The 72,089-nt window shown below is 45.8% G+C and overlaps 2 protein-coding genes across 2 annotated transcripts; both read left to right on the plus strand.

Annotated features, from left to right (window-relative positions):
* The first annotated feature begins 27,841 nt into the window (after nt 1-27,841).
* Nucleotides 27,842-37,100, plus strand: LOC140208377 (uncharacterized). Its single transcript, XM_072277021.1, has 2 exons — nt 27,842-27,898; nt 32,844-37,100. The coding sequence occupies exon 2, from the start codon at nt 33,243-33,245 to the stop codon at nt 34,377-34,379; it is 1,137 nt and encodes a 378-aa protein (XP_072133122.1). The 5' UTR covers nt 27,842-27,898; nt 32,844-33,242; the 3' UTR covers nt 34,380-37,100.
* Nucleotides 37,101-49,776: 12,676 nt separating this feature from the next.
* Nucleotides 49,777-55,119, plus strand: LOC140208374 (uncharacterized). The gene has a single exon (XM_072277016.1). It carries the CDS (start codon nt 50,032-50,034, stop codon nt 52,831-52,833), a length of 2,802 nt encoding a protein of 933 aa, XP_072133117.1. The 5' UTR covers nt 49,777-50,031; the 3' UTR covers nt 52,834-55,119.
* Nucleotides 55,120-72,089: the final 16,970 nt, after the last annotated feature.

Consider the following 72,089-nt stretch of genomic DNA (forward strand, 5'->3'; position numbering starts at 1 on the left):
CGACGAAGTGGTCCTCCGATTAACGATGGGTCTTGCCAATGTAGAGAAGACTGCTTCGGGAACATTGCACACGCCGACTACCCCAGTGGATTCGTTGGCAAATTGTTGTCTCATCTGAAAGGGCTGTTTGGGGACAAAGACTGGTGGTGATGTGAGAGTTGGGTAGACAGGTGTAGCGCTGTGGCCGCTTGCAGGGGTAAGCGCCGGCAGGGAGGTGAATGGTGAGGGTCAGAAACAAAACGGAATAACGAAGGAAGCCGTCCTGTGGAAAGCGGAGCGTGGTTGGGGGGCGGGGGCGGTGATGGAGAGGTAACGATAAGTTTGTCTGGAGAGGGTGGAAATCGGAAATTATGAATTTTAGGGTTGTAACGCCGTGGAGCGGTAGGTAACAGCAAGAGGAACTCCATCGCCGTTAAACTGGCGGGAGACTTGGTGAGTGTGGACGGGTCGATCCCACTTTTATAGCGATGCTACCAACAAAGATATCACTACCTCTCAACCCCATCTCTCCGCTTTCCGCAGGGATCGCTCCCTCCATGAACCCCTGTCTCATTCAGCCCTCCGCACCGATCTCCCTCCCGGCGCTTATCCCTGCAGGCACCCAAAGCGCCACAACGGCACATTCATCTCCTCCCTCACCATTAGTCCGGGTCGCAAACAGTCCTTCCAGGTAAGGCAACACTTCACCTGCGAATCTGCTGCGGTCGTCTGTTGTGTCTGGGGCTTCTGGCGCGGCCTTCGCTACGTTGCTGACACCTGTGATAAACTGGGTCTCATTTCGTTCAGCGCCATCGCTCCATCCGTGAAAAGCAGAGCTTCCCGGCGTTCAAACATTTTAATTCTGATTCCCATTCCCATTCCGACATTTTCGGCTCATGGCTTCCTCTTGTGCCACAGTGTGGCTGCCCTCAAGGTGGAGGAGCGACAATTTATTTTCCGTCTAGGTAGCCAACCTGGTGGCATGAACGTCGAGAAAAAAAAGATTCCCCTCTCTGCGCTCTTCTTCTATTCACCACCCCGGGTTCATGCCTATTCTCACCCGCCTATCATCTCACACGGCGTCCCAAAATGCTTCCGGTTTCCTGTACTCCACCGTCCTCATTATCAGATTCCTTCACCGCCAGACCTTCGCCTTTCACCTCGCTTCATCCATCACTTTCCTCTCCTCCCGCCATTTTATTCTGACGACTTCCCCCTGACTCTCCAGACCTGAACAATGATCTCGACCCGATACGTCAACAGTTTATTCATTTCCATAAATGCTGCCCGCCTGCTGAATTCATCCCACATTTCGTGTGTGTGTCGCATCGGATTCCCAGCATCTGCTGAATTAATTGGGTTTTAAATATTTGAAAATTTGAAATGTATGGAGACGCACGGACCAGTGAATCATTCAGAAATAATTCACGCCGTACGTGTTTTTGGAGATTCCGTTGTCGGAGAGAATGTGAAAAAGAAGAAAATCATCTGGAATCACAGTTTCTGCAGGAACAAAATTCAGCACAAAAATAAACAAAAAAGCATCACTTCTGATTTTCTGCTCCTAATAGTGATGGGTTTTATACGAATGAGGAACACCCTGTAATAACGCAACGTCTCACAACGGCGGTGCACCTCAAAATAACACAGAAGCTGTCACACGTTATCAATTCAGACCAGTTCAGCTTCAGGAATGATAATAAAATATCAGCAGATTTGCAGGAATTTAGAATCGCTGTTCCACAGAGCAGGGTCATCAGACCCGAATGCAAACAGCTGGAGACAATATCAGAGGCGAATCAGCAAAGCACCCGGCAAAGAAATGGCGACCAGACGGAGCAATGCGGAAAACGCTGTTAGCACCTTGGGCTCCAGCACCGCGGGCCGATAAAGCGTCTGTGATTATGGAGCATTTCAGTCTGGTTTTGGCCCCGACAATAATAAAACATCACTGAACCGGAAACAAAAATATGTTTCGTTGAAGTTCCAACACATTTGAATCTTTCTCATTCAACCCCGTGCTACTGTGAACTTGGATCAGACTTCCCACATGGTGGATGGCTCTCCTCCTGCCACTGTCGAGAGTAGCGCTGCACTCAATTCCGATGACCCATTTGGATAATAAATCATTTCGGGAGTGATACCGGAAATATGAGGGAGTTTTTCCCAAAACTAGAAATTTCAGACAATTTTCCAACTAGAGTGTAGGGAAATATTTTGCAACAGTGACAGTAAATTATTTGCAAATCAGCATGTACAGGTTAACATGCGTTGCATTTGAGGAAAAAAATGCAAATCACTGGACAAGTCAGTTGGGCGGAGAATAAGACCATAAGACCATAAGACAAAGGTTCAGAAGTTGGCCATTTGGCCCATCGAGTCTGCTCCGCCATTTTATCATGAGCTGATCCATTCTCCCATTTAGTCCCACTCCCCCGCCTTCTCACCATAACCTTTGATGCCCTGGCTACTCAGATACCTATCAATCTCTGCCTTAAATACACCCAATGACTTGGCCTCCACTGCTGCCCGTGGCAACAAATTCCATAGATTCACCACCCTCTGACTAAAAAAATTTCTTCGCATTTCTGTTCTGAATGAGCGCCCTTCAATCCTTAATTCATGCCCTCTGGTACTAGACTCCCCCACCATGGGAAACATTTTGTAACTACATTTTGAAACATGCTGTAACTACGTGGAACGCATGAAACAGGGGGCAACTGAAGGGTTTGCACTGGAGCCAGTTAGATACGAACAAAATGCCTGAATGTTCGGACCAAGGGGGTAGTATTTTCATTATATTTAACAGTGAATCAGACATTATGTTTGAGGGTGAATCTCTTCACAGTGACGCAGTAACGGGAGCACCATATTTCCCACAGTAAGCTTCACAAGGGGTCCAGATTTCTCTTTTATAGCCTGAATAACTGAGATGATGGAATTGCCCACAGTCCAGGCACCCGCCATGCCAGTTTCGTCATGTGATGCCCGATCTCAGAGTGCCCAATTGAATCATTGAGCCACTCACGATGCGGAAAAACGCGGAGACTGTTGGTCGGACGCATCATAACAAATCCTTCCAAGGAGACACATGACATTCGGTCGATTATTCCTCTGTGGTTTTTCATTACTTTCACATTCTGCAATCCCGTCTCCGAAAGTCACGGGATTTCCTGAACTACTGGTCCTGTAGTTTGATTCCTTGTTTTCCCGGTCACACCCTGGTAAAGCACTCTTTCAAATTCTAATTTGCCACAGGAGTACCAGACAATTGGAAGGTGACAAATGTTATTCCTTTCTTCAGGAAATGGGGAGAAGTTAAAACTGAGAACCACAGACCAGAGTCTTACTTCAGCGGTGGCTGAATTATTGGACAGACAGGATTTTCTAGTACATGAAGCAATATAGTCCGGTTAAGGACAGTCAACATGGCTTTGTAAGGAACAGGTCATGAATCACGAGTCTGGCTGAATTCTGTGATGATATGACGAAGGATGTTGATGAAGGTACAGCAGTGGATGTGATTCCTATGGACGTTAGTAAGGCACTTGATAAGGTTCCCCATTGTAGGATCCTTAATAAAAACTGAAGGCATGCGAGTCGGAAAATGTGGCTGTGTGGATAACGAATTAGCTTTCGCAGAGAAACCAGAGGATGTTAGTAGTGGCAGACTATTCCGCTTGGAGGACTGTGACCATTGCTGTCTTCAGGGGAACCTGTTCTGAAACCACTGCTCTTTGAGATATTTAAAAACGACTTGTTTGGTGTAGTGGGGATTTGAAGCTTTACAGATGAGACGAAAGTTGACTGAGTCGTCGACAGCGTGGAGGATTATTATCTAAAAACTCTTAGTTAGGCAGATTGGCTATGTAAATAGTAGGCTGTGTTGTCGCGGATGGTTAGATTGAATTTAGAGTACATTGAAGCGTCTGGACATCGTCGCCGGCCGATGGGCCTGTAATGTGCTGTAATGTTATACGTATTATATCACAATGTATTGTATAGAAAACTATAACTGGAGTTCTACCAAAGGTTTATATGAACTCCTGACTATTCCACCCACTGGCCGTCCCACTGAAGGCAAACATGTCATTTGTGCTTTTAACATCCTGCCAGCTTGTGTACACACTGTCTGTGATCTCTATGCTTAGGCGGACAGATACTCTTTAAAGCTATAGTGTACAATTCTATTAACGATCTGTCATTAATGGCATATTTTCACTTATATTAGAACTCCATGTACAGCGCCCCGCGCTTGCTTGATTAAAATCCCATCAGACATGTCCATGACTGATCCTTATGGTCCAAATACTAATCAGCTGGATTAGCATTTTGTTACCCTTGTTCTCCCCTACATAACATTTATTAACTAGGGATGCTATTCATTTCAGAGATGACCGATGAGCTTTATTTTTCAATGCATTTGACGTCATTCACATATGCGGTGTGCTCTCTTTCATATCAGCTTCCAGCTTTCATCAATACGAATGGAGAGGAGAGGCAGGCAGAACAGAGGAAGACTGCGCGGGCAGTGGGCCAAAGGGCCTCACACGCCTCCGTTAGTATTGGTCTCAGTAATGGCTGATCTGTGCCGGCGTGTACAGTCCTTTGATGCCAGTGCCGAAACGCTCGCTGGAGCTCTGACTTCAGTTGGTGTTTTTGTTTTGTTTGTTTAACGCGCATGGAACATTTTTAATGATCTGGCTTACAGAGTACGTTGTGTTAATACAATCCAATTAAGATCAGATTTTATACAAAAAATGTCTCTTGTTCATGCGTGACAGACAAATGAAAATTATTCAACATATTTCCTGTCTCAATTCAAACCTGCATTTTGAACAAGATCGCCCTTGATTCTTCAAAACTCGGGTAAAATGCAGATATAAACGGATTATCCTTTGTAGGAAGAATTTACATTCTGGGGTATTAATTGCATCCTAGGAATTAGCAAGGTGGTTGTGTTTTACAAAGACTTCTGTGCTGCCGGGTCAGTTCCCTGGTAAGAGGATAACACTGCTACTTAAGCATAGACTGGTCGGCATTTAGTTCATCCCGGAGCCGGAGAATAACACCCGTACAGAGAAATCCGCAAAGCCATGCGCTTGAAGTGGCCACTCTCAGTGATAAATGATTGCATACAGAATGCTCTCAAAATCAAACAATTATAATGCCGATTATATCTGAAATATAATAGAATAGGCACATAACGGATATCTGGCGAAATTCACTCAAAATGTTGGAGGTGAATGAACAGACGATGTTTCTGATTGCGGCTCTTCTTTAGGATTCGTCTAGGGTATTTATCGCCGGGGTACTTTGTTCGGATATGGATGGACACTTTGACCTCAGGTGCTGCAAAACAATACTTGGACCAGTTTCAATTACAAAATAAATCTGGAAAATACATACAATGTTTTCCCCTGGTCCACAGTTATACGCCCATATGCGACAAAGCTGCAACGGTCACAGGGCAATGAAAGGTTGCTTCCGTCCCTTGCTCACGGAAATGTAAAAGGGAGCATGCTCTGCTTTGAAATCCAGTGAACATAATGCAAGACTCAACAGGAATATTTTCTGCTGCAATAGAGGTCTCCATTCTGGGGTCCACGTATCCCTCTGTTAATGATAGGAGTACATGACATAAAAAGTTTCGGAAACTCCTGGACTACAACATAGCTAGATCAGATTTAATGGAAGGAAACTAAGTGACACAGTACTATATTCCCAATGAGTTTGCATAAACGCGGGAAAAAAGACGGAACAACGAAAGGCACTGGGTAGAGATCCTACAGGTGCCTGAAACCCGTACATGGTCATAAATTCCTGAAATCCTTATGACGTGCTTGTGAAGGGAACGGGATGTCCCCAGTCACACCCCGCTCCCCCAACATGAATAGGTGTTGACGTCATACTACTGAAGATTAGCACGTGACATAGACATCATTGACATCAGCACATGCATCAGAGACCCTGACGTACAGCTCGCGTTTTGGATTCAGCCGAGGTGTTTTTTTTACAGGCAACAGAGCGCTAAGCAAGCCAGGCAGCATCTAAGGAGGGAAATTTGCAGTTGTGACACCCGACCTCATTCGGAATGGAAAAGAAGTCAGCAGAGGTCAGAGTAACGTAATGTGGTTGGATTCGAGACCACCTATTGCGAGGTTGTGTTACAAGTATATTCATATAAGCCTCTCCAGATTCGGCATTTAAACTTTTACAAACTTCTACAGACGCACAGTGGTTTGTACATTTTGTCTGCTTTTGTATGTTCATTGTCACATCTCGTGTCATCGGCGTACTTATTTTATAAAACTACTCTGATATTTGAACTTCGTCATTCTTAGTTCTGAGTTTCAGTTCTTCATCCACCACAGAGGACTTTGATCTAATGTTATAGTCTGAATATTCATGTTTTGCGCAAAGATAATAATCACTTTGTTGCTGCTTAATCTGCTGGTCACGTTTCCATGGAAAACACAATGAGTTATAGAGTGAGAGCTGAAACAGCCACTGAACAGCGATACAGAAGTAAAATATTCTACATAATTATGGTAAAACACAATTAGGGATAATTATATTTACATTTTATTTAGAGAGCTTCCCATTTAGTGTAAACAGATACTTCGCCCCATTCTTCAGCTCCTCCCTGAATTTCCTCTGTGTCAGTCCATAGATACACGTGTTGGTGCAGGAACTGAGCATCATTAACATATACCCAGACTCTTGTAGGATAAATATAGGCGTGTTGTAATATTTGTCAGTGAAAAACACGTTTACCGCTGCCCAGGTCATGGAGTGCACAATATTGGTTATCCACAATAAAATGAAATTGGCAGATAGAGCGAACAGCAAAACCATTGACTTTCTCCGGTTCTGAACCTCTGGATCACTTTTGTTGTCAGTATTGCTCCGAAGTCCACGGCGAACCATATTCGCTGCTATAATAGATCTGGCGGTTAAAACATTGAACAGCAGAATTAAACCAACTGGTAATAACGGGGTTATGATTGTGTCAAATAACTCGTAACCTCTCCACAGGGATGATGTATAGTACTCGGGTTTGGGAAAGCACTCCCCTGGTTCACTTGCAAAGTAAAATGGAAATGACTGAACACAGCTACCTATGGCCACTACCACGATCACCACGGTCGCGGTTCTCTCCGTACAATATCGGGTCCGCAGCTTCGGAAGGCAGATCGCGACGTAGCGATCGAAAGTGAAAGCGACAGTCAGCCAAACGGAAGAATCCATGGATGCAATCCCCAGAATAATTTCCACACCACACAGCGGGGGTTTCACCAGAAAATCAGCATACGGATAGAGAGCATTGATTTTGTTCAATACAACACCAAGGACAACGACCGTCAGATCTGCAGCCGCCATGGCCACGAGGTAGCGAGTGATACATTTGGAGAGCCCATAATTTCTGCGAGACAGGATCACAATCGCCGCTAAATTAACTCAGAAAAGAGAGAGAAAGAGTGAGACAGTTATTCATAATGTATCTCGATTGCTCAGTGTGACGTTGCGTGCGTGGTAAGGCTGGTAGTCCATATCGCGCCGTTTAGATTACAGTCCACACTATTGCTCGTTTTACCAAAATGCATTATCGTACATTTCCCAATACTGCATTCCATCTGCCGCTTTTGTGCCCTTTCTTCCAGTGTATCTAAACACTGCTGCAATCGCATTGCTTCCTCAGCAATACCTACCCATCCACCTGTCTTCGTATCATCCGCAAACTTTGCCACAAAGCCGTCAGTTCCATGATGATAATCCTTGATGGTAGAAGAGGAAAACCATGCTGGACATTTGTTTCTGGGATCGCGAGTTAGCTGATAGTGATTTGTTCAGGATTCTTGCTGGGCCAATTGTCATGTGTCATCAATATCGGAGACTTGGTTCAAAACCCGGGGAATAAATTTACAGACGACAACAAAATAGATTGTCTAGTGGAGAGCGAGGTCAGCTATCAAGCATTAGGTTATTATCTTCATCAGTTCAGTAAGTTGTTGAAAGAATGGAATGGTGGAGTTTAATTGGGACACATGGAGGGTTTTTTTGGAAAGATAAGCAAGGTAGGAGTTTCTCAGTGAACATTAGGGCTCCGTGGAGTCTCGAGAATAGAGGTGTGTGCATTTCAGGAACATGATTCACTGAAAGTGGAACATAAGGTGGACAGGGTGGTTATGAAGCCAGGATCGATAGGATTCATCAGTGAAGTAATTGAGTAGAAAAGTTTGGATGGAAATTCAAATGCGCACGACTCTGCTACACCTGTACACACAGAACTGGGAGCATTGTGGACAGATTATAGTTGGAAAGACTCACACTGAATTAGACCAGAAACAATTTACCAGAATGTTTCCAGGATTTTAGAAACTGCTTTGCAGAGAGAGATTAATAAAAGCCGGACATTATTCGCTGCAGCGCAGGTAGGTGGGCGTTAAACACTCAGAAGCACAGAAAGCCACCAGGGACAGAGACAGTGTAAATTCACCCAGTCTATTTTTACAGGGTTGAGGAATTCTGATCCTGCCGGCGCGGGAATAAATACAGTGGGAAAGGTTCAATAGGTATTTGAGGGGCAACAGTTAAACAAATGAGACAATTAGGTGAAATATGCTGCGCGATGATGTGGCTGCGGCAGATTCAATAATAAAAGGCAGTTGGACGGGTAAATGGTTATGAAGCGTTTGAAAGGTTGTGAGGCGAACGGTGAACCATCGCCCGGCATTTTACTTGGCATGGAACCTTTGGATCAAATATCTCTTTTTCGTGCTGCATAACTCTATCCCTCCAAAATAAATTAGGATTCTCGTTATTCCTAGATTTAAGTTATTTCCATAGAACACTTTTCCCTCTGGGTTGTTTTTGCTTTTCCCCTGTATCCCCTTTGACCCTTCAGATAACAATTTCCGATAGCCTGACAACCAGCACAGCGCATACCCTTTGGCTGAATACACAGGACAGCCGCCGTAACTACTCCAGGCAGAGCAGATCATAAAGCAAACACATTCAATTGGTATTAGAGTCTGAACCAGACTCAGGTTTAATATCAGGGCAGATGTCGTGAAACTCATTACATCCGAAACATAAATGTGTAAGGTTATGATAAAGTACATTAAAGCAAATAAGAATAAAACAATAAAGGCATCAACGTCACGTAAATCACATTTTTAAACAAATCGATGAAACGTGCTTCTATTTTCATTATTTCCTGAGTGAGTTTATATTAAAAGACTCGAACAGCAAACACGTCCGCTCTAAATTGCAGCGCATAATTTAAAGACTACAGTATGTCACTCATCTCGGCATTTCCACGAGCTTACCTGGAATACCAACGGCTGCCAGTACGGGATAGTAAATAGAGACGATGTAATAAATTGCTGAATATCCCATTTTCTGCTAGAAGCAGCGATCAGTTGTACGAAAAGTGCCAACTATCCAGAAGCGCTTGTTCAAGGAGCCCTTATACACCAGGAGGAATGTCCCTTAAACCAATTAATGTCCCTTTAGTTACATTAGCTACGACAGTGAACAAACAGCTAGTGTTTGTTTCAGTCTATTTTTACTCATTGTGACATTGGGTAACACACTTAACTCTTCGCGGGGCATGACAAACAATGGATTCGATGTTCATTCAATGTATCTTAGAGGAGTCAGAGAAATAGTGTACCACAGCACAAAGACCTGGACCCATCCAGTTCGTGACAAATTCTGCCGGGATTTCCATACCGTTACATTCACGTACTTACCCAAATTTGTCTGAAATGTTACATCAAACCCACGTCACCACTTTCGCTAGAAGCTAGTTGCACACTCTCCCCACTCTTGGAATAGAGCTCCCCATCAGTTTTCCCTTAAATATTTTACTTTTCATCCCTAATCTATGAACGATAGTTTTAGTCTCACCCAAATAGTGACAAAGGTCTGTTTCCATTTACTCCGCATATTTGTATGCCGCTATGTAATCTCCTCACATTCTCCTGCGCTCAAAATAAGGGGAAAAACAATGACCTAACCTATTCAAACATCCCCTGTAAATCAGATCCTCAAGTTTCGGCAAGACCTTGTAAACTTTCTCTGTGTTTGTTCAATCTCAGTGATTTATTTGTGCAGGTAGATTGCAACTCCACACAATAATCTAAACTGTGCCTCACTAATGTACAATGCAACTCCATAATTAATTCCTTAACTAAATAGTCTGATTTATCAATGCCTAACTGCCCGAAATCCGCTTTACGACCCAATCTACCTACGGCACACCATCAATAAATAATGGATCTGTACTCACAGACCGCTTTGTTCCACTGCACTCCTCAGTGCCATACTATTCCATGTGTACGTCCTACACTGGTCAGCCCTGCCAGTGTGCAACATCCCACACGTCTGCATTAACAACAGAGACAGCGGTGATCACTGCAGCATTCCACTATTTTCAGGCCTGCAGTCAGAGTGGCGACCATCTAACTTCACTCTCAGGCTTCTACCGTACTCATGTTGAATCCGGATTACTACATCCCACTGAAATCAAGGGACTGAACCGTCTGGACTAACCTCCCATGTGGGCTTTGCCAAAGGCCTTGTTAATGTCCAAGTCTACGAGATCCACTGACACGTTCTCATCAGACTCCCAGAAAAAAAGTTTGTAAGATTGCTTAGATATGACGTACCTCTCAGAAATCCATGTTGCATTTCAGCAATAATGCCATGCCTATGGAAATACCCACCATATATATACCGTCCCTTCGAGTCCCTTGAAATAATTTACCCACTCCTGGCGTCAGACTCACTGGCTTGTAATTTCGTGACATAATCCGAGCAGAAGAATAGTGATAATACCTGTTCTTCAGTCACCTGCCTCTTAACCGCAATTAATGATCTTTTAAATATCTCAGCCGAGACCCCAAAAATTAGTGGACTTGCCTCCCACAAGGTTCGCGTGGACAACCTTTCAAGTATCTGGACATTAGCCACCCTAATTTGACTCAAGACAAATTTATCTGTCTATCTATCTATCTGACTCTATAGCTGTCTATTTCTCTTTCTATTTATCTGTGTATCTATCAATCAGTTTATCTACTTATCTTTCTTCCTATCTATCTATCTATCTATTTGACTGTTTATCTATCTGTCTGTCTATCTATCTATCTACTTATTCCCCTTCAGCTTTTCCGCTACAGCAACATCATGACAGATTTTAACCCTGCTGGTTTCCCTCTTGTGTTCTCTTAAAAGTTGTATACTCCTCACGTTTGTTATACAGCCCCGACTGCCTAACAACCAAGGTGCTGTAAGAACGGTGGCCTTTGGATTTTGTTGTGACGGGAACACAGGAACTCTGTACTCTCAATACCACTTCTGAAGGCCTCCCACTTATTCTGCATTCTTTTGAACAGTTTTGCCAAATTCTATCCCATCCAATCCTTTACGGAATCGAAGTCCCAGTCAATATGTTGAGAGTTAAACTCAACTACGAACACAGCCTTAATTTTCTTGCAACAATCTGACTTTTCTGCAAATTTGCTCCTCTCAATTCCGCCGCTCTTCAATGTAGTCAGTGACGTGATCATCGCTTTGCTTTTATTCTGTTGTACTCATGCAAACTCACTAGAGGAGCCCTCCAGTCGGACCCGTCCGTGCTCTGTTGTGACATCTTCCATGACGAGTAATGCCAACCTTTCCTCTTTAATAACCACCTCACCTTTTTATCGTTTATGAAACATCGGAAACGCGGAACATTGAGCTGCCAGCCCTGCCACCCCGCAGGCAATTGTTACCAATGGCTATAATAGCATAGATCCACGTGCTGATCCATTATCTAAGATCATCTGCCTTATCTAGATTACTCATTGTATTGAATATAGACGCAATTCAGATTATTAGTCCCACCATACCCGATCTTTCAATCATGTCTTTTAATGTAGGCATCATATCTACTTTCCCCACAACTACTTCACTAGATGACTTGTCACACCAATTTCCATATCACCACAACTTCATTCTGAACATCTCTGCGCAGTACTAGGAAACCTTGACACAACGAAATTGGTTCCCATATAGTTGATGCGCAATCGGTCCCCATTGTGAACGTCATACCGTCCGTGGAAGAGAGTCCTATGATCCAAATTCTGAACCCTCTCTCCTCCCCCACGTGCTGAACTGTGTCATGTTCATATTTAAAGCGTCAGTGACATATAGTACGGGTAGCAATCTCGATAACACCAACCTTGTGGTCCGGTCCTGTAATTTATCACCTAAATACCGGAACTCACTTTGCAGGACATCTCTACTTGCCTTGTCCATATATTTGATAAGCCTGCCGTTCACAACTTTGGCTGTGTTCCTCCCACCCCCCAACACCCACGTGAACAATGCTATGGCCATCATCCGAAATTTCACCAACCCTGCTACCTAGGGACCATACTATCTTCGAATCTCGTTCTCTTCCACAGAAACTTCTCTCTGTTCCTATGACCAATGAATGCCCTGTTATTACTATCTGTTTCCTTTCTAATCCCAGTCCAGTAGTGAGGTCCAAGACAATATGGACAAGGGGGGCACAGGAGCGTTTACAGGACTGGACTGTATTCAAGGATTCACCTTCGACTCTGGAGTCTACCATCGGTGCGGATTGGACATAACATCTCCACCTCGCTGACAATCAGCACTGACGCGCCACAAGGACGCCGCAGTGGTCCCCGACTTCATTAAACCCTGTGTGGATGACTGTTTGCCTACTAAATCTTCCCGTTGTGACAAGAATACACATAGATTAAGGTGATAGCTGTCCTGTGGGATCAGCAGTTGGTCTGCCACCTGTCTTCAGGAGAGAGAGAGATAAGGGAAACAATGGAGCAGCATTTGGAGATGTGTAATGAAGGGACGGGAGAGAGAATAGCAGAAGGAGAGAGCTGTCTAGAGCGGCCCCCCCTTTGAACCCTGAACTGTTTGAAGTGATGGACAGGCGATACCCCAGCAGGGGGATAAAAAGGGACAGGTTCGCTAAGGCAGGACACACACGACAGCCGAGGTAACGAGACCCTGGAAGCGGTGCGCCTCTCACAAGTTGGTGGGAAGCTTTTGGATGGCTGATCGCGGGATCAAGCCTTAGACGCTCAGGGTGGAAAGGCACGATCGGCGGGAACCTGGTGTGTGTCCACCCTTGCCTGGGTGCTGGGTTCACCGCAGAGAAACGGTCGTATCTGGAAACGGAGGGGTCACGGTCGGTGACCTCAGATGACATCAGAAAGGGCTCGCACGAAAGCTGACTGCGAAGGTCTGTGTGTGGAAGCTGTTTGAATATTCATTCGTTTTGTTCTCTCTCCCCTTCCCCCCACTGTCCATCTCCCACGGCAGCGATTGCTGCGAAATGAACTGAAATTTGCGTCACTTTGAAACTGGTCATTTGCCCCTAGACAACGATAGAGTTTGATTGATCCTGTTATCTTAATTCTGTGTACATGTATGTTTATCATTGCTGAACTGTTGCATTTATTATCCTTTCGATAAGAGTACTGTGTTGCTTGTTTCTTTAATAAAACTTTCTTAGTTATAGTAATCCAGACTCCAACTGAGTGATCCATTTCTGCTGGTTTGGCAACCCAGTTACGGGGTACGTAACATAAGTGGGGTTCTCGTCCGCGACTTTGAACGCTAAATTTGGGACGGCGTAAATTGATTGGGTCAAAATTCCCGAAAGAAAGAAAAGACAAACAGCAGAAATGGAGGCTGAGGAATTTATAAAGGCGCCGACCTTGGAGGCATTAGAGGATGCCAGGAAATCGGAATTGGTAGCTGTGGCCAAACTGTTGAATCTTGCTAAGGGGAAGTCGACAATGAGGAGAGAGGAGATACACAGAGCTATCATAGAGCACTATGTATCTAAAGGTGTGTTTCCCCAAGGCGAGCTGGGGGGGGGGGGGTATGTCTATTGAAAAACCTGCTGCAGACGCGGTACAGGTACAGCTCGAAAAACTGAGACTCGAGCACGAGTTCCGGGTACGGCAGTTAGAGCACGAAGAGAAGCAGTTAGAAAGGCAGGAGAGAGAGTTAGAAAGGCGGGAGAAAAAGAGAGAGTTAGAAAGGCAGGAGAGAGAGTTAGAAAGGCGGGAGAAAGAGAAAGATTTAGAAAGGCGGGAGAAAGAGAGAGAGTTAGAAAGGCAGGAGAGAGAGAGAGAGAGACAGCTGGAGCGAGAGGAGAAACAGAGGGAAAGGGAATTCGAGCTGGAGAAGTTAAAGATAAGGGCCGAGCAGGGGCTCGTGCCGAACCAAGGTGGAGGGTTCCGGGCGACCCAGGAGGTTAGGCTGGTTCCCCCATTTGACGATACCGATGTGGATCGGTACTTTCTCCATTTCGAAAAAGTTGCTACAAGTCAGGACTGGCCGAGGGATAAGTGGGCTATGTTACTTCAGAGTGTACTGAAAGGGAAAGCCCAAGAAGCTTACTCCGCTTTGTCCGCAGAAGATGCCCAGAGGTATGAGGTGGTGAAAGAGGCCATCCTCAGGATTTATGAGTTGGTCCCGGAGGCATACCGGCAGAGGTTTTGGAATGCGAGGAAGCACGTATTTGGAGTTTGCCCGTGAGATGCAGACATATTGTGAGCGTTGGTGCACCTCAAAGGGGGTAGAGGGGGATTATGACAGACTGCTACAGCTGATCCTGATTGAGCAGTTTAAAGGTTGTGTCCCTGAGGGTATGAGACCCTACCTAGATGAGAAGGAGGCAGCCACGTTAGCCGCAACTGCTAAGTTAGCGGATAAGTATGCGTTGACGCATAAAATGAAGTTTGCCCCGAGTAAAGGCTACCAAATGGGTCGTCAGGACGGCGGGGAGAGTCCGTCGGAAAAGTCAGAAAGTAAGCCGGGGACTAGTGAGAAGGATAAGGTAGACCGGGAGCAGTCTGGCCGGAAGTCTCCTGGGGTCGTCTGTTATAACTGCGGGAAAGTCGGACACTTTGCGTCCAGGTGCTTTGCCCCAAGGAAGGACACGGGGAAAGGAAAAACGGGGGTTCCGAATGGCTGTATCAAGCTGTTAAGCGAACCGCTAGGGAAGGACAGGTGCCAAAGTTCAGGTAGGGCGCGAGAGGTTTACTTGGCCGGATTGGTGTCAGTGAAGGAGGGGTTAAAACCAGTTCCAGTGCGGATCTGGAGAGACACGGGAGCGTGTCAGTCACTAATACTGAAGAGTGTATTAGAGTTTAGCTCAGAGACCCAGACTGGGGAGGTAGAGGTAAAAGGTGTTGGGGAAGGGACAGAGTCAGTCCCTTTGCACCAGATACACTTACAAAGCAACCTGGTCTCTGGACTAGTCACGATCGGGGTGAGGTCCGAATTACCGATGAAAGGCGTGGAAGTCTTGCTCTGTAATGACGTCGCCGGGGGAATCGTGCTCCCAATCGTGAGATTGACAGGTCAGCCTGCCAGCAGTGCGGCCCCGCCCACAGACTCACAGGTTCATCATGGCGCTGCGGTAGTGAATTTCGCTGCGGTGGTAAATTTAGCTGAAACGTTTCTGCCAACCTTGTACGAGACGGGGGTAGAAAATGAAAAGAAGGAGTGTAGTGAGACAAGAGGTAGTGAGGGAGCTGGGACAGACGTAGCAGTAGCCAGGAAAGAATTTGTGCAGACGCAGGAGCGAGACGAGGGGCTGATGGTTTTGGCAGAGACAGCTCTCTCTGACACAGCTTTAACAAGGGAACTAGTAGGCTATTGTGCGGAGGAGCAAGTGCTAAGGAGAAAAGGGAAATCAAGTACAGTACCCACAGATGAGAAATGGGGGGTGGTGCAAAAGAGTTATGAGGATGAGATTTTTAACCTGGCCCACAAGGTACCCCCCGGTGGACATTTTGCGGTGCTGGAGGAAACAGTTGGTGGAATCATGAAAGAGGTTTACCGGTTGCCCAGGGGGAAGGATGTTATTGATCATGACCGACGCGAACTGAGACGGTCACAGGCTTTCGATATGCTAACAAACCTAGTCGGTGTTAGCGTGGAAATCAATGAAGCTAGGGGCCCCCTGATAAGAGAGAAAAAAAAACATTTTGAAAAGATTAGTATGGGATCGATCAGATGGGAGAAGGCTATTGTTTTGGCCAGGTCTACTGATAAGTAGTAATCCCCGAACAAAGTGACTCTTTAGCAGGAGTAATTAAACGACTCGCACCCGTGGGTTTGATTGTCCCGAGGCGATGCAAAGAACTGGGACGTTGGGTGATGTCTGTTTAAATAGGCCAGCCTAGTAAACAACATCCATATATAATGAGTAATTCAGTGACTAAAGGGCTGATGAACACAGAGGTGTGTATTGGCAATTTAATACGGCTGTCTGAAGCCAGCTTGATAGTGAACCTTGAAAAAAATGAATTCGGTCACACGAGGGTCACTTACCTGGGAATTGTGGTGACACAGGGGCAGCTGGCAGCGATGCAAGCTACAGTGCAGGCTATCGCTGACCTCCCAACCCCGACGGACAAGAGGGCCCTCAGAAGGCTCTTGGAGATGGTGGGGTACTGTAGGAAGTTTTGCAATAACTCTGCGGTCACTACCCCTCCCCCTCCTACTAAGCCCTTGCGAGGGAAAACTAAGTCGGAATGGGACGACCCTTGTTATTGTGGTCCGGGACAAAACCAAATGAGAGGTTACATTGATCGAAATTCATCAGTGTTTTTGGCCACTATGAAGTTTGCTGAGTTGGAGCCTGGTCTAAGGGATTATTAATAACACATGTAAAAGGGACAGAAAATGCGATGACTGTCTGTCAAAGGTGTTGACAACTTCAAACTCGCTGTGTTAGCCAAATAGCTGATAAAGATGTATATTTGTGTGTGCATCAAATAATGTATTCATGTTTGTAATTTTTACTTCCCGGTAAAAATCCTTAAAGGGGGGAAGTGTGACGAAATACACATAAAATGAAGATGTTTGCTGGCCTGGGCTAGCACCAGTGGCATCAGCAGTTGGTCTGCCACCTGTCCTCAGGGGAGGGAGAGATAAGGAAAACAATGAAGCAGCTTCTGGAGATGTGTAATGAAGGGACGGGAGAGAGAGAGCTGTTTGGATCGGCTCCCCCTTTGAACCCTGAACTGTTTGAAGTGATGGACAGGTGATACCCCAGCAGGGGGATAAAAAGGGCCAGGTTCGCTAAGGCAGGACACACACGACACCCGAGGTAACGAGACCCTGGAAGTGGTGCGCCTCTCACGAGTCGGTGGGAAGTACCGGACCTTAAACGCACAGGGCGGAAAGGTACGATCAGCGGGAACCCGGTGTGTTTCCACCCTTGCTTGGGTGCCGGGTTCACTGCAGAGGATCGACCGCATCTGGAGGAGGGGTCACAGTCGGTGACCTCAGGTGACATCACCAAGGACCTGCCCAAAAGCTGCTTGTGAGCAATATCGCCGGTCTGTGAGTGGAAGCCGTTCTGAATGATCAGTCGTTCTCGTTCTCTCTCTCCCTCCCCCCACGTTGTCCATCGCCATGGCAACGATTACTGCGAACTGAACTAAATCGAACTGAACTTTGTGTCACTTTGAAATTGGTCATTTACCCCTAGACAACGATAGAGCTTGATTGAAGCTGTTATCTTAATTCTGTGCACATGTGTGTTTATCATTGCTGAACTGTTGCATTTATTATCCTTTCGATTACTGTGTTGCTTGTTTCTTTAATAAAACTTTCTTAGTTCTAGTCATCCAGACTCCAACTGAGTGATCCATTTCTGCTGGTTTGGCAACCCAGTTACGGGGTACGTAACGATACCATGGCTGACTCTGAGTTTACCACTGTTTAAATGCCAGGAGGGACATAATAATCAGAAAGTCTCTAGTTGCAGCCGTGTAAATAAAATCTGATCTTAGTGGGTGTGTGGCGCATGCTCAGAATGCGAAGGAGACAGACAAACTGAGCCAAGTCACAGAGTGATGAAGGGGAGGAATGATCCATTTTGATACCGAGACGGAAGCAGAGAGTTCGATATTCTGCCTGATGCCGGAACTGTAGACAGTTAGGAGAAGAAGTCTTGTTCCTCCAAATTGTTTTGAGCTGTGACAGTGTTTTTATCAGAAGTGTGACGAAAGAGGGTTACAAAAAGTACACATAGATTAAGATGTTAACTGTCCTGTGCTGGCACCAGTGGGATCAGCAGTTGATCTCACCTGTCTTCAGGAGAAAGAGAGATAAATAAGACAATGGAGCAGCATTTGGAAAGGTTAATGAAGAGACGAGAGAGTTTAACGGAAGGAGACACTGGTCTGGGTATTTGTCAAGATCGGCTCCTTTTTGAACCCTGAACTGTTTGAAGTGTGATGGACAGGCGATACCCCAGCAGGGGGATAAAAAGGGACAGGTTCGCTAAGGCAAGACACACACGACACCACGAGGTAACGAGACCCTGGAAGCGGTGCGCCTCCCGCAAGTCGGTGTGAGTCTTTTGGAGGGCTGGTCGCGGTACCAAGCCATAGACGCACAGGGTGGAAAGGTACGATCGGCGGGAACCTGGTGTGTGTCCGCCTTTGCCTGGGTGCCGGGTTCACTGCAGAGGAACGATCGTATCTGAAACGGAGGGGTCACAGTCGGTGACCTCAGAAGACACTACAAAGGGCTCACCCGAAAACTGACCGCGAGGAATATCGAAGGTCTGTGTGGAAGCCGTTTTGAATATTCATTCGCTTTCGCTCTCTCTCTCCTTCCCCCGCCCCCCTCTCCACCGGCACGGCAGTGATTACTGCGAACTGAACTGAACTCAATTGAACTGAACTTTGCGTCACTTTGAAACTGGTCATTTACCCCTAGACGACGATAGAGCTTGATTGATCCTGTTATCCTAGTTCTGTGTACATGTGTGTTTATCATTGCTGAACTGTTGTATTTATTATCCTTTTGATTAGAGTACTGTGTTGCTTATTTCCTTAATAAAACTTTCTTAGTTCCAGTAATCCAGACTCCAACTGAGTGGTCCATTTCTGCTGGTTTGGCAACCCAGTTACGGGGTACGTAACATAAGTGGGGTTCTCGTCCGCGATTTTGAACGCTAAATTTGGGATGGAGTAAATTGATTCGGTTAAAATTCCCGAAAGAAAGAAAAGGCAAACAGCAGGAATGGAGATTGAGGAATTTATAAAGGCGCCGACCTTGGAGACTTTAGAAGATGCCAGGAAAGCGGAATTGGCAGCTGTGGTCAAACGGTTGAATCTTGTTAAGGGGAAGTCGACAATGAGGAGAGAGGAGATACACAGAGCTATTGTAGAGCACTATGTATCTAAAGGTGTGTTTCCCCAAGGGGAGCTGGAGGTGGTGTCTATTGAAAAACCTGGTGCAGACGCGGTACAGGTACAGCTTGAAAAACTGAGACTCGAGCACGAGTTCTGGGTACGGCAGCCAGAACACGAAGAGAAAGAGAGGCAGAGGGAAAGGGAATTCGAGCTGGAGAAGTTAAGGATGATGGCAGAGCAGGGACCGGTGCCGAACCAAGGTGGAGGGTTGAGAGCGACCCAGGAGGTTAGGCTGGTTCCCCCATTTGACGATACCGATGTGGATCGGTACTTTCTCCATTTCGAAAAAGTTGCTACAAGTCAGGACTGGCCGAGGGATAAGTGGGCTGTTTTGCTTCAGCGTGTACTTAAAGGAAAAGCCCAACAAGCTTACTCAGCTTTGTCTACGGAAGATGCCCAGAGGTATGAGGTGGTGAAAGAGGCCATCCTCAGGATTTATGAGTTGGTCCCGGAGGCATACCGGCAGAGGTTCTGGAATGCGAGGAAGCAGTGGGACCGCACGTATTTGGAGTTTGCCCGTGAGATGCAGACATATTGTGAGCGTTGGAGCGCCTCGAAGGGGGTAGATGGGGATTATAACAGACTGTTACAGCTGATCCTGATTGAGCAGTTTAAAGGTTGTGTCCCTGACGGTATGAGACCCTACCTAGATGAGAAGGAGGCAGCCACGTTAGCCGCAACTGCTAAGTTAGCGGATGAGTATGCGTTGACGCATAAAATGAAGTTTTCCCCGAGTAAAGGCTACCAGAAGGGTCGTCAGGACGGCGGGGAGAGTCCGCCAGAAAAGTCAGAAAGTAAGCCGGGGACTAGTGAGAAGGATAAGGTAGACCGGGAGCAGTCTGGTAGGAAGTCTCCTGGGGTCGTCTGTTATAATTGTGGGAAAGTCGGACACTTTGCGTCCAGGTGCTTTGCCCCAAAGAAGGAGACAGGGAAAGGAAAAACGGGGTTTCCGACTGGCTGTATTGAGCCGGCAAACCAACCTCCAGGGGAGAGGAGGTCTGATAAAGTTCAGGAAGGGCGTGAAGGGTTTATTTCGGCCGGATTGGTGTCGGTGAAGGAGGGGTTAAACCCAGTTCCAGTACGGATCTGGAGAGACACGGGAGCTTGTCAGTCACTGATCTTGAGGAGTGTTTTAGACTTTAGTTCAGAGACCGAGACTGGGGAGGTCAGTGTGATCAAAGGCATTGGAAAAGGGACTGAAGCCGTGCCTTTGCACCAGATACACCTACAAAGCAACTTGGTCTCTGGACTAGTCACGATCGGGGTGAGGCCCGAATTACCGATGAAAGGCGTGGAAGTCTTGCTCGGTAATGACCTCGCGGGGAGGAATTGTGTTCCCAGCCGTGAGATTGACAGGTCAGCCTGCCAACATTGAGGCCCCGCCCATGGACTCGCAGGTTTATCCCGTTTGCGCAGTAACTCGGCGGATGTCGAGGAAGGCTGCAGAGGCTGATATAAAGTTAGCTGAGACGTTTCTGCCAGCCTTGTACGAGGAGGGGGTAGAAAGTGAAAAGAAAGAACGTAATGAAACAAGAGGAACTGAGGCAGACTTAGCGTTAGCCAGGAAGGACTTTATACAGGCACAGGAGCGAGACGAGGAGCTGATGGATTTGGCGGAGACAGCTCTCTCTGACGCAGAATTAAAAAGGGAGCCAGTCGGCTATTATGTGAAGGAGGGAGCACTAATGAGGAAATGGAGACCACGTACTGTGCCCGCAGATGAGGAATGGGGAGTCGTACACCAGGTGGTAGTGCCGAAAATTTATAGGGGCGAGATTTTTAACCTGGCCCACAAGGTACCCCTCGGTGGACATTTTCGGGTGAGGAAGACAGTCGACAGAATTATGAAAGAGTTTTACTGGCCGAACATGAGGAAAGATATTGTTGAATATTGTAGGCGATGTCATTTATGTCAGGTGGTAGGAAAGCCAAATCAGGTCCTGCCTAAAGCGGCCCTTCGACCGATACCCGCTTTCGGGGAACCTTTTTCCCGAGTCATTGTGGATTTTGTCGGTCCCCTGCCCAGAACTGCGAGTAGGCGGGAGTATGTGATGACTATGATGTGCGCCGGAGGCGGTTCCCCTGGCCAGCGTGAAGGCGCCCGCCGTGGTAAAGGTGCTTGTGAAATTTTGCACTACGGTAGGGCTGCCCAGGGAAATCCACTCGGATCAGGGGAGTGTCTTCACATCTCACACCTTCCGACGGATGTTGGATGAGATGGGAGCAAAGCAGGTTTTGGCCTCCGCGTACCACCCTGAGTCACAAGGGGCGTTGGAACGATTCCACGCCACCTTAAAGACAATGATTAAAATTTACTGTCAAGAAAACGCTAGGAGCTGGGATTATGCTTTGCCCCTCCTGTTATTTGCCGTGAGGGACACATTCAAGAGTCATTGGGGTTCAGCCCATTCGAGCTCGTCTTTGGTCGTCGGCCCAGACGGCCTCTGACTTTACTGAAAGAGCAATGGTCCAGTCCGGCAGTCCAAGTTAATGTGATTGATTATGTTTTAAAATTTCGTGAGAGGTTTGAAAGGATCTGTGACCTTGCCAAAGAAAATCTGCGACACTCCCAGACTAAAATGAAAAAAATGGTATGATAGGCGTGCCCGCGAAAAAGTGTTCCAAGTGGGCGATCGGGTCTTAGTTCTGTTCCCAGTGGTAGCCAACCCCCTCCAGGCGAGATTCCACGGTCCGTACAAGGTAATTAAAAAGATAGACCCTTTGAATTATATTATCGAAACGCCGGACAGGCGTAAACCCACACAGTTGGTACACATTAACATGTTAAAAGCCTACCACGATCAGAAAGAACACCCGGTTGGTGTTATCACGGAAATTAATGAGACTGGGGTGTCGAATGAGACGGGGAAAACCCATCTTGAAAAGATGAGTATGGTGCCGACCCGATTGGAGAACTCTATTGTTCTGGCTAATTTTGCTGATAACGTCTCTCACCTAACCCCCGAACAAAGCGGGCCATTGATAAAGCTAATTAACCGGCACGCAGATGTATGTCCCGATGTCCCAAGGCGATGCAAAGGGACGGTGCATGATGTTGTGGTCACCTCAGACCAGCCTATTAAACATCACCCCCATAGGACAAACTTGGAGAAGGGCAAGCTAGTGGAGAAAGAGATTGAGCACATGCTAGCCACAGATATTACAAGGCCATCCAAGTCGGAATGGGCGTCCCCCTGTGTGGTTGTCCCAAAAGCCGATGGGAGCATCCGATTCTGTACAGATTACAGAAAGGTGAACGCTATCACGAAAACTGATGCTTACTCCATCCCAAGGGTAGACGCTTGCATCGATAAAGTGGGGAGGGCTAAGTACATCACCAAGATCGATTTGCTGAAAGGGTACTGGTGTGTTCCTTTAACCGACCGGGCTAGAGAAATCTCGGCATTTGTCACTCCCTCCGGTTTATACGCGTATAATGCTCTACCTTTTGGCATGAAAAACACCCCAGGGACCTTCCAGAGGATGATTAATTCAGTAATAAAGGGACTAAGGAACACAGAAGCATATATTGATGATTTAGTGGGCTGGAGTGACACGTGGGAGGAGCACATTGTGGCGGTAGGGGAGCTATTTAAACGGCTGTCCGAAGCCAACCTGACAGTGAACCTCGCGAAAAGTGAGTTCGGCCACGCAAAGGTCACTTATCTGGGATTTGCGGTAGGACAGGGGCAGCTGGCCCCGATGCAGACTAAGGTGCGGCCTATCTCGGAGATCCCCACCCCGACAGACAAGAGAGCCCTGAGAAGGTTCTTGGGGATGTTGGGGTACTATAGGAAGTTTTGCAAAAACTTTGCGGATATTACCCTCCCTCTCACTAAGCTGTTGCCGAAGAATGCGAAGTTTGTGTGGAACGACCTTTGTCAACAAGCCTTCGAGAGTCTGCAGGCCATTCTGTGTCACCACCCTGTGCTAAGTGCGCCTGATTTTTCAAAACCCTTCTCCCTAGCAACAGATGCTAGTGACGAAGCTGCCGGGGCGGTGCTGTTGCAGACATACAAAGAGGGGGTTGAGCACCCAGCCGCTTACTTCTCCAAGAAATTTAATACCCATCAGAGGAACTATTCCACTGTGGAAAAGGAGCTACTGGCCATCATACTAGCATTACAACATTTTGAAGTTTATATTTGCCCGGCACGGAAACCACTGGTAATTTACACTGATCACAACCCATTAGTGTTTTTGGCCACTATGAAAGATAAAAACAAAAGATTACTAAGTTGGAGTCTGGTGCTACAGGAATTTGATATAAAAATTACACATATAAAAGGAACGGAAAATGTGATTGCTGACTGTCTATCAAGGTGTTGACAACTTAAAATTCTCTGTATTAGCCAAATAGCTGATGAAGATGTGTATCTAATAATGTATTCATGTTCGTAATTTTTATCCCGGTAAAAATCCTTAAAGGTGAGGGGTGTGACGAAAGAGGGTTACAAAAGTACACATAGATTAAGATGTTAACTGTCCTGTGCTGGCACCAGTGGGATCAACAGTTGATCTGCCACCTGTATTCAGGAGAAAGAGAGATAAATAAGACAATGGAGCAGCATTTGGAAATGTTAATGAAGAGACGAGAGTGTTTAACGGAAGGAGACACCGGTCTGGGTATTTGTCAAGATCGGCTCCTTTTTGAACCCTGAACTGTTTGAAGTGTGATGGACAGGCGATACCCCAGCAGCGGGATAAAAAGGGACAGGTTCGCTAAGGCAGGACACACACGACACCACGAGGTAACGAGACCCTGGAAGCGGTGCGCCTCCCGCAAGTCGGTGGGAGTCTTTTGGAAGGCTGGTCGCGGGACCAAGCCATAGACGCACAGGGTGGAAAGGTACGATCGGCAGGAACCTGGTGTGTGTCCGCCCTTGCCTGGGTGCCAGGTTCACCGTAGAGGAACGATCGTATCTGAAACGGAGGGGTCACAGTCGGTGACCTCAGAAGACATTACAAAGGGCTCGCCCGAAAGCTGACTGCGAGGAATATCGAAGGTCTGTGTGGAAGCCATTTTGAATATTCATTCGCCTTCGCTCTCTCTCTCTCTCCTCCCCCCCCCCCCCCCCCGCCCTCACCCCCGTCCACCGGCACGGCAGTGATTACTGTGAACTGAACTTAACTTTGCGTCACTTTGAAACTGGTCATTTACCCCTAGACGACGATAGAGCTTGATTGATCCTGTTATCCTAGTTCTGTGTACATGTGTGTTTATCATTGCTGAACTGTTGCATTTATTATCCTTTTGATTAGAGTAGAGCTTGATTGATCCTGTTATCCTAGTTCTGTGTACATGTGTGTTTATCATTGCTGAACTGTTGCATTTATTATCCTTTTGATTAGAGTACTGTGTTGCTTATTTCCTTAATAAAACTTTCTTAGTTCCAGCAATCCAGACTCCAACTGAGTGGTCCATTTCTGCTGGTTTGGCAACCCAGTTACGGGGTACGTAAACAACAGGAATTCTGCAGATGCTGGAAATTCAAGCAACACACATCAAAGTTGCTGGTGAACGCAGCAGGCCAGGCAGCATCTCTAGGAAGAGGTGCAGTCGACGTTTCAGGCCGAGACCCTCCGTCAGGACTAACTGAAGGAAGAGTGAGTAAGGGATTTGAAAGTTGGAGGGGGAGGGGGAGATCCAAAATGATAGGAGAAGACAGGAGGGGGAGGGATGGAGCCAAGAGCTGGACAGGTGATTGGCAAAAGGGGATACAAGAGCATCATGGGACAGGAGGTCCGGGAAGAAAGACAAGGGGGGGGGGACCCAGAGGATGGGCAAGAGGTATATGCAGAGGGACAGAGGGAGAAAAAGGAGAGTGAGGGAAAGAATGTGTGCATAAAAATAAGTAACAGATGGGGTACGAGATGGGAGGTGGGGCCTAGCGGAAGTTAGAGAAGTCAATGTTCATGCCATGAGGTTGGAGGCTACCCAGACGGAATATAAGGTGTTGTTCCTCCAACCTGAGTGTGGCTTCATCTTTACAGTAGAGGAGGCCGTGGATGGACATGTCAGAATGGGAATGGGATGTGGAATTAAAATGTGTGGCCACTGGGAGATCCTGCTTTCTCTGGCAGACAGAGCATAGATGTTCAGCAAAGCGGTCTCCCGGTCTGCGTCGGGTCTCGCCAATATATAGAAGGCCACATCGGGAGCACCGGACGCAGTATATCACCCCAGCCGACTCACAGGTGAAGTGTTGCCTCACCTGGAAGGACTGTCTGGGGCCCTGAATGGTGGTAAGGGAGGAAGTGTAAGGGCATGTGTAGCACTTGTTCTGCTTACACGGATAAGTGCCAGGAGGGAGATCAGTGGGGAGGGATGGGGGGGGGGGGGGGACGAATGGACAAGGGAGTTGTGTAGGGAGCGATCCCTGCGGATTACGGGGTACGTAACATAAGGCACCATAGAGACTGAAATTAGCTGAGTTGAAATGTTGTCTTTCACCCACTGACGTGCTTTGTAAACTTTTAACAGGTAGAAGAGGCAAAGGATTTGTGTATGGGAATCACAAACACAACAGCACGTCAGTCCCGCTGTTTCTGTCAGTTCACCAGCGCTTGAATGCCGCCGATCCTTGAATGTGGAGATGGAGATGCTGGAGAAGACGGCGCTCCACTCGCTACAAGGAGAGCCCGGTCACGTGTCCATGTCCGTGATCTGATTGGATACATTGCCATGACGTTGATAGCAGTGTGATGTCATTCACTGGCTCTCATTTTGGAAGGGATTCAGTGGGACATCCCAGATACACCAACAGCTTCGCCCTGGGAAGCGGCCGCTCACCTGCTCCGTGTGTGCGAAGAGACTCATTCAGTTAACCCACCTTGTGATGCTCTGTGAGTTCACAATAAATAGAGGCCACATTTCTGTCCGGAGTGAGTAAAGAGATTTACAACATCCCAGCTGCTGCAACACCAGCAACTTCACATCAGGGAGGAAGGTCAAATCAGCTCTGTGTTAAATCACGGTGACTGAAGGCAGCTGCAGGTTCATGAGGGACTGTTACTGTCAGAACCTACAGTTCTTGTGGCTGCTCATCGCACCCAGGACTGAACCCTGGTCACTGAGCATTCGAGGAGTCTGTTCTGCTGAAAATTAGCCTGAAAGTCGACTGATGTTTAATGTTGTGGATCTGTGAAAGATAAATCAGTTCTGTATCAAATCCCGTGTCTCAGGTACTTACTGTCTCTACCACACTCACAATGTACACTAGAGAGGCCACTCGGCCCATCTGGTCCCCGCCAATTTTTCTGTTCCATATCAGTATTTTAAAATCCATCCCTGCCGTTCCCCTCTCACTCTCCCTGTGATGACAGGTTGCAGCCAGTCGCCACTCCGTGGGATAGCAGACTTCCCTTGAATTTCACAGAATCATAGAAATCAATAGCACAGTACAGGCTGTTCGGCCCACAGTGTTGTGCCGACCATGTAACCTACTCTCGAAAGAGCCTAGAGTTACCGTCGCACATAGCCCTCTATTTTTCTAAGCTCCACGTACCTATCTATTCTCTTTATAGACTCAATTGCATCCGCCTCCACCACCATCACTGGCAGTGCATTCCATACACCCACCGCTCTTTATGGAAACGCACTCCGTCTGACTTCTGTCTTGCAACTACTTCCAAACACCTTAACAATACGCCATCTAGTGTTAGCCATTTCAGTCCTGGGAACAAGCCTCTGGCTATTCCACGACCAATGCCTCTCATCATTTTATACACCTGTATGAATTCCCTGCATGATTTTCTCCCGTTTGAATCAGATGATGAGCTCACTGTAGCTTTGACATTCCCCAGGGCTCTGGACTAAGGGGGTTAAATTCCTTCTCCGCTGCTCTTTTCAACATTTTGTGTCATTTTCAGTAATTACAAAGACAGCTGGGTTGTTGCAATGCGCCTCTGAAGTCCGACAGCAGACTAGCGAGTGAATCTTCGATGGAGCAGAGTCAGAAACTAGAGTTGGCATCCTGAGTCAGGACTTTGGGGCTCCAGAAAGAAATGGGGCCTATTATTTACAAGGAGGACGAGGAAGTGAATCGGACCAGCAGGATGTGGCTACAAATGAAAGATCAGAAACATATGGAAACCGGTTGACCGAAAAAAATGTGGTTAAATTCTGCAAATTACTGATGGAAATCAACAGAACAGACAGCAAATGTGGAGAGGAATAAATAGGCAACGATTAGGCCGAGCTCCTTCAGAATGTCTAGACTGGGTGCTCTTCTGCTTAGTTGCTGCCTGGACTGCAGAGTTCCTCCAGCATTTTGTGTGTGTGCGTCTCTGTATTTCCAGTACCAGCAGAATCTCTTGTATTTCATATCTACATTTGAAAAGGATTTTACTTTGGCATTAGATACACGTTGATATTGAGTATATTGTTTACGGGAGCCGCTTTCTGCGTTAAAACAGTTGCTGAATATTCTATATACACAAAAAAACTGAGGTGGACATGGAACTAGTGCTTGCAGAAACGATTAATGGCACCGGGATTACCCATAGAGACCTGCGTTATAAATTTCGCCGGAGCGGAAGCATCGATCATATGCGCAGGCGTCAGGGTTGATGACGCCGGCGAATATCACGCATGCGCGCAGTACACAAAGGCCTCGGGGTCACGGCTGCGGGATCGGCTGCAGGTAAGCGATTATCTCGGGTAGTTGCTGTGAGCTCTGGACTCCGTGACCCGCAATCCCGGGACAGTCCTGCTCTCTTCCCTCTCTCTCAGCCCCACCATCCGTACACGGGCCCCGGGGAGCTTCCGGCTGATGAGGGAATGGGAACCGATGGGTCTCTCAGACAGAGCTGAGCTCCAGCTGTCTAAATGCAAGGATCGGGAACTCGGAGAAAGGGAACAAAATCTTTTACATCAGCTGTTGTGAAAATCACCTTTGTTCTGCCTCCAGTCACAAACAAGAGAAAATCTGCAGAGAGGGCACAGTTTTAAGGTGCTTGGAAGTAGGTACGAAGGAGATGTCGGGGTGTTGTGTTCTTTATACGTACCGTGGGTTACTAATAACAAACCATATTCTGCAGAATTGAACTTGTATTTAACAGCAGCAAAACCACGTTTTACACTGCCATGCTTCTCGATCATTCTTCATTTCTGCTCATGTTAGGAACTCTGTCCAGTCACGTCCTGACACGTGATATCACCACAAGGGGTGAGTTTTTTACACAGAGTGGTGAGTGCGTGGAATGGGCTGCCGGCCACTGTGATGAAGCCGGATACAATAGGGTCTTTTAAGAGGCTCATGGATAGGTACATGGTGCGTAGAAAAATAGAGGGCTATGGGGAACTCTAGGTAATTTTTAAAGTAAGTAATGTCTGGCACAGCATTGTGGGCTGAAGGGCCTGTATTGTGCTGTATTGTATTTGTTGTATGAATGGGGAAGTCACTTACCCATGACCTCTGGTTGTCGTCCCGCCCAACATCAGTGGAAAAAGCTGCTTGCATTTACCCTATCTATACCCTCATACCTTTTCAAACTTCCAACAAATCATCAAAGCAATGTATAATATCCTTGTTTATGCTTAGAGCCTTTTTTAGATGTATAAGATGATGAGGGGCATTAATCGTGTGGATAGCCAGAGGTTTTTCCCCAGGGCTGAAATGACTAACACGAGGGGCATAGTTATAAGGTGCTTGGAAATAGGTACCGAGGGGATGTCAGTGGTAAGTTTTTTTACACAGAGATTGATGGGTGTGTGGAATGCACTGCCAGCAGTGGTGGTGGAGGCAGATACAAGAGGGTCTTTTAACAGCCTCTTAGGTAGGTACATGGAGCTTAGAAAAATAGAGATCTATGTGCTAGGGAAATTCCAGGCAGTTTCTAGAGTAAGTTTCATGGTTGGCACAACATTGTGGGCTGAATGGCCTGGAATATGCTGTAGATTTCTATGTTCTATGTTGAACAGCGAAATAACTTTGGCTACCCTACAATCCTCTGATAACTCTCCCATTACTAAGGATGATTTAATTATCTCTGCTAGGGCCCCAACTATTTCTGCACTTGCCTCCCGTAGAGTCCGAGGGAGCACCTTGTCATGCCCCGGAGATTTATCCACCCTAATCTGCCTCAGGATAGCAAACATCTCCTCTTCTTTAATCTGTATAGGGTCCACAACTTTAATGCTGCTTTTCCACACTCTCATTGACACTCTGTCCATCTCCTGAGTAAATGAGATAAAAAAAAATTAAGATCTCACCCATCTGCTTTCGTTCCACACGTGGATTGCCATTTCAGTCTTCCAGAGGACCAACTTTATGCCTTGCAATCCATTTGTTGTTAATCTATTTCTAGAATCCCCGACAATTATCCTTTATCTTTTTTACGAGGGCAATCTCATGCTTTCTTTTAGCCATCCTGATTTATTTCTTATGTTTTCTCTTGAATTTCTTATACTCCATAAGAACCTACCTGCCTATCTTTGTTATCCAACTCCATTTTGTGCTTCACCAGGTTCTCAATATCTCTTGAAAACCAAGAGATACAGTTTCTATCTTTATCTTTTATTCTGACAAGCACATACCCACTTTGTGCTTACAAAATTTTGCTTTGAAGGCCTCAATTTACCAAGCACACCTTTGCCAGAAAGCAGCCTGTCCCAGGCCACAGTTGCCAGATCCTAGTGTCATAATTCCAGGTGTTGATCCGTGCTCTGAACACATCTGCCTTTCCTACGCTACTCCCTGTATTGAAATATACAGGATTGAGCATATCCACTGCACCATGCTCAACTTTTTCATTCCTGTCTTTGTCTGAGGTCTGAACAACAACTGTCTCCACAACGTCTCCAGTATCTGTTCTGTTATTCAGGCTCCCATTCCCCCTGCAACTTTAGTTTAACCCTCCCCCACCCCCACCTCCCACCATGCAGCTCTATCAGCCCTTTGTGCTTCATCTCCCAGATCAATAAAAAGGAGGTGCATACCAGGTACAGGCAGATAGGAACAAATGGGGTACGTATGAAGTACAGGAAATTCAAGTGAACACTTATGAAAGACAAAGAAGGCATGAGGTTGCCCCAGCAGACATGGTGAAGGAGAATCCTCATGGATTTTGCAGATATGTTAAGAGCAAAAAGGATTGCAAGGGGGGAAAAAAAAAATAATCCTATGCAAGATCAGAACAGTAGTTCTGATCTGAGACAAAATAGATGTGGGAGATTTTTTTTTGCATCCGTATTTACACAGGAGATGGACACAGAGTCTATAGAAGTGAGGCAAAGCAGCATCAACTTCATGGACCCTGTACAGATTACAGAGGTGGAGGTGTTTGCTGTCTTAGGGCAAATTAGCGTGGATAAATCCCCAGGGCCTGACAAGTTGTTCCCTGGGACTCTGCGGCAGACAAGTGCAGAAATTGTCGGGGCACGAGGACAGATATTTAAATGATCTTTAGAGACAGGTGAGGTACTGGAGGATTGGAGGACAGCCAATGTTGTTCCGCTGTTCGAGAAAGGCTCTAAAAATAAACTAAGAGATTGTACATTGGTGAGCTTGACATCAGTAGTGGGAAAGTTATTGGAACGCATGTGCAGGAACTGGAGATATGCTGTAAGTATTTGGATAGGTGTGGACTGATTAAGGATAGACATCAGGGCTTTGAGCATGGTAGGTCATGTCTAACCAATCTTGTAGAGTCTCTCGAGGAAGTTATCAGGCAAGGCAGTGGATGTTATCCACATGGACTTTAACAAGGCACTGGACAAAGTCTCATATGGGAGGTTGGTCAAGAAGGTTCAGTCACTCAGCATTCAAGATGAGACAGTGAATTGGATGAGACACTGTCTTTGGGAGAAGCCAGTGTGTGGTAGCAGATGGTTGCCTCTCTGACCGGAGGCCTGTGACTAGTGGTGTGCCACAGGGATCAGTGCTGGATCTGTTATTGTTTGTCATCTATATCAGTAATCTGGATGATCAGCAAATTTGCGGATGACACCAAGATTGGTGGTGCAGTGAACAGTGAGGAAGACTATCATGGCTGCTGTGCGATCTGGACCAACTGGGAAAATGGTTTGAGAAATGGAAAATGGAATTTAATGCAGACCAGTGTGAGGTGTTGCACTTTGGTATGACGTACCAAGGGAGGTCTTTCACAGTGACTGGTAGGGCACTGAGGAGTGTTGTAGAAGAAAGGGATCTGGGAATACAAGTCTTTAATTCACTGATGTTGGGGGAGTCCAGAACCAGAGGCCACAATTTGAGAATAAGGGGTAGGTCATTTAGCATGGAGTTGAGGAAAAACTTTTTCAGCCAGAGAGTTGTGGATCTGTGGAATGCAGTGGAGGCCAATTCTCTGAATGCTTTCAAGAAAGAAAGAGATCTCTTAATGATAGCAGAGTCAAGGGATATGGGGAGAAGGCAGGAACGGGGTACTGATTGTGGATGATCAGCCATGATCACAGTGAATGGCAGTACCGGCTTGAAGGGCCAAATGGCCTACTCCTGCACCTATTGTCTATTGAAAATGGTGTCATGGATGTGACGGAAAGAAAGACTTTGGCCCATTGGCCTTCATAAACCAAAGTACTGACAACAATAGATAGAGGTTATGTTGACTTGTGGAAGACATTGGTGAGGCCTAATTTGGAGTATTGTGTACAGTTTTGGTCACCTACCTACATGAAGGTTGTAAAAGAGGTTGAAAGAGTTCAGAGAAAATTCACAAGGATGTTGCCAGGTCTGGAGGACTTGGGTTATTAGGAAAGATTGAACAGGTAAGGACTTTATTCCTTGGAACATAAAAGATTGAGGGGAGATTTGATGGAGGTATACCACTATTATGAGGGGTATAGATAGGGTAAGTGCAAGCTGGCTTTTATCACTGAGATGGGGTGGGACGACAACCAGAGACCATGGGTTATGGGTAAAAGGTGAAACGTTAAGGGGAACATGAGGGGAAATTTCTTCACACAGACGGTCATCCGGGTGTGGAATGAGCAGCCAGCACAAGTGGTGCATGCGAGCTCAATTTCAACATTTAAGAGGTTTCTATAGGTACCTGGATGGTAGGGGTATGGGAGTGGGTGGTTTAAATAGTTCAGCACAAACCAGATGGTCCAAAGGGCCTGTTTCTGTGTTGTAATTTTCTGTGACTGTGACAAGAACCTGAAATAGTACAAAAATTCATTCCAAGTCCTTTTAACAGCTGTGCAGACCAACCATTCATCTCAGCAGGAATTTTGTATATGGTGTTAAAACTGTGGCACTTTTAAGTTAATAATACATAAAAGAAAATCCCAGATGCATGACAAGAAAGACAACTTGCCTGATACTCTTTCAGTTACTGTGGGGCCAGGCATCCATGCTGCTCATCAATGGAGAGAGTCAAACTGAGCCAAGGAACAAATTGGAGACGGCAGAAATGCCCCATTCTTATAGAGACAGGAAGAGCATCAAGGAATTGATGGCCATTCCAGATACCAGCACTGTGCCCAGTTAGAAGATGATTTCTCTCTCCAACTTGGGTTGAATCTCACTGTAACAGTGTGATACCAGATCAAACCTTGAAAACTCAAGTAATCTCATCTGAAATGTTGCCCTAACCCAGTGATGGATTTTGTAAATCTTTTTACAGGTTAAAAACGAGATGGAATTTAGCTCCTAGGATCTCAAACACAGTTTTGCTGTCTCTGTCCAGATGTTTGAGAAGTGGAGCAAGGGATTCAATCGACCATCCTTCCTGCTCAGACTGTGGGGAGGGATTCACTTGGTCATCTGACTGACTGGCTCGCCCGTCATTTTACACAGGGGAAAGGCCGTTCACCTGCTCAGACAGTGGGAGTGGATTCACTCGGTTATCTCAATTGAAGGTACATCAACAAGTTCACACCAGACAAGTTCATTCATCTGATCTGTGTGTGAGAAGGGATTCAGTCGGTCATCCCACCTGTGGACACACCAGGCAATTCACACTGGGCAGAGGCTGGTCATCTGCTGAATTTGTGGGGAAGGATTCACTTGGTCATCTGACCTAATGGCTCACCAGCGGGTTCACACTGGGGAGAAGCCGTTCACCTGCTCAGTCTGTGGGAAGAGTTACACTAATTCATCCACCCTACAGAGACATCAGCGAGTTCACACTGGGGAGAAGCCATTCACCTGCTCAGTCTGTGGGAAGAGGTTCACTCAGTCATCCAACCTACAGAGTCATCAGCGAGTTCACACTGGGGAGAAGCCGTTCACCTGCTCAGAATGTGGGAAGGGATTTACTCAGTCATCCAACCTGCAGAGTCATCAGCGAGTTCACACTGGGGAGAAGCCGTTTACCTGCTCAGAATGTGGGAAGGGATTCACTAAGTTATGCAGCCTACAGATTCATCAGCGAGTTCACACTGGGGAGAAGCCGTTCACCTGCTCAGTCTGTGGGAAGGGATTCACTAATTCATCTACCCTACAGAGTCATGAGCGAGTTCACACTGGGGAGAAGCCATTCACCTGCTCAGAATGTGGGAAGAGATTCACTCAGTCATCCCACCTACAGAGACACCAGCGAGTTCACACTGGAGAGAAGCCATTCACCTGCTTAGAATGTGGGAAAGGATTCACTCAGTCATCCAGACTGCTGGTACACCAGTCAGTTCACAGTGGGGAGTGGCCGTTCACCTGCTCAGACTGTGGGAAGGGATTCACTTGCTCGTCTAAGCTAATGGCTCACCAGCGAGTTCACACTGGAGAGATGCTGTTCACCTGCTCAGTCTCTGAGAAGAGATTCACTGAGTCATCCAACCTAGTGGCACATCAGCGAGTTCACACTGGGGAGAAGCCGTTCGCCTGCTCAATCTGTGGGAAGAGATTCACTCACCCATCCACCCTACAGAATCATCAGCGAGTTCACACTGGGGAGAAACCATTCACCTGCTCAGTCTGTGGGAAGAGATTCACCCAATCATCCACCCTACAGAATCATCAGCGAGTTCACACTGGGGAGAAGCCGTTCACCTGCTCAGTTTGCGGGAAGAGATTCACTCGGTCATCCCACCTACAGAGTCATCAGCGAGTTCACACCGGGGAGAAGCCGTTCACCAGCTCGCAATGTGGGAAAGGATTCACTCAGTCATCCCACCTACTGGCACACCAGTCAGTTCACAATGGGGAGTGGCCATTGTTATGAATCCCCAGATTTCGTTTGCTGTGGACTGTCATTTTGAGAGAGAGAGGGAAATTAAGAATGGAAATCAGTCTTACTTGCATCTTGCTTACATCGCTCACAGCTTGTTTAGTTTTAACCAAGGACACAGATACTCAGTGAGACGGAGATGAAGGAGGGAAAATGGAAGGTTCAAAACAAGGGAACTAGTGGCCAAGGGTCACTGTTTCGAACTTTCCTCTGCCCACAAAGGTGGGTTAATTATCAATTCAGCGAACATTCGATGTGTGGTTGTCACCTCATTTTATCCATAGGAGTGGATCGGATTTGGGGTCTCCTGTGAAGACCACTTATGTGTTAACCCTTGCCTGGGTGTGGTGTGGAAATTCACTTGAAGACGATATCCCTTGTGACAAGTCACTTTTGGTGATAATTTGTATGTGGATTTGGAATGACGACGGATAAAACCTACAGCGACTGTTCTCTCGTTTTACCACCATGGATGCTGTGGAATTCAACGTTATTACCTTCTCTCGACATTTACCCTGGATTACAAATATCTCTTTCTCCTCAACTATTCTGTGGTTGAACTGAACTTTCATAGTTTACCATCTCAAGACTCCAAGCCTTGTTTCCCCTGAGCTCAATAGTTTGGGAGTTATATTTACCCACATATATACACATAACACTGTTAATTTTTGTTTATCTTGCTTAAGTTACTATATTGTTAGTAGGTACTAATAAAGATAGTGGATTTAACATCAAAAACAGACTCTAGGTGTAGTCTATTGCTGCTGACTCATTTCTAAAGCGTTACGGGGACAAAATTGGGGCCTGCATCCGATATAAGAAAAGATTTGGAGGTGTATTGATTAATTATCGGTTTCATTGGAGAAATCCCTTTTGATTTATTTGTGTGTGGAAAATCAGCAGCAATGGATGTCAATAGATGTCTGGAAGCGCCAACCTCTGAGGCACTGAAGGACACCAGAAGGATTGAGTTGTTGAGTATTACTAAAAGGTTAAAACTTGTGAAGGTGAAATTGACAATGAGGAGGTCACAGATGCAGAGGATAATAGCTGAGTATTATGTATCTGAGGGTGTGTTTAAAGTGGAGGAGTTGGAGGTGTTTCCTGAAAGTAAACCTAGTGAGCTAGAGCTCCCGCACAAGTTAGGAAAAATAAAGATGGAGGCTGTGGACAGGCAGATGCTGATTGAGGCTAGAGAGGCAGATAAACAGAGGAAGCAGAAAGGTAGAGGATGTTCAAACTGAAAAAGATAGAGCAATTGCAGCAAAGGGGTCTAGCGTTAGACTCTGGTGATAAGTTTGAGGCCAGTCAGGAAGTTAAATTGGTACCCCCATTTGACGAGGCAGAGGTTGATAAATACTTCCAGCATTTTGAGAAGGTTGCTCAGGGTTTAAAATGGCCAAAAGAGGGTTGGCCTATTCTCTTACAAAGTGTAACTAAGGGGAAGGCTCAGCAAGCCTATTCTGCTTTGACAGTTGATGAAGCAGCTGATTATGACATAGTGAAACAGGCTGTGCTCAAGGCTTACGAGTTGGTCCCAGAAGCATACAGGCAAAAGTTTAGAAATTGGAGGAAACCTGTGAACCAGACTTATATGGAATTTGCTTATGAGAAGTTTGTGTGTTTTGACCGCTGGTGCACATATAAAAATGTAAATGATGATTTTAACAGCTTGAAAGAGTTGGTTTTAATTGAAGAATTCAAAAGGTGCGTCCCTGGTGACATAAAGATATATTTAGGTGAAAAGGATGCTGCTGCTTTGCAGGAGTCTACTAGATTAACAGATGAGTTTGCTTTAACCCACAAGGTTATGTTTACCCCGAGTAAGAGTTTCCAAAAGAGTAGCAGGGATAACCAGGGTAAACCAGAAATTAAAGCTGGGACTAGTGACAAGAGTAAGGATGAAGGGAAGCAGTTGAAGGAGAAATATTCTGGACTTACTTGTTACTATTGTAAGAAAGCTCATCATATGATGTCTAATAGTTCCATCCTGAAGAAGAAAAAGGAAAAGGAGGCAGTCCCAAATACCTCTGATTTGTATGTTGAAGCACCTATAAACCCACATGGTTCTGAACATTCTGCTGAGGCTCAGTTAAGGACTGAGAGGTCTGACTGAGTTAAAAAGGGATTTGATCATTTTATGTCAGATCGGTTTGTATTAGTAATGGAAGGGTCAACCCCGGTACCAGTGAAAATTCTTCGAGATACTGGGGCTTCTCAATCACTTATATTAGACAGCATTCTAAAGTTTGGTAATGAGACTGACACTGGTGAGGTAAATCTTATTAAAGGCATTGGGGGCAGCATTGTTTCTGTTCCATTGCACAAGGTAACTTTACAGTCAGGGTTTGTTTCGGGACCTGTTAGGATCGGATTATGCTCCAGTTTACCGGTGGAAGATGTTACTTTGCTGTTAGGGAATGACCTGGCAGATGGTAATGTTGTTCCTGCAGTGCAGTTGACAACTAAGCCAACCACTGACGACCCACAGATGGATTTTAACATTTATCGCAGTAACTCGAAGTATGGCTAAAAAGTCTGCCAATGCAGACAGTTCTGTGCAGCATGATTCTGATACCCATGATAGCCAAAATCAGGTTGACCAGGATTCAGGTTATGATGACTTGTAAGGGACCTTTCAGCCTTCATTGTTTCAACAGGATTCAGGTAGTAAGTCTGATGAGAAAGATTTATCCCTGTCTAGGAAGGAGTTTATAGCAGAACAGAACCGAGACCCTGAGATTGAAGCTTTATAAGAAACATCTCTCTCAGATGATGAGATTAAGAAAATGACAGTAGGGTATTATCTCAAGGATGGAGTGTTAATGAGGAAGTGGAGGCCACCTGCTATACCTGTGAGTGAGGAATGGGCAATTGTTCACCAAGTTGTAGTTCCTAAAGTTTAATGGACTGAAATTTTAACTTTGGCCCACAGTATGCCCGTAGGTGGCCATTTTGGCATGAATAAGACTGTAAACAGGATTATGAAAGAATTTTACTGGCCTAATTTGAGGAAAGATGTTGTGACCTTTTGCAGAACCTGTCACACTTGTCAAGTTGTGGGTAAACCTAATCAGGTCACCCCAGTGGCCCCACTCCGGCCTATACCTGCATTCGGTGAACCCTTTTTCAAGTTTTATTAAAGCTAAATATTAAAGCAATATTAAAGCTAAAACTGTGGCAAAGGCTCCTAACAAGTTTTTTAACTTTATTTGGTTTGCCTAAAGAAATCCAGTCTGATCAAGGAAGTAATTTTACATCTGGATTATTCCAGCAAGTAGTTTATGAACTGGGAGCTAAACAAATTACATCGTCTGCGTACCATCCAGAATCACAAGGGGCTTTAGAAAGATTTCATTCTACCCTCAAAACAATGATAAAGACGTACTGTGTTGAAAATGGACAAGACTGGGATGAAGGAATACAACAGGAATTCTGCAGATGCTGGAAATTCAAGCAACACACATCAAAGTTGCTGGTGAACGCAGCAGGCCAGGCAGCATCTGAAGGAATACATTTGCTTTTGTTCACCGTAAAGGCTGATTTATACTTGTGCGTTCGGGATACGCCATATCCTACACCGTAGGCCCGATTTAATTTTTGCGTAGCCCTACGCCATAGTGAGCATGCGTAGTTGTGTCTGCATTGCTCTGCACTTCACCACCAAAATGCAAGTTGGCGGTGGGGTTTCTCTGACACTGTTGAGCTTCTTCGTGAGAGACATGGACAAGGAAATGCATTTCAAATATTTTCAGATGTCGGCAGGTAGATTGGATGATTTGGTTCATTGTCTCCAGGTATTTATTTCGCATCAGTGTACAGACATGGCGGAGAAAAGCAACCAGAAATGCGATGCTACCAAGCGGACCAATCACAGTGGTTGCGGTCTGCGTCACCGCGATGCGTGAGTTACTTTTTTGAGGAGATGCCTGTCACCCTACGGCGTAGGGTACAGCGAGGGTACGGCGTACACTTGATGCATTAGTATAAATCAGGCTTAAAAGAGTCAGTACAGGAGTCACTGGGCTTTAGTCCATTTGAACTTGTATTTGGTCATAGAGTGAGGGGACCTTTGACCTTGTTAAAGGAACAGTGGATTGATGGGGATGTACATGTTAACTTGTTAGACTATGTTTTGAATTTCAAAAATAAACTACACCAAGCCTGTAGTCTAGCCAGACGAATCTTAAAGATTTCTCAAAACAAAATGAAGTGTTGGTTTGATAAGTGGACCAAAACAAAAGAAAATACAAGGTGGGGGATAATGTGCTTGCCTTATCTCCAATGTTGATGGATCCACTTCAAGCGAAATTCAATGGACTGTATGAAATAGTCTCTCAAATTAATGATGTGAATTATGTTATTAAAACACACGACTGACGTAAGCTAACACAGGTGGTACACATCAATATGATAAAGCCTTATTCTGACAAGCAGGTACCATCGGTGAGTGTTGTCAAACATATCAATCTGGCAACCCTAAAACAATTGACTCATCTGAAACTTTTCACAAGCCCAAACATGGTCCCAGTTAGGCTAGTGAACACTGTTGTTCTCGAAAACATTGACAACAAGTTGGCTCATCTGCAGCCAAAGCAACAACAACAGCTGAAGTAATTAATTCTGAAGTTTAAAGATTTATTTCCCGATGTTCCCAAGCAAACCAGGGTCGCAGTACATGACGTAGATATTGGTCAAGCCAAACCGATTAAACAACACCCACATCGCATGAACGTAGAAAAGTGTGAATTGGCTGAGCAAGAAATTGAATATATGCTGAAAATGGTATTATTAGGCCTTCAACATCAGATTGGAGCTCACCCTGCGTTATTGTGCCCAAAGCTGATGGTAGTGTTAGATTTTGCACTGATTATAGGAAGGTAAATGCAGTAACAAAAACAGATGTCTACCCTATCCCTAGGGTGGATGATTGCATCAATACGGTTGGAAAAGGTAATTTCTTACAAAGATTGATCTGTTGAAAGGGTATTGGTGTGTTCCATTGACGGACTGAGGTAGAGAAATTTCTGCATTTGTGACACCTTCTGGGTTGTATGAATACAATGTTTCACCATTTGGAATGAAATATGCTCCAGGAACATTCCAGAGAATGATTGATCCTGTAATTCAAGGGTTAGGACACACAGATGCCTATATTGATGACTTAGTCACAGGGAGTGACACTTGGGAAGAGCATATCTGTGTAGTAGAAAAGCTGTTGGACAGGCTTTCCAGGGTCAGCCTTACAGCTGACTTAGCTAAGAGTGAATTTGGCCATGCCACTATGATCTGTCTTGGCTGTGTTGTAGGTCAAGGCAAGTTGGCTCCTGTGCAGGCAAAATCCAGGCCATTTCTGAAGTTCCTATTCCGACTGTGTGACGAAGGCCGGTCACTGATTACAGATGTTTCATGGCACACTCGGTAAAACACCCAAAGGGTCATCCACACACATTATTCCCTCTGTTATTGTGGTGAGTGCACACGTCACAATAAATCAACAGTCACAATTTTACACTCATCGCCAGCAGTAATAGGTATGAAAAAAAGAAACACACTATGTCACAGTTTTATTATCTCAGGTCAATTTATTCATATTCATCTTTCCAATAAGTATTTTGCCGAAGTGTCATGATAATCTGACGTCTCTCTCCTCCACAGTCACTGGGTCTGAAACAGAGCTGCTGCATAGAGCTGTCTTATATGGAGGCAGCAGCAACCTGCACAGGTGTGCCGATGGTGGAGGATACCATCTTTACCTGGGACAAGGGTTATGTTACCTAATTACTCATCTTGTGGTAAAGTTTTGGGGTTTATACAAGTTATTTAACCGGGAAATGGTGAATCCTATGATGAAGTATATGCGTTTATTGTGAGAACTGGTGGCAGAGTTTCAGATTGTGTGAAATGGAAGATAATTGAGTTAATTAGCTTTTGGTTAGTCTAGGGGGATTGGCTTAGCAGTTATAAGGCTTGGGTTACCAAGGCTTTGGGTTTTTTTTTTGGTTTCATCTGAGGGCGGCTGTTAACCAGACAGGTGACAATAGCAAGCTGAATATATATTTAAAAAAATCTTTTTGTTTTGATGTGGACATCCAAGTTTTTGTTCTTCCACTATTTTTGTAAATAAAAGCACCTCAATCTATTTTTGCCACTCAAGCCATCTTGTTATTTTTCTTAGACAGATGACCCACAGTTTTTGTGACAGACTGGTAAGAAGGCTCTTGGAAGGTTTCTGGGAATGGTTGGATATTATCGTAAATTCAGTAAAAACTTTGCTGATATCGCTGTTCCTCTGACTAATCTCCTGAAGAAGGGTGAAAAGTTTGTTTGGACCGAGCCTTGTCAGGAAGCATTTGATCAATTGAAAGTTATTATTTGGGATTAGGCCAATCAATGTAGTGTCGTCAGCAAATTTAATTAACAGATTGGAGCTCTGGGTGGCGACACAAGTCATGGGTGCAGAGAGTAAAGGAGGGGGCCAAGGAGACAACCCTGTGGGGCATGTGTGCTGAGGGTCGGAGAGACAGAGGTGAGGGAGCCCACTCTTACCACCTGCCGGCGATCTGACAGGAAGTCCAGGATCCAGCTACACAAGGCAGGGTGAAGGCCGAGGTCTCTGAGCTTCTTGTCGATACTTCACGCCTTTGTATGGCTAAAGCTCTGCCCATGACTGCAAGGAACTGCAGAGAACTTTGATCTCATCTGGAAACATCATAGAAAGTAGCCTCCCCTCCATGGACTCTTCCTACACTTCCCCTGCCTCGGGAAAGCAGGCCGTGTACTCAAAGATGCCCACAACTTTGGACATTATTGCCGCAAACCCAATCCCCCATTGGGGAAGACATGGAGAAGCCTTAAAGTGCTTACCACCAGGCTCATGGACAGCTTCCTGTCCGCGGTTGTAAGCCAAATTAATGGTTTCCCGTCCAATCAAATGGACTCGACCTCACAATGTAACTGGACGTGACCCTGCACCATATGTCTATCTGCATTGCACTTTCTCTGCAGCCATAATGCTTTGTTACAGTTATTGTTTTGTCGTATATCAGCTCAATGTATCGTAGTAATGTATTGATCTGTGTGGATGGTAGGTCAGGCAAGATTTTCACTGTAGCTCAGTACGTGATAAGAATAAACAAATTCCCCATTTTAATTGTGCGGAAATATTAGACAGACTGAGCTTCTGCTCTGGAACCAGAGAAGGAAACTTAACTGTTGTCATTTCTGAGGAATGCAAATAAATAGAAAAGGCTTCAATCTCACATTACGATCTGCGGTAACTGGGATCAGGTGACCGGTGGTGGGTCTCCCAGACCAATTATCAGAATCAGGTTTAATAGCACCGGCAGATATCATGTAATTTGTTGTCTCTGTCTATTCATAACAATAGATTTTAACCATTGTGATTTAAAATAAGAATATACATATTAAATAGTTAAATTATATAAGTAGTACAACATAAAAATTTTAAAAATGTAATACTGTAAACTACTTTAATTGTGTGGAACTATTTGACTGACTGGGTTGTTGCTTTGTAAATTCTGGAGTGAAGCTGAACTAAACTACACGTTTATGAGATACTCAGATAAATAGAAAAGGCTAACTCTCACATAAATGGGTCAGACATTCAGAAACATAGGCTGCACTTCAACAGGTAAAAACACTGGAATGAGGCCTAGTCCCAGGCCTCAGCCCAGCGGTTATGGTCTGAGGCCTGAGACGAGGTGAGAGTAAGCATTTGGCACGGACTAGAAGGGCCAAGATGGCCTGTTTCCATGCTGTAATTGTAATGTGGTTATATCGAAACATGCTGAAATTATTGCAGAAAAAATCATTGTCCACCCACAATGAGAGGACGTGACAGATCCGGATCTCACTGACTTGTCTGAATGGGCGAAAGATGAAGCTACACGGACACATAGAGCAGTGACCGGCAGATGCTGCAGGTCTGTGGAAAAACGTGAACAGGACATGGGATCAGGTGACGGATGGAAGGTCTCCCATCTGAACCGGTGACTCTGCTCCTCGCCCCTCACACGCTGCCCGAACCATCTGCCGCATTTCCCACATTATTCCATATTTACACCCGATACGTATTTACCTTTTCCCTCCATATCTTCTCTGTCCCTTTCCCTCCGGCCCCAGGTCACAGAGTCACGGGCTCGATTCCCATCCTGGGCCAACACACAATCTAGACCCAAACCGGAAATCTGCAGGTTTCATTTAAATCAGTTCTATGTGTATAAACACTAATTTCTATTCACATTCCTCCAGCCTCACAGGACAGGACCACTGAAACATCAAGTGAGAATCAGTAGGAGGTGGCCATTCAGCCCCTCTAACCATCAACAAGATGGTGGATCACGTGACCCGGTGACATCTCCTCGCCCCTCACACGCTGCCCGACGCGTTTCCCACTTTATTTCATTATTTCCCGTATTATTTCAGCAACATTTTTAATTTTTCCCTCCATATCTTCCCTGTCCCTTCCTCTCCACCCCCCCCCCCCCCGGTCACAGAGTTCTCAGAGCTTTAGTTCAATTCCCATCCCGCTCAGACACACAATCAGACCCACACAGGAATTGTGCAGGTTTCATTTACATCAGTTCTATGTTGAAAACAATTTCTATTCGCTTTACTCCAGCCTCACTGGACAGGAACACTGAAACATCAAGTGAGAAACAGCAGGAGAATTGAAACAATTTTCAATCTTAAAAACAATGTCTTTTTTTCTTGAGACAGACATTGTAAGTGTTGGTTACTTCGATGTACTCTTATTAATTTTGGATAGTAACAAAATATTTGAATAGAAAGAGAAACAGCAGGAGGTGGCCATTCAGCCCTCTAACCATCAACAAGATGACGGCTGCTCTCCCATCTCAGCCACATGTTTCTGCCCGATCCTCATTTCCTCGATCCCTTCGGTCTCCACACATCTGCCAGCCTCTGTTATATGTGAGGACGATCACTGAGTCTTCACCGGCCTCTGTGGTGGGAATTTACAGACATTCACCACCCTCGGAGTGGAGACATTTCCCCTCATCTCAGTCCCGGACAGTCCACCCCCTTTTTCAGAGACTGGGATCCCTGGTTCAGCCGGTAATGATGTTGTGCATTTCAATGTGTTCACCTCTCAGTCCTCAATTCACTAAATGAAAGGGTTATCACATTTGGTCTTTCTTCATATGATGACCCCACCACTCCAGGGATCAGTCTGGTGAATCTTCATTGCACTCTCCATAACAAATACTCTCTAACCTCTTTGTTAATCCTCTATGGAATTAATTTCCATCTTCTGCAGCCCCGTGTTGCCCCAACCACTCACCTCCCACCCCCGTCACTATTTCCACCTTCCCACCTCCCCCTCACCTGGATCCACCTCTCACTCCCCAGCTCTTGCCCCATCCCCACCCCTCACCTCTTTTCTCGGACTATTTCCCGTCCACTCTCAGTCCAGAGGGAGGGTCTCGGCCCGAAATGTTGACGGTCCATTTCCCTCCACAGATGCTGCCCGACCCACTGAGTTCCTCCGGCAGTTTGTTCTTTGGTCTGTGTGACCCGTGTTAGTGTGGGGAGCGGGATTTTACACCATATTCCCGGTACAGTCTCAACAAAACACAAATAATTGTCACTTTGCCCGGACCATTGGCCCCGCTTGCAGGGCAACAGTCTGCCGGTGTTTGCCCCCCAATGTGGTGAATCGCCACCACCGTGGGCTCAGACATTTCCACAGATGAGCCCCTCCTGTCCCCACCGGGACAAACATCCTGTCCGCCCCCTCTCTCACCGTCTTCATCCTCTCCCTCCCCGGGGAACCGGCATCAAACCGACGGGCCGAGCGGTCTCCTCCTACCTCTCAGCGACACATCAGACTCCGGCCGCAGGAGACGCTTCACAAACGCCCCAACTTCCCTCGGAGGGAAATGGAAATAAATCAGAAAGCGGACATTTACTTTGACGGTTGTCCCGCCGTGACGGCAAGTTCGGGAGACGGTGTCGGCGGAGGTAACGCCCTCTCGGCTGGTCCGCCTCCGCTATTGGCTGGAAGCAGTGATTGACATCGCTTCGCACCAATGGGAATTGCGCAGCGCATGAAACCTCTGTTGACAGCGGTGGGGGAGGGCTGGTCACGTGATTAGTAGCCCAGCCGTTAAACCGACCAAGCTCGAGCTCACCAGCGCGCGGGGCACAAAAGGCCCCGGATGATCGGTTGAGGTGAGAAGGGGTCTCCGGGTTGGGGGTCTCACCGGGCGGCGTTTTCAACACCGACTTCGGGTAGTTGCTGTGACTCCGGACTCCGTGACCCGCAATCCCGGGACAGTCCTGCTCTCTTCCCTCTCTCTCAGCCCCACCATCCGTACACGGGCCCCGGGGAGCTTCCGGCTGATGAGGGAATGGGAACCGATGGGTCTCTCAGACAGAGCTGAGCTCCAGCTGTCTAAATGCAAGGATCGGGAACTCGGAGAAAGGGAACAAAATCTTTTACATCAGCTGTTGTGAAAATCACCTTTGTTCTGCCTCCAGTCACAAACAAGAGAAAATCTGCAGATGCTGGAAATCCGAGCAACACACACAAATTGCTGGAGGAACTCAGCATTAGTACTCTTTTCCATAGATGCTGCCTGGCTTGCTGAGTTCCCCCAGCATTTTGTGTCTGTTGCTTGTTCCACCCCCTCTTGTTCTGGACTTTCTACCCGTGAGAACATGTTTTTTTTTATTTTTTTTATTTTTGTTATTTTCTACAAACTACAGCGTTGAAGAAAAAATCAATAGTGTAAATAGTGGGATCATTGTAATACAGACAAAAATAGCAATAATACATATCTTAACAAATGAGCAAGTCACCCATATTAAAAATGAAAAGTTAGAAAGGAAAGCTCCCAACCCACCCACGATCCAACTCCAAGCCAACCATTACATTATAAGTATAAATATTTAAAAGGACATTTGAGATAAACTTCTATCACCCCAGAACTATGTATTGTAGTAAAAAGAGAAATGATTGATTAAAAAAAAAGTAGCCTGCTACCTAATCAAAGAAAGCTGGAAATGCAGGCTCTGACTATCAAAGGAAGAAAAAAATACACTTGTCAATCAAGGTGAGAATTATGAAAATATTTTAAAAACGGCCCCCACACCTCATGGAACTTTATATGCTAATTTAAAAGTGAATAGTAAATCTTTTAAAGATCTAAACAAGACACAATATCCCTGAGCCATCGAACATGCGTAGGGGGAACTACATCTCTCCACAAGGAGTACTGCACGTCCAGCTAAAAGAGAGACAAAAGACAATGTTCGTCATTTAGCCGGGATCAAATGCTTGTCAGAGTCTCGAGAAATACCGAAAAGAGCGAATAAAGGATCAGGTTCCAAATGACAGGGACATGTTTTGACCTGTTCTCTCCAGGTACATAATGATATCAAACACCTTTGCCCTGGGCAACAAGTAGCTTTCACATCACAAATGTGCCAGACTCCAATGAGACAGACTACTGCCCTTCCCTTCATATTCATTGGCATTGCCATCACTGAGTTCACCACCGTCAGTCACCTGGGGGAGGGTTCAGGGGAAATATTTATGTACAATACAGAAACTGGTGTTACCTGTGTGTATTGTGGTGATGTAAAAGTTACTGGAGAATTTACAAGTGGGAAGAAGTGGAGTGATATTTGGAAATCTGAGTTTTTAAAGCGTAATTTAGCAAGCAAACCACATATGGACAATGTGCAAAAGCTCTGGCGAGAAAATCCTTCATTACCCGTTACAGGCCTGCTACATAGGTTGTGTGAGAGTGCAGATGAACTCGATCGAAGCCAGAGAAGATCAAAGTTCTTACTGACAGTGATTTGCTAGCTGTTGAAATAAATACCTCTCTATAGAAAATTCACGATGCAGATGTTGTCACTGGGTAAAAAAAAATGCACAGTACAAGATTGATGTGCACACTGGTCATTACAAATTAGAGGGGACATCGGTGGGAGGGTGAGGAGACCTCCAGTGTCCCTGATGCCCTCACCTACAAGATGTGCATCCAGCTGCAGCTTGTAACCCTGCACTTTAAGGGGTTGGAACTTGAGATGGATGATTTCCGGATCATCCAGGAGTTGGAGAGGGTGATAGATATGACACGAAGAGAGGTGAGTTACACCCAAAGTGCAGGACACAGGAAACTAGGTGAGAGTCAGGAAGGAGAATGAGGTTAAATAGCCATCGCAGAGTACTCTTGTGTCCATCCCACACAACAACAGGTGGAACCACTTTAGAAACTTGAGATTACCTGGCAGAGAAAAATCAAAGGGGTGATAGGGAATTCGTTAGTTAGAGGAACAGAACAAGAGGGGACTAATATCCCAGTGGTGAGGCTCGCTAGTGCTAGTGTGGGGAGAGGGTGATGTGGTTAAAATAAGTTGTAGGGGGAATGGGAGCCAGAATGACAGAACAGATAGTGGAGAGGGTGAATTGAATGGAATTGACTTTATTGCATACGTCCTTCATATACATGAGGAGTAGAAATCTTTACATCTCCATCTAAATGTGCAATGTGTAATCTATAGTCATTTATAATAAATAGTTTGTACATAGGACAGTCAATATAACATAGAAATGCAATTGTATCAGCATGAATTAATCAGTCTGACGGCCTGGTGGAAGATGATGTCCCGGAGCCTGTTGGTCCTTTTGCTGTGGTACCGTTTCCTGGATGGTAACAGCAGGAACAGTTTGTGGTTGTGGTGAATTGGGACTCCAATATCCATTGGGCCCTTTTTACACACCTGTCTCTGTAAATAACCTGAATAGTGGGGAGTTCACATCTACAGATGCGCTGGGCTGTCCGCACCACTCTCTGCAGGTTCCTGTGATTAAGGGAAGTACAGTTCCCATACCAGGCAGTGATGCAGCCAGTCGGGATGCTCTCAATTATGTCCTTGTAGAAAGTTCTTAGGATTTGGGGCCCCATCCCAAACTTCTTCAACCGTCTGAGGTGAAAGAGGTGCTGGTGTGCTTTTTTCACAACACAGCCGGTATGTACAGACCATATGAGATCCTCAGTGATGTTTATGCCGAGGAACTTAAAGCTGTTCACCCTCTCAACCCCAGATCCATTGATGTCAATAGAGGTTAGCCTGTCTCCATTCCTCCTGTCGTCCACAATCAGCTCCTTTGTTTTTGTGACAACGAGGGAGAGTTTGTTTTTTTGACACCAGTCAGATGTTGTTCAGACCTCAGACAGAGTCAGCAATCAAATGGTTGAGCATGGAGCGATGAATGTGCTGAGCTGTGTATATCACAATGCAAGAAGCATCGTAGGAAAGCCAGATGAGCTCAGGACAGGGAATTATGATATTGTAGCCATTATTGGGACTTGGTTGCACTCAACAGTCTGAGAGATTTAGAGGAACAAATTTGTAGAGAGATTGCAGACCATGCCAAGAAACAAAGGTGTGATTTTAACTTTCCATATATTGACTGGGACTCCCATACTGTAAAAGCTGTCAAGGGGGTAGAGGTTGCCAAATGTGCCCTTAATCAGTTCATAGAATTCCCGACATAGAAGTGTGCAATGAGCTGTTAGGAAATGATCCAGGGCTGATGATCGAAATTAGTGATCATAATGCCATGAGATTCAAAGTAAATATGGCAAAAGAGAGGTCTGCACTACGGGTTGAGATTCTAAATTGGAGAAAGGTCAATTTTGATGGTATCAGAAAGGATCTGACAAGTGTGGTTTGGGACAGGCTGTTTTCTGGCAAAGGAGTACTTGGTAAGTGGGAGGCCTTCAGAAGTGAAATTCTGAGGGTGTAGAGTTTGTATGTGCCTGTCAAAATAAAAGTTGAAAGGTAACTGCTGCAGGGAACCTTGGTTTTCAAGAGATATTGAGTCTCCGGATATTTTGTTCCTCTAAATGCCTCAGACTGTTGGGTGCTACCAAGACTCATTAATGACGACAATATCATAATTCCACCCCCCGAGCTCATCCGACTTCTTGTTTTAGTTGTCTTCTGCAGGTTTCTAAAATTTTCCCAATAGTTTTTGCTCTTTTGTTTGCCCTCTCTATGGCTTTTATGTTAGCTTTGGCTTCTCATTTCATCCACAATTGTGTCCTCCTGCCTTTCCAATGCTTCCATTTCTTTGGGATGTATCGATCACTCAACTCCTGAATTGCTCCCAGAAACTCCAGCCGTTGCTGCTCCGTTGTCACTCCTACCTTTTCCCTTCCAAACAAGTTTGGCCAGCTTCTCTGTCATAGAAACATGGAGAAGTTCATTACAGAAACAGGCTATTTGGCCCATCTAGTCAATGCCAAAAAAAACATTTGAGCTGTCTAATGCAACCTCCTGCACTGGGACCATCGTCCTCCATACCCCTACCATCCAGGCTCCCATCCAAACTTCTTTTACATGGTGAAAATGAGCTCATATTCACCACTTGTGCTGACACTCTCACGACCATTTCAGTAAAGAGCTTTTCCAAATGTTTCTGTTTAATTTTCACCTTCCCCACTTACCCATGACCTCTGGTTGTCATCCCACCCAACCTCAGTGGGAAAAGCTGCTTGCATCTACCCTGTCTATACCCTCATAATTTTGTATACTTCTTTCCAATCCTCAAAGCAATGTGTACTTTCCTTGTTTATGTTTAGAGCCTTTTTTAGATGTATAAGATGATGAGGGGCATTGATCATGTGGATAGCCAGAGGTTTCTTTCCCAGGGCTGAAATGGCTAACACGAGGGGGCATAGTTTTAGGTGCTTGGAAACAGATACCGAGGGGACGTCAGGGGTAAGTTTTTCACACAGAGAGTGGTGGGTGTGTGGAATGCACTGCTGGCTATTTGTGTGAGAGTGTACCAGTTACTGTGGGGCTAGGCACCCATGCAGCTCAGTGGGAACAGGGAATAATACCAATGGAGAGAGTCAAACTGAGTCAGGTCACAGATTGGAGATGGCAGAAATGCCGCATTCTTAGAGAGACAGGAAGAGCATCAGAGAATTTGATGATCATTCCAGATACCAGCTCTGTGCCCAGTTAGAAGATGATTTCTCTCTCCAGCTTGGGTTGAACTTCACTGTAGCAGTGTGATGCCAGAATACACTTTGACAACTCAAGTGACCTCATCTGAAAGGTTTTCCAACACTGATTGATGGATTTTGTAAATCTTTTTACAGGTTAAAAATGACAAGGAATTTGTCTACTGGAATCTCGAACAGAACACGCCAGTTTTGCTGTCTCCGTCCAGATATTTAATAGTCATAGTCATACTTATTGATCCCGGGGGAAATTGGTTTTCGTTACAGTTGCACCATACAGTGGAAGAAGTGGAACAAGGCATTCACTCAATCATCCCTCCTGCTCAGATGATGGGGAGTGATTCTCTCGATCATCAGACCGATTGGCATACCCGTCATTTTACACAGAGGGGAATCCATTCATCTGATCATACAGTGGGAATGGATTCAGTTGGTCATCTCAACTGAAGGTACATCAGCAAGTTCACACTGGGACAAGGCCATTCACCTGTTCTGTGTGTGAGAAGGGATTCAGTCGGTCTTTCCATCTGTGGACACACCAGTCAGTTCACCCTGGGCAGGGGCTGGTCGTCTGCTGAACTTGTTGGGAAGAATTCACTCGATCATCTGACCTAATGTCTCACCAGCGAGTTCACACCGGGGAGCAGCCGTTCACTTGCTCGGACTGCGGGAAGGGATTCACTTGCTCATCTAAACTGAAGGTACATCAGCGAGTTCACACTGGAGAGAGGCCATTCATCTGCTCGGAATGTGGGAAAGGATTCACTCAGTCATACAATCTGCTGACACACCAGTTAGTTCACTCTGGGGAGAGACCGTTCACCTGCTCAGTCTGTGGGAAGGGATTCACTGGATCATCTAAGCTGAAGTTGCATCAACGACTTCACACTGGGGAGTGGCCGTTCACCTGCTCAGAATGTGGAAGGGGATTCACTCGGTCATCCCAACTGCTGGTACACAAGTCAGTTCACACTGGTGAGAGGCCGTTCACCTGCTCAGTCTGTGGGAAGGGATTCACTCAGTCATCTCAACTGAAAGTACATCAGCGAGTTCACACTGGGGAGAGGCCGTTCACCTGCTCAGAATGTGGAAGGGGATTCACTGTGTCATCCGAACTGCTGATACACAAGTCAGTTCACACTGAGGAGAGGCCGTTCACCTGCTCAGTCTGTGGGAAAGGATTCACTTGCTCATCTCAACTGAAGGTGCATCAGCGAGTTCACACTGGAGAGAGGCCGTTCACCTGCTCAGACTGTGGGAAGGGATTCACTCGGTCATCCCAACTGAAGGTACATCAGCGAGTTCACACTGGGGAGAGGCCGTTCACCTGCTCAGTCTGTGGGAAGGGATTCACTCAGTCATCTCAACTGAAGGTACATCAGAAAGTTCACACTGGGGAGAGGCCGTTCACCTGCTCAGACTGCGGGAAGGGATTCCCTCGGTCATCCAGCCTACTGGTACACATGTCAGTTCACACTGGGGAGAAGCCGTTCACCTGTTCAGACTGTGGGAAGGGATTCACTCAGTCATCCAGCCTACTGGTACACATGTCAGTTCACACTGGGGAGAGGCCGTTCACCTGTTCAGACTGTGGGAAGGGATTCACTCAGTCATCTCAACTGAAAGTACATCAGCGAGTTCACACTGGGGAGAGGCCATTCATCTGCTCAGACTGTGGGAAGGGATTCACTTGGTCAACCGATCTGCTGACACACCAGTTAGTTCACTCTGGGGAGAGACCGTTCACCTGCTCAGTCTGTGGGAAGGGATTCACTTGCTCATCTCAACTGAAGGTGCATCAGCGAGTTCACACTGGGGAAAGGCCATTCACCTGCTCAGATTGTGGGAAGGGATTCACATGCTCATCTCAACTGAAGGTGCATCAGAGAGTTCACACTGGGGAGAGGCCGTTCACCTGCTCAGTCTGTGGGAAGGGATTCACTGGATCATCCCAACTGAAGGTACATCAGCGATTTCACACTGGGGAGAAGCCGTTCACCTGCTCAGTCTGTGGGAAGGGATTCACTACATCATCTGAACTGAAAATACATCAGCGAGTTCACACTGGAGAGAGGCCGTTCACCTGCTCAGACTGTGGGAAGGGATTCACATGCTCATCTCAACTGAAGGTGCATCAGAGAGTTCACACTGGGGCGAGGCCGTTCACCTGCCCAGACTGTGGGAAGGGATTCACTGGATCATCTAAGCTGAAGTTACATCAACGACTTCACACTGGGGAGAGGCCGTTCACCTGCTCAGACTGTGGGAAGGGATTCACTCAGGCATCTGAACTGAAAGTACATCAGCGAGTTCACACTGGGGAGAGGCCGTTCACCTGCTCAGAATGTGGAAGGGGATTCACTCGGTCATCCCAACTGCTGGTACACAAGTCAGTTCACACTGGTGAGAGGCCGTTCACCTGCTCAGTCTGTGGGAAGGGATTCACTCAGTCATCTCAACTGAAAGTACATCAGCGAGTTCACACTGGGGAGAGGCCGTTCACCTGCTCAGAATGTGGAAGGGGATTCACTGTGTCATCCGAACTGCTGATACACAAGTCAGTTCACACTGAGGAGAGGCCGTTCACCTGCTCAGTCTGTGGGAAAGGATTCACTTGCTCATCTCAACTGAAGGTGCATCAGCGAGTTCACACTGGAGAGAGGCCGTTCACCTGCTCAGACTGTGGGAAGGGATTCACTCGGTCATCCCAACTGAAGGTACATCAGCGAGTTCACACTGGGGAGAGGCCGTTCACCTGCTCAGTCTGTGGGAAGGGATTCACTCAGTCATCTCAACTGAAGGTACATCAGAAAGTTCACACTGGGGAGAGGCCGTTCACCTGCTCAGACTGCGGGAAGGGATTCCCTCGGTCATCCAGCCTACTGGTACACATGTCAGTTCACACTGGGGAGAAGCCGTTCACCTGTTCAGACTGTGGGAAGGGATTCACTCAGTCATCCAGCCTACTGGTACACATGTCAGTTCACACTGGGGAGAGGCCGTTCACCTGTTCAGACTGTGGGAAGGGATTCACTCAGTCATCTCAACTGAAAGTACATCAGCGAGTTCACACTGGGGAGAGGCCATTCACCTGTTCAGACTGTGGGAAGGGATTCACACAGTCATCTCATCTGAAGGTACATCAGAGAGTACACACGGGGGAGAGGTCGTTCACCTGCTCTGTGTGTGGGGAGGGATTCACTCAGTCATCTCAACTGAAGGTACATCAGAAAGTTCACACTGGGGAGAGGCCGTTCACCTGCTCAGACTGTGGGGAGGGATTCACTTGCTCATTCCACCTACAGAGACATCAGAGAGTTCACACTGGGGAGAGGCCATTCACCTGCTCAGACTGTGGGAAGGGATTCACTTGGTCATCTCAACTGCAGAGACACCAGCAAGTTCACAATGGGTAGAGGCTGATCACCTGCTCAGACTGTGGGAAGAGATTCTGTCAGCCGTGTCAACCAAATGTGCATCATTGAGTTCACACTGGGGAGAGGTTGTTCACCGGCTGTGAATGTGGGAAGTGATTCACGCGGTCATCTAACCTTATCTAACTCGCTCTTCGGCTGACAGCGTAATATAGGGGCTGATAGCCCCCCAGCCCGGCCCAACTTCAGAAATCTCGTTTGGGTGGATGCTGCATGATGTGTCCCGTTACAAATCAGTACCCTGTGTGACGGGGTCCTGAATTACCCCTATGAACTGTGCTCGATTACCCCTATTAACTGTGCTTTTGAAAAGAGAGAGAGAGTTATTTAACATCGATAGCTTGTTTTGAAAGAGAGAGAGACAAAGACTAACTGTGGGACTGTCACTTTAAGGCACGAGAAAGAACTCGTTAACTTTAGGCATTCTGCTGAGTTGGAGAAAGCACCGAGCAGCTCATAAGTTGCAATTGTAACCGAAGGCGGTATTATTTAATGGACACTTGATGTCATGATTTTTGGCAGGTTGTTGACACTTTCTTCAAGGATTTTTGCCTGCTTGGATTTCTTTCACAGGGAGAGGATGGAAGAGTTATTTGAATGATAGTTGTTGCTCAGCACGGGAAGATAAAATAGGAGGAAGATGATAGACCTCAGACACATGTTTGGACACTGAATGAGCACTGTTGTGCCTGCAGGTAAAGTGGGTTTTGGAGGATCGATCAGGCAGATCGATCCATCGCTCTTGCAGTGGAAAGAGGAAAAGGGTTGACTGGTGGGGAGTTGTCCATGTGTCCACCCTTGCCTGGGTGATAGCTCCACCACAGAAAACCGGTCCCCTTTGTTAAAGTCACAGTCGGTGACTTTTAAATGATTTCAAAGGACAACGAGAAGATCAACGGCATCAGCTTACCTGAAGACTCAAATCTCTGCCTCCCTCTCTCTCCATCACTACTCAACTCAATACCACAAACTGAACTGAACTGAACTTTACTCATCATCGTAAGACTGTATCTTTTTACCCCTAGACTTAAAGAAGCTTGGTTTTTCATACATATATATTCCACACTTACTTTTATGTAATCATTACTAACCTGTTTGATTTATCTACATTTATATTATTGTATTGCGTAGTTACTAATAAATATTATTAGTTTATAGCAATACTGGACTTCAAAGTGTTTTCCATCTCTGCTGGTTCTTTATTCCCGTCACGGGCTACGTGAACAAAATTGGGGCTCATCCGGGATATGAACCCTGGACCTCTTGCAAAATTGGGGCCTGCATCAGTGTTATGAACAAAATTGGTTGGGAGGCTTGTTTGAATTGATTGGGGAAAATCCCGTTTTATTTGGTTGTGTGGAAATACAGCAGAAATGGATGTTAGTATTGAGGATGAGCTTCAGCTTCTGTTGGAAAAATTAAGAATGGAGCATGAATTGAAATTAAAACAGCTCGAGAGAGGCTAGAAAGGCAGCAAGACGTAGACAAGAGGCAGTAAGACAGAGAGAAGGGTAGAAAAACAGAGAGAAGAGGCAGAAAGACAGAGACAGCCGAGATGGAGATATGGCAATGTGAAGATCACGTGGCAGACGACAAGCAGAAGCGGTTCGAGCTGGAAAAGATAGGGAAGTTGCAGCAAAGAGGTTTAGTGTCGGACCCTGATGATTTTTACAGCTCAGAAGGGCTTGTTTTGTGTGATGAATTGAAAAGTTGTGTTCTTGATGATGTAAGGGCATACCCTGATGCAGAGGATGCCGCTACCCTGCAGGGGTTTGATAAGAAAGCAGACAAAGAAGTTTTAACCCACGAGGTTGAGTTTACACCCAAAAAGAGTTTGCCAGAGAATAGCTGGGAGGTTCGGGGTGACCTTGAATTTGAAACTGGGACAAGTGATGACAGCCCAGAAGACGCAGCTGTCCCGATTTAATGTGTTCAGGTTGTGGAAGTACCTGTGAATTCACAGGGTTCTGAACCTTATGTTGAAGCTCAGTTAAAATCTGAGGTGCCTGACTTGGTTGAAAAGGAATGCAGTTTTTGTGTGTCAGATGATCTTGGTTCAGTGAATAAGGGGTTAACCTTGGTACCGGTGGAATGTGAGGATTCTCAGTTACTTGTATTAGACCGTGGTTTAAAGGCTGGTGAAGAAGTGGGTTCTGGTGAGGTCAGTGTTGCTGAAAATAATGGGAAAAGTGCTGTTCCTGGACTTTTGGATAAAGTGCTGGAAAAGTTTGGGCAACACACATCAAAGTTGCTGGTGAACGCAGCAGGCCAGGCAGCATCTGTAGGAAGAGGTGCAGTCGACGTTTCAGGCCGAGACCCTTCGTCAGGACTAACTGAAGGAAGAGTTAGTAAGAGATTTGAAAGTGGGAGGGGGAGGGGGAGATCCAAAATGATAGGAGAAGACAGGAGGGGGAGGGATGGAGCCAAGAGCTGGACAGGTGATTGGCAAAAGGGATACGAGGCTGGAGAAGGCGGAGTATCATGGGATGGAAGGCCTTGGAAGAAAGAAAAGGGAAGGGGAGCACCAGAGGAAGATGGAGAACAGGGAAGGAGTATTTGTGATAGGGAAAGAGAGAATAAATAAATAAATAGATAGATAGATAGCAAACCACATCAAAGTTGCTGGTGAACGCAGCAGGCCAGGCAGCATCTGTAGGAAGAGGTGCAGTCGACGTTTCAGGCCGACACCCTTCGTCAGGACTAACTGAAGGAAGAGAGAGTAAGGGATTTGAAAGTGGGAGGGGGAGGGGGAGATCCAAAATGATAGGAGAAGACAGGAGGGGGAGGGATGGAGCCAAGAGCTGGACAGGTGATTGGCAAAAGGGATATGAGAGGATCATGGGACAGGAGGTCCAGGAAGAAAGACAAGGGGGGGGGAGGGGGAATCATCAGGTTGGAGGCATGAACATCGACTTCTCTAACTTCTGCTAAGGCCCCACCTCCCCCTCGTACCCCATCTGTTACTTATTTTTATGCACACATTCTTTCTCTCACTCTCCTTTTTCTCCCTCTGTCCCTCTGAATATACCTCTTGCCCATCCTCTGGGTTCCCCCCCCTGTCTTTCTTCCCGGACCTCCTGTCCCATGATCCTCTCGTATCCCCTTTTGCCAATCACCTGTCCAGCTCTTGGCTCCATCCCTCCCCCTCCTGTCTTCTCCTATTATTTTGGATCTCCCCCTCCCCCTCTCAAATCCCTTACTCTCCCTTCCTTCAGTTAGTCCTGACGGAGGGTCTCGGCCTGAAACGTCGATTGTACCTCTTCCTACAGATGCTGCCTGGCCTGCTGCGTTCACCAGCAACTTTGATGTGTGTTGCTTGAATTTCCAGCATCTGCAGAACTCCTGTTGTTTGCGGAAAAGTTTGGATTGGTTGCGTGACCTTTGACCCTGCTTGCAGGACAAAGGCCTGCCGAGCAAGGATGTGCTACTCTGGAATTTTGTTTGGATACTTCAGCACCTGCAAGCTAATTCAGTGTAATGTTATGGAGATAAGTCGGAGAAATTTGATGAACGGATTGTTTGGTCTCTTCCATAATGTATACATGGTTCTCATAAGCCTGATGATGGTGCTGAGTTTAGTAAACAATGGAGACATGTTGACAGCTCTCCACGATAAGAGTGTTTCAGCAATTCAGCTGATGAGCAGAGCTGCTGTTGAGGCCTACGGTAGGAAAACCAGAGGTTTAAATTATAATGATGTATCACAGACTTTTCTACCTTCCAGATTTCGGCAGGACTTTGAGAGTAAGGTGTATGGGAAAGACTTGTCTTTATTGAGGAAGGTATTTACAGAGAACAGAAGGGAGATTCTGGAATGGCGGCTTTAAGGGAGGTAGCCCTCATAGGAGAAGAGGTTCAGAGAGAGTCAGTGGGATATTACCATAAAGATGGGGTGTTGATGAGGAGGTGGAGACCAGCCACTGTGCCTGCAAGTCACGTGATGGTTCTGAAAGTTTACAGGGCTGAAATTTTAAACATGGCTTACAGTGTGCCTTTAGGTGCACCTCATGGAGTGAGAAAGACAGTGAACAGGATTATGAAGGAATTTTACTGGCCTAGTTCAAGGAAGGATGTTGTGAATTTTTACAGCATTTGCCATACCTGTCATGTGGAGGGGAAGTCTAATCAGGTTATTCAGGTAACACTACTTAAACCGGTATCTGCTTTTAGTGAATCTTTTTCCTGGGGTCATACTGGATTGTGTAGGCCCATTGCAAAAGACTGCAGCTGGTCATCAGTATGTGTTAACAATCATGTGTGCTGTGTCTAGGTCCCCTGAAGTAGTGTCTTTTGAAAACACCCTGGCCAAGACTGTGGTAACAGCATTCAGTAAGTTCTTCACTGGTAGGTCTGCCCAAAGAAATTCAATTTGATTTAAAAAGGGTTGTAAGTTTACTTTGAGAACATTGCAGGGGATAGCTACAGAATTAGAAGCTAAGCACATGGTGTCATCTACAGATGTAAGAGTCCAAGGGAGCCTTGGAACGGCTCAACTCAACTCTTAAGACGATGATTAAAACATATTGTGTGAGAAATGGGAAAAATTGGGATGAAGGGGTTCCCCTCCTCTTATTTATTGTTGGAGATTCGATTCAGAAGGCTTTGGAGGGTAGTTTGTTGAAACCTGTATTGAGTTACAGGCCAAAAGGACGTTTGACCCTACTCAGAGAACTATGGTCTGATTGAGAAAAATCCGTCAGTGTGTTTAAGTTGTTTTAAAATTCTGGGAAAATTTAGTAAGCTTTGTGTCCTTGCAAAGGAAAGTTTACAAAATGGTCGAATTAAAATAAAACACTTGTTTGCTAGAATTGCAGCTGGGAGAATTGTTATGGAACAAAATGGAGTCATGGAATCTGATAATGGAGTGGAAAAACATGTTTACCCACTGAATCTATTCTCACTCAGATGTCAGAATTCCATTGTTTTGGAAAATATGACTGATAAGGTCCATCAGTTGGACCCTAGACCACAACAACTAGCGAAAGGACTAATTGGCATTTTGAAATAGAACACAGGTGCAGTGCATCACGTCATTGTGAATTCAGCCCAGCCCATGAAATGGTACCTTTACAGAGAGAACTTTCAAGAAAGGAAAATGGTTGAGGAAATTAGAAATAGGAAAGAACAAGGACAGAGAATGAATGACTGTATTGATAGAGTGGGGAAGGCTAAATACCTTTTAAAGTTTGACTTGTTAAAAGAATACTGGGGTGTTCCCTTAACAGAGAGGGCTAAAGAGAAATCAGCATTTGGGACATTTCAAAGAATGATCAATTCTGTGATTAGAGGTTTAGTAAACACAGGGGCTTATATCAGTGATTTATTGGTCTTGAATGACACGTGGGAAGAGCAGATTGCAGCTGTAGAAAAACTGTTTGACAGATTTTCCAAGGCCAGTCTTACTGTGAACCTCACTAAAAGTGAGTTTGGCCATGTTACAGTTGTTCGTACATGTCTGTGTTATACGTTGGGCCGAGGCCACTTGGCTCCCGGACAGGCCAAGGTCCAAGCTATTGCTGAAGTTCCTGTAAAACTGTATCGTTTTACTGCTAGAATGAAAGAAGCTTGGTTTTTCATACATATATATTCCACACTTACTTTTACATAATCATTACTAACCTGTTAGATTTATCTACATTTATAATACTGTATTGCATAGTTACAGATAAATATTATGAGTTTCCAACAATACTGGACTTCAAAGTGTTTTCCATCTCTGCTGGTTCTTCATTTCCATCACAGAATACGTGACAGCTGAAATAACAAAGAGTACACAATGTACAATGAAATGATTGAGCGTTACAATTCTCATTTTGACTGTATGGTTACCAAAGTAAAGAGAAAAAGGACCCTGTCTCTCCATTCAGTATTGAACATCACTCATATCTGTGCAAGACACTGGCAGCAATATGGAGCTCGCAGAGGTCAGTGGTCAGAATGTGTAAAGTTACATTACTCGGGAGAAGGTTCTTGGGAAACAGAGATGGTCTGAAGGTAAATAGGTCACCTGGACCAGATGGTGCACACCCCAGGGATCTGAAAGAGGTGGCTGAAAAGATGTGGATGCATTAGCAATGATCTTTGGAGAATCGTTAAGGAAATTAGATCCTAAGAAGTTTTTTCCTTCACTACTCTCCCTCTCCCAGTTACACCTATCACCTACCACTTCTTCCACCCCTCCAACCCCCACACTTCTTCCTCTGACATCTCATCTTTTTTTTCCCCAGTCCTGATGAAGGGTCTCGGCTCGAAACGTCGACTGTTTACTATTTACCATATATGCTGCCTGACCTCCTAGGTTCCTCTAGCATTTTGTCTATGTGTTGCTTGGATTTCCAGCATCCACAGATTTTCTCCTATTTTTCATAAAAACAAAAGTGGGGTCATATAATAAAGCAAGAAAATGGTGGGAAGTTAGAGGATTGAAAAGCTTTTACATACCCAACAGGAGACAACTAAAAAAAACACACAGGGGAGACAAGGTGAAACATTAAGGTAAGTGAGCCAATAATATCAAGTATCAAAAGCCTTTCAGATATATTAAGAGTAAAAGAGAGGCAAGAATTCATATTGTACCGCTGGAAGATGATGCTGTCGATTTTGTAATCGAGCAAAGAAACAGCGGTTGAATGTGATAAGTGTTTTGTGTCAATCTTCACTGTGTAAGACAGTATAAGACAATAAGACATAGGAGCAGAATTAGGCCATTCAGCCCCATCGAGTCTGCTCCGCCGTTCTATCATGGCTGATCCCGGTTCTCACTCAACCCCATGCACCTGCCTCCTCGGCACATCCTGTAATGCCCTGACTGATCAGCAAACTATTAGCTTCTGCCTGAAATTTACCCACAGAGTTGGCCCCCACCGCCGTCTGTGTCAGAGAATTCCACAGATTCACTGCTCTCTGACTGAATAAAATCCTCCTTAATTATTCTAAAAGGTCGCTCCTCAGTTTTGAGGCTGTGCCCTCTGTTATGGCTACCCCCACCATACAAAAAGTCCTCTCCTCATCCACCCCATCGAGACCTTTCCACATTCGGTGGGTTTCAGTGAGATTTAACACCCCCTCCCCACCCGCGTTTATTAAACATAGGTCAGTGCAGGAGTACAGGACCAAGGCTGGCAAACACTCCTCATACCTTAACCCCTTCATTCCCGGAATCATCTTCTTGAACATCCTCTGTACTCTCTCCAATGACAACACACCTTTTCTGAGATATGGGTCCCCAGTAGCCTAAGTGCGGCCTAAGTAGTGTTTTAAGTATCAGCATTACCTTCCTGCTTGTATATTCTACTTCACTTTAAATAAATGCCAGCATTGCGTTTGCCTCCTTTACCACAGACTCAACCTGTAAATTAACCTTCTGGGAGTCTTGCCCGAGGGCTCATATTTCCTTCTGTACTTCTGTTGTTTGAACCTTCTCCCCAATCAGATAATAGTTCACTGTTGTTCCTTTTGCCAAAATGCATTATCGTACATCTCCCAATATTGCATTCCATCTGCCACTTTTTTTGCCCATTCTACAAATTTGTCTTTATCCTGCTGCAATCACATTGCTTCCTCAGCACTACCAACGCCTCCACCTATCTTTGTATCATCCGCAAACCTTGCCACAAAGCCATCAATTCCATTATCCAAATCATTGACAAACAATGTGAAAAGTAGCAGACCGATTACTGATCCCTGAAGACCATGAGTCACTGCTAGCCAACTAGGAAAGGCTCTTTTTATTCCCACTCGCTGCCTCTTGGCTTTCCGCCATTCCTCTATCCATGCCAGTATTTCTTCTGAAGTTTATCCTGTTATGCGGTCTCATGTGTGACACCTTATCAGATGCCTTCTGAAAATCCAGGTAAAAGATGTACACTGCCTCTCGTTTGTCCATTCTGCTTATGACTTCTTCGAAGAACTCTAACAGATTTGCCAGGCAAGGTTTCTCTGTGCAGAAGCTGTGCTGGCTTTGACTGATTTTATCATTAGTCTCCTAGTACCCCAAAACCTCATCTGTTACAATAGATGCAAACGCTTTCCCAGCACTGAGGTGAGGCTAACCGGACTATAATTTTCTTTCTTTTGCCTTCCTCCCTTCTCAAAGAGTGAATTGATATTTGCAATCTTCCTGTGCTCCGGGACCATGCCAGAATCAAGTGATTCTTGACAGGTCATGAGCAATGCATCTGTTATCTCTTCAGCAACCTTTCTCAGGACTCTGGGATGTAGTCCATCTGGTCCAGGTGACTGATCCACTTTAACAACCTGGGAACCTAGCACGTTTTACTTTGTAATAGCAATGGCACTCACTCCTGCTCCCTGACACTCACGGATCTCTGGCACACTGCTAGTGTCTTCCACAGAGAAGACGATGCAAAGTCCCATCAAGTTCATCTACCATCTCGTCCCCATTTCCACCCCATCAGCATCATTTTCCAGTGGTCCAATATAAACACGTTTTTTATCATGGTTTATATTATTGTCTAGTTTGCTCTCATATTTCACCTTTCCCCTTCATAGAGCTTTTTTCTTGGTTTCCTGTTGTTGGATTTTAAAAGCTACCCAATTATCAAACTTGCTACTCACTTTTGCTACCTTATGTGCACTTTCCTTGACTTTCATACCGTCCTTAACTTCTTTTGTCAGCCACGGTAGCCTAGCCCCGCTGTTTGAGAACTAATTCCACAGGACATATCCAGTACATTATGAACCATTCTCAGAAACATCAGCCACTTCTGCTCTGGCATCATCCCCACCAGGATCCTTCTCCAATCCACCTGGGGAATCGCCTCTCTCATGCCTCTGTAATCAGGAGATCAGGAGATCAAAGGACAGAATACACCCCCCCCCTTCCATATACATGGAGAGGTAGTGGAAAATGTGGAAAACCTAAAGTTCCTTGGAGTTATGTTGTCAAAACAGCTGACATGGACCACCAACACCTCGCTGCCTGTTAATAAGGCACAACAAAGACTCTTCTTCCTCAGAAAGCTGAAACAGGCCAAACTCCCACAAAAGCTGTCGCTTAACTTCTGCAGAAGCACAATTGAAACCATCCTGACCAGCAGCGCCACCGTGTGGTATGCCGGCTCCACAGCCGCTGAGCGACGGGACCTGCATCGCGTGGAGAAGGCGGCCCAGCGGATTGTCAGGATGGAGCTCCCGGGACTTGACACCATCTATTCCAGCAGACTCAGGAGGAAAGCAATCAGCATAACCAGAGACACCACACACCCCGGCCACTCCCTGTTTGACCTGCTGCCGTCCTGCAAAAGGTTCAGGACACTAAAAGCCAGAACAAACAGACTGAGGAACAGCTCCTATCCCAGAGCAGTGGCCTCCATCACACCACTCCCACAGAACAATGACTGAAACTGTGAGCACACACATGCACACATTCTTGTGCATTACTGTGACATTCTGGTGCTGGTGTAATTTATTTTCTGTTACTTATCTATTTAATATTGTTTTTCTATTACTGTCTTGTTTTTATCTACTGCTTATTTAATTGCCTGAGAGGAAGCCAAACAGAGTTACATTGTACCCATGTATAATGACAATAAATATCATTCAATTCAATTCAATTCCCTTTATTCTATTGCGATTCTACGCATCTGACCTATGCTTCTCCCTCACAAATTGCAGGAGGAATTCAATCATATTATGATCACTGCCTTCTAATGGTTCCTTTACATTAACCTCCCTAATAAGATCTGGGTTGTCACAGGACACCCAATCTAAGGTAGCAGTTCCCCGAGTAGACTCAAACATCAGCTGCTCTAAAAAGCCATTTCATAAGCATTCAATACATTCTCTCTCTTGCGATCTCACACCAATCTGACTTTCTCAATCCTCCTGCAGATTGAAGTTCCCTACTATAATTGTGTCTTTAAATTTATTACATTCAGGAGTATCTGGGGCAGAAGTGAGGATACATGCTTTTACCAAGGAGAGAAGGTGTTTTGGAAGCTGAAAGGCCTGAAGGTAGATAGGACTCCTGGACCAGAAGGTGAACACCCCAGGGTTCAGAAAGAGGTAGCTGAAGAGATTGTGAAGGCATTAGAGTCATAGAACACCACAATACAGGAAAATACCATTCGCCCAATCTAGTCTGTGCCAAAGCATTAATTGCCGAGTTCCAACAACTTCCACCTCCTCCTCGTACCCCATCCATTATTTATTTTTATACACACATTCTTTCTCTCACTCTGCTTCTTCTCCCTCTGTCCCTCTGACTATACCCCTTGCCCATCCTCTGGTTTTCCGCCCCTCCCCCTTTTCCTTCTCCCTGGGCCTCCTGTCCCATGATCCTCTCATATCCACCTTGCCACTCACCTGTCCAGTTCTTGGCTCCATCCCTCCCCCTCCTGTCTTCTCCTACATTTTGGATCTCCCCCTCCCCCTCCCACTTTGAAATGTCTTACTAACTCTTCCTTCAGTTAGTCCTGATGAAGGGTCTTGGCCTGAAAGGTCAACCGTACCTCTTCCTAGAGATGCTGCCTGGCCTGCTGCATTCACCAGCAACTTTGATGTGTGTTGCTTGAATTTCCAGCATCTGCAGAATTCCTGTTGTAAGTGTGAGGTGGTTCATTTTGGTAGGTCAAATATGACGGCAGAATATAGCATTAATGGTAAGACTCTTAGCAGTGAGGAGGATAAGAGGGATCTTGGAGTCCGAGTCCATAGGACAGTCAAAGCTGCTACGCAGGTTGACTCTGTGGTTAAGGCATAGTGTGCATTGGCCTCCTGTGGGACTGAGTTTAAGAGCCGAGAAGTAATGTTGCAGATATATAGGACCCTGGTCAGACCCCAGTTGGAATAATTTGCTAAATTCAGGTTGCCTCACTACTGGAAGGATGTGGAAACCATGGACAGGGTGCACAGTGGATATACAAGGATGTTGCCTGGATTGGGGAGCATGCCTTATGAGAATAGGTTGAGTGAACTCGGCCTTTTCTCCTTGGAGTGACTGAGGACGAGAGGTGACCTGATAGAGGTGTATAAGATGATGAGAGGCATTGATTGTGTAGATAGTCAGAGGCTTTTTCCAGGGCTGAAATGGCTAATACGAGAGGGCACAGTTTTAAGGTGCTTGGGAGTAGGTACAGAGGAGATATCAGGGGTAAGTTTTTTATGCAGTGAGTAGTGAGTGCGTGGAATGGGCTGCCAGCGGTGGTGGTTGAGTTGGAAACAATAGGGTCTTTTAAAAGTCTCCTGGATAGGTACATGGGGCTTAGAAATCTGGAGGACGATAGGTAAGCCTAGGTAGTTCTAGGGTAAGAACATGTTCAGCTGAGCTTTGTGGGCTGAAGGGCCTGTATTGTGTTGTAGGTTTTCTATGTTTCTAAGGGGCTGCACGTGAGGCTGCTGAACAAGATCACAGCTCATGGAATTACAGGAAAGATACTTGTATGGGTTGAAGATTGCCTGACTGACAAGGGAGAAAGAGTCAGAATAATGTGGACAATTCTGTTTTGCTGTCAGTAACTAATGGTGTTCCGTAGGGGTCAGTATTGAGACCACATCTTTTCATATTAAATCTGAATGATATGGATGACTGAATTGATACCTGGGTGATGAACTTTGCAGTTGATACAAAGATAGGTACGGGACAGGTAGTTTAGAGCAGAGCCGGAGTCTGCAGAAGGACTTTGATAGGTTTGGAGAACAGACAATGAAGTAGCAGATGAAATACAGTGTATGCAAGTGTACGGACATGTACAATTGGTAGAAAGAATAAAGACAGAGAGAAAAAAAATAAATGGGAGAAAATACAAAAATCAGAAATAGGTACTTGGGAGTCGGTGAGCAGGAGCCCCTGAAGGTTTGCTTGCAGATTGAGTTGATTAAGGATGACAGCTGTAATGTTCGCATATAAGAGCAAGGATGTGACACTGTAGCTTTATAACACATCGGTCAGTTCGCTCTTGGTGTATTGTGACCAGTTTCCGACCTCCTGTCTGAGAAAAAGATGTGCTCGTATTGGAGCGCGTCCGGAGAAGGTTCACAAGAATGATTCCAGGAATGACAGGGTTAACGTATGAGGAGCATTAGACGGCTTTGACCCTGTACTCACTGGTCTAGACCAAAGAGAGGGGATCTCATTGAAACCTATCAAATATTGAAAGACCTGGACAGAGTGGCTATGAAGAAGATGCACCCTACGCTGTGTGAGTCTGGGACCAGAGGCCACGGCCTCAATGTATTGAGCATCCACTGACAGTAGAGAATTTCTGTTGTCAGAGAGTGGTTAATCTTTGGAATTCATTGCCACAGAATTCATCGGCAGAGGCCAAGTCAGTGAGTGTATTTTAAATGGGTGTTCAAGGATTAAGGGGAGAAGGCAGGAGAATGGAGTTGAGAGGGATAATGAATTGGACATGAAGGAATGGTGGGGCAGACTCGATTGGCTGAGCAGCCTCTGTCTCACATCTCGTGGCTCATGTTCTGAAGAAGAGTCTAGTGAGGTTGCATTAGGGTTAGGGTATTGTTAGGGTATCCGCGCCTGGACTATTGTATTCAGTTTTGGTCGTTCTGTTGTAGGAGAGAGGACGTCAAGCTGGAGTGAGTGCAGAGGAGATTTACGAGAATGGTGCCGGTACTCGAGGGACTGAGTTCTGGAGAGAGGCTGGGCAGGTTGGGACTTCACACCTTGAAGTGCAGGAGATTGAGGCTGACATGATGCAGGTGTCCCAAACCCTGAGTGTACAGAACTGGGGAACGTGCACCGTCCTTTTCCCCACTTTTGTGGAATTAACAACCAGACGGCACCGGTTCAAGGTGAGAGAGGATTGATTTAATAGGGATGTCAGGGGAAGATTATTAATCCACTCTCCCTTCTGGTTCATCGTTTAATTAACTCGATGAGTCCACTCTCAGGTTAAAGGAGCAACACCTCATATTACATCCGGGTAGTTTACAACCCGATGGCATGAACATCAACATCTTTAACTTCTACCTCTTCCTTTTCCTTTCATCAACACACACGCCCATCTCCTCCATTCTGTCTCCCCACTTCTCTCTTCTCCACTGTGGATCATCTCCCCCGGTTCTTCTTTTACTTCCTTTTTTCCCCATGCTCCACTCTTCTATCCTATCAGATTCCTTCTTTTCAGTCCTTTGCATTTTCCACCTCCCACCATCTCACATCATCGCCCACTTCCCCACCCACTCACCTTCACTCTTATCTGACTTCACCTATCATCTACCAGCTTGGACTCTTTCCACTCCCCGCACCATCTTGTTCCAGCTTCTCCCCACTTCCAGTCCTGATGAAGGGTCTCGGCAGGAAATCTCTGTTTTGATTTATCCCCCTCTATAGAAGCTATCTGACCTCCTGACTTCCTCCAACATTTTATGTATGTTACTCTGCATCTCCAATATCTGCAGAATCTCATCGGGACAGAGTGCAGAATGCAGAGACTACATCGGGTCTCACTAATGTCGAGGAGGCCACACCTGGAAAACTGGAAACATGAGATGACCCCAACAGGCACGATGTTGAAAAGTTGCCTCATGTGGAAGGACTGTTTGGGACCCTGACTGGTGGTGGGGAGGGTGGTTTGGGGCAGGACTGGCACTTCATCCACTTGCAGAGTTGGCTTCCAGCCCCCTACACCCCTCCATATCGCTGCAAACCTCTCCCTTTTGTGGACAACACTGCCACCCGGTGGTGATTTGCCACAATAACAGGAGCCCCTGATTTGTGGACTCCATTGTCACCGGGTGGCGCTCTGCCGCAGTAACACTGAGAGACAGAAATGTGACGCCGCAGACTGCTGAAATGTTTATTCAAGATTGTTTAATTCCATTTCCAGCAGACACATGTAAACGAGATTGAAATAATTATTACTCCGGCTCCAATGCAATACAACAACACAACAGTAAAAACGTATAACCATAGCTTATATACTGTGCACTGATTGATTGGATGTCTATAAATTGACACTCAGCAGAGGATGTCTGCAAATAAGATGACAGACAGGAAATGATAAAGTAGAGGTGTTTGGTGGTGTGGAATGGGTGGGTAAGTTGGGTAGAGATATTTATCAGCCTTACTGCTTAGGGAAAGTAGCTGTCCCAGAGGCTGGCCGTCCTGGTGAGGATGCTGCGTAGTCTACCCAGATGGGAGTGGGACAAACAGTCCATGAGTGGGATGGGTGGAGGTTGGTTATTAAAATCAGGCTGGTGTTTGATCTCAAGAGAGGGAATTTGGAAAATACCAATGGAATGCCTTTTTGAACAGCTTGTAATTGTGCCCATTAGGGAAAAGTTAATTTTGGATTGGGTGTTGTGTAATCAACCAGATTTGATTATGAAGCTTATGGTAAAGGAAACGTGGACTTGGTGATCATAATGTGTTAGAATTCACTCTGCACTTTGAGAGGGGAAAGGTACAAAAAGATGCATCATTATTAGTGGAGTGGGGGGAACTACGGAGGCATGGGAGAAGAGCTCACCAAAGTTGATTGGAAGGGGACACTAGCATGGATGATGGCAGAATAGTAATGGCTGGAGTTGCTCAACTTGACAGCCTCAGGGTTGAAGAGAAACACATAATATTCCACCTGCATAGCTCCAACCTGAAGGCATGAATATCAATTTCTTCTTCCAGTTTAAAAAAAACTGCCCATAGCCTTTCCTTCTACTCTTCACCCTGGCCATTCACCATTAGTTATGTAAATATGATGCTACCATTCATTACGAGAGGTCTATCCATAAGGATATATTGTTGAGATGTTTTCAGGCAATGGTTAAACTACACGGACTATTATGAGCAATGTAGGGACTCAGCTCAGGAAAAATGTGCCGGAATTGGACAAAGTCAAATGGATGTACCAATTTAACTTCCCGACTGGCCTCAAACTTATCACCAGAGTCTTACGCTAGACCCCTTTGCTGCAATCTCTCTATCTTTTCCAGCTCAAACATCCTCTACCTTTCTGCTTCCTCCCTGTTTTTCTGCCTCTTCTCTCTGTTTTCTTGCCTGTCCAGCCTCAAACTGCCTCTGCCTTTTCACAGCCTCCATCTTTAATTTTGCTAACTTGTACGGGAGCCCAAGCTCACTAGGTTTACTTTCAGGAAACACCTCGAACTCCTCCACTTTAACCACACCCTCAGATACATAATGTTCAGCTATTATCCTCTGCATCTGTGACCTCCTCATTGTCAATTTCACCTTAGCAAATTTTAACCTTTTAGCAATACTCAACAACTCAATCCTTCTGGTGTCTTTTAGTGCCTCAAAGGTTGATGCTTCCAGACATTCATCAACATCCATTGCTGCTGATTTTCCACACACAAATAAATCAAAAGGGATTTCCCCAGTGAAATCGGTAATTAATCAATACGCCTCCAAATCTGTTCCTATCCAGGATGCAGGCCCAAATTTTGTTATGAACCATAACACTTTAGAAATGAGTCAGCAGCAATAGACTGCACCTGGAGTCTGTTTTTGACGTTAAATCCACTATCTTTATTAGTATCTACTAACAATATAGTAATTTAAGCAAAATAAAAAAAAGTTAAGTGTTGTGTGTAAATGTAACTCCCAAACTATTGAGCTCAGGGGAAACAAGGCTTGGAGTCTTGAGATGGTGAACTATGAAAGTTCAGTTCAACCACAGAATAGTTGAGGAGAGAGAGATATTTGTAATCCAGGGTAAATGTCGAGAGAAGGCAATAACGTTGAATTCCACAGCATCCATGGTAGTAAAACGAGAGAACAGTCGCTGTAGATTTTATCCGTCATCGTTCCAAATCCACATACAAATTATCACCAAAAGTGACTTGTCACAAGGAGTATTGTCTTCAAGTGAATTTCCACACCACACCCAGGCAAGGGTTAACACATAAGTGGTCTTCACAGGATACCCCAAATTCGATCCACTCCTGTGGATCAAATGAGGTGACAACCACACATTCGCTGAATCGATGATTAACCCAGCCTTGTGGGCAGAGGAAAGTTCGAAACAGTGACCCTTGGCCACTAGTTCCCTTGTTTCGATCTTTCCATTTATCCTCCTTCATCTCCATCTGACTCTGAGTGTCTGTGTCCTCGGATAAAACTAAACAAGCTGTGAGCGATGTAAACAAGCTGAAAGTCAGACTGATTCACCTTCTTAATCTCTCTCTCTCTCTCTCTCTCTCTCTCAAAATGACAGTCCACAGAAAATGAAACCTAGGGATTCATAACAACGGCCACTCCCCAGTGTGAACTGACTGGTGTGCCAGTAGTTGGGATGACTGAATGAATCCTTTCCCACATTCTGAGCAGTTGAACAGCTTTGCCCCAGTGTGATCTTGCTGATGTCTCTGCAGGTTGGATGACTGAGTGAATCCCTTCCCACAGTCTGAGCAGGTGAATGGCCTCTCTCCTGTGTGAACTTGCTGATGTACCAGTAGGGTGGATGACTGAGTGAATCCTTTCTCACATTCTGAGCAGTTGAACGGCTTCTCCCTAGTGTGAACTCGTTGATGTCTCTGTAGGTTGGATGACTGAGTGAATCCTTTCCCACATTTGGAGCAGGTGAACGGCTTCTCCCCAGTGTGAACTCGCTGATGACTCTGTAGGGAGGATAACTGAGTGAATCTCTTCCCACAGACTGAGCAGTTGAACGGCTTCTCCCTAGTGTGAACTCATTGATGTCTCGGTAGGTTGGATAACTGAGTGAATCCTTTCCCACAGACTGAGCAGGTGAATGGCTTCTCCCTACTGTGAACACGCTGATGTCTCTGTAGGTGGGATAACTGAGTGAATCTCTTCCCACAGACAGAGCAGGTGAATGGCTTCACCCTGGTGTGAACTCGCTGATGACTCTGTAGGTGGGATGACTGAGTGAATCCTTTCCCACATTCGGAGCAGGTGAATGGCCTCTCCCCAGTGTGAACTCGCTGATGACTCTGTAGGTGAGATGACGGAGTGAACCTCTTCCCACATTCTGAGCAGGTGAACAGCCCCGTGTGAACTCGCTGATGTCTCTGTAGGTTGGATGACTGAGTGTATCTGTTCCCACATTCTGAACAAGAGAACGGCTTCTCCCCAGTGTGAACTTGTTGATGTCTCTGTAGTTCGGATGAATGAGTGAATCCCTTCCCACAGTCTGAGCAGGTGAATGGCCAATCTCCTGTGTGAACTGACTGGTGTGCCAGTAGGTGGGATGACTGAGTGAATCCTTTCCCACATTCGGAGCAGGTGAATGGCTTCTCCCCAGTGTGAACTCGCTGATGACTCTGTAGGTGCGATGACCGAGCGAATCTCTTCCCACATTCTGAGCAGGTAAACGGCTTCTTCCCAGTGTGAACTTGCTGGTGTCTCCGTAGGTGGGATGACTGAGTGAATCCCTTCCCAGAGTCTGAGCAGGTGAACGTCCACTCCCCAGTGTGAACTCGCTGGTGAGACATTAGGTTAGATGACTAAGTGAATCCTTACCCAGAAATTCAGCAGATGACCAGCCCCTGCCCAGTGTGAACTGACTGGTATGTCCACAGGTGAGACGACTGACTGAATCCTTTCTCACACACAGAACAGGTGAAAGGCCTTGCCCAGTGTGAACTTGCTGATGTACTTTCGATTGAGATGACCGAGTGAATCGATTCCCACTGTTTGAGCAGGTGAACGGCCTTTCTCCTGTGTAGAATGACGACTGTGCCAGTCTGTCAGATGATCGAGTGAATCCCTCCCCACTGTCTGAGCAGGAAGGATGGTCGATTGAATCCCTTGCTCCACTTCTTAAATATCTAGACAGAGACAGCAAAACTGGCGTGTCGTGTTTGAGATTCCTGGAGACAAATTCCTTCTCGTTTTTAACCTGTAAAAAGATTTACAAAATCCATCAGTGGGTGTAGGACATTTCAGATGAGATTGCTTGAGTTGCCAAGGTTTGATCTGGTATCACACTGTTACACTGAGGTTCAACCCAAGTTGGACAGAGAAATCATCTTCTGACTGGGCACAGTGCTGGTATCTGGAATGGCCATCAATTCCCTGATGCTCTTCCTGTCTCTATCAGAATGGGGCATTTCTGCCATCTCCAATTTGTTCCTTGGCTCAGTTTGACTCTCTCCATTGGTATTACTCCCTGTTCCTGCTGAGCAGCATGGGTGCCTGGCCCCACAGTAACTGAAACAGTATCAGGCAAATTGTCTTTCTTGACGTGCATCTGGGATTTTCTTTTATGTATTATTAACTTAAATTGCCACAGTTTTAACACCATATAAAAAATTCCTGCTGAGATGAATGGTTGGTCCACACAGCTGTGAAAAGGACTTAGTGTGAATTTTTGTATTATTTCAGGTTCTTTTCATAGTCATAGAAAATTACAACACAGAAACAAGCCCTTTGGGCCATCTAGTTTGTGCTGAACTATTTAAACTGCCCAATCCCACACCCCTACCATCCAGGTACCTATACAAACCTCTTAAATGTTGAAATTGAGCTCGCATGCACCACTTGTTCTGGCTGCTCATTCCACACACGGATGACCGTCTGTGTGAAGAAGTTTCCCCTCATGTTCCCCTTAACGTTTCACCTTTCACCCTTAACCCATGGCCACACCCATGGTGTGGTTGTCGTCCCACACCATCTCAGTGGTAAAAGCCAGCTTGCATTTACCCTATCTATACCCCTCATAATAGTGGTACTCCTCTATCAAATCTCCCCTCAATCTTCTATGTTCCAAGGAATAAAGTCCTGATCTGTTCAATCTTTCCTTATAACCCAAGTCCTCCAGACCTGACAACATCCTTGTGAATTTTCTCTGAACTCTTTCAACCTCTTTTACATCTTTCCTGTAGGTTGGTGACCAAAACTGCACACAATACTCCAAATTAGGCCTCACCATTGTCTTGTACAATGTCAACAAAACATCCATCTCCTGTACTCAGTACTTTGGTTCATGAAGGTCATTTTGCCAAAATCTTGCTTTCCGTCCCTATTTAACTGTGTCACCACTTTCAGTGAATTATGGACATGTATTCCCAGATCCCTTTCTTCTACAGCGTTACTCAGTAACCGACCATTCACTGTGTAAGACCCAGGTCCGACCAAAATGCAACACCTCACACTTGTCTCCATTAAATTCCATTTTTCATTTTTCCAGCTGATCCAGATCACACTGAAAGTTATATTTTTTCTTGCTTTCCACTACATCCACAGTCTTGGTGTCATCCTCAAATTTGCTGATCCAGCTAACCATGTTATCATCAAATTACTGATATAGATGACAAACAACAACAGATCCCTCACC

This window comes from Mobula birostris, chromosome 13 (genome assembly GCF_030028105.1).
Source record: "Mobula birostris isolate sMobBir1 chromosome 13, sMobBir1.hap1, whole genome shotgun sequence".
Taxonomy (NCBI): domain Eukaryota; kingdom Metazoa; phylum Chordata; class Chondrichthyes; order Myliobatiformes; family Myliobatidae; genus Mobula; species Mobula birostris.

Coding starts and splice junctions, on each gene's coding strand:
- LOC140208377 (XM_072277021.1), top strand. CDS start 33,243: ATGGCTCACCAGCGGGTTCACACTGGGGAGAAGCCGTTCACCTGCTCA.
- LOC140208374 (XM_072277016.1), top strand. CDS start 50,032: ATGTCTCACCAGCGAGTTCACACCGGGGAGCAGCCGTTCACTTGCTCG.